The sequence below is a fragment of the Chaetodon trifascialis genome, chromosome 22 (genome assembly GCF_039877785.1).
Source record: "Chaetodon trifascialis isolate fChaTrf1 chromosome 22, fChaTrf1.hap1, whole genome shotgun sequence".
Taxonomy (NCBI): Eukaryota; Metazoa; Chordata; class Actinopteri; order Chaetodontiformes; family Chaetodontidae; genus Chaetodon; species Chaetodon trifascialis.
In genome coordinates, this window is record NC_092077.1 from 19,112,555 (window position 1) to 19,182,779 (window position 70,225).

General features: G+C 45.9%; 4 protein-coding genes across 9 annotated transcripts; all 4 read right to left on the reverse strand.

The window, feature by feature from the left end:
• Positions 1-7,155: 7,155 nt before the first annotated feature.
• echdc3 (enoyl CoA hydratase domain containing 3) lies at positions 7,156-12,204 on the reverse strand. Of its 2 annotated transcripts, none has more exons than XM_070991987.1 (6): positions 12,048-12,204; positions 10,574-10,695; positions 10,348-10,445; positions 9,788-9,988; positions 9,505-9,683; positions 7,156-9,117 (listed from the first exon to the last, which is right to left on the reverse strand). In XM_070991987.1, the coding sequence occupies exons 1-6, from the start codon at positions 12,182-12,184 to the stop codon at positions 8,964-8,966; spliced, it is 891 nt and encodes a 296-aa protein (XP_070848088.1). In that variant the 5' UTR covers positions 12,185-12,204; the 3' UTR covers positions 7,156-8,963. The 2 variants fall into 2 exon arrangements, with proteins under 2 accessions (XP_070848088.1, XP_070848089.1); XM_070991988.1 differs by lacking the exon at positions 12,048-12,204 and adding an exon at positions 11,742-11,864.
• A 638-nt stretch (positions 12,205-12,842) lies between these two features.
• On the reverse strand, positions 12,843-14,333 carry LOC139350528 (nuclear factor 7, ovary-like). Its single transcript, XM_070991985.1, has one exon. The coding sequence runs from the start codon at positions 14,269-14,271 to the stop codon at positions 12,901-12,903; it is 1,371 nt and encodes a 456-aa protein (XP_070848086.1). The 5' UTR covers positions 14,272-14,333; the 3' UTR covers positions 12,843-12,900.
• Positions 14,334-15,121: 788 nt separating this feature from the next.
• On the reverse strand, positions 15,122-20,076 carry kcnj8 (potassium inwardly rectifying channel subfamily J member 8). The gene is made up of 6 exons (XM_070991986.1): positions 19,505-20,076; positions 18,125-18,273; positions 17,866-18,026; positions 17,553-17,692; positions 16,534-16,750; positions 15,122-16,265 (listed from the first exon to the last, which is right to left on the reverse strand). Exons 1-6 carry the CDS (start codon positions 19,849-19,851, stop codon positions 16,014-16,016), a joined length of 1,266 nt encoding a protein of 421 aa, XP_070848087.1. The 5' UTR covers positions 19,852-20,076; the 3' UTR covers positions 15,122-16,013.
• A 1,053-nt stretch (positions 20,077-21,129) lies between these two features.
• abcc9 (ATP-binding cassette, sub-family C (CFTR/MRP), member 9) lies at positions 21,130-59,571 on the reverse strand. Of its 5 annotated transcripts, none has more exons than XR_011603519.1 (43): positions 57,905-58,039; positions 56,477-56,648; positions 54,654-54,795; positions 54,398-54,519; positions 54,020-54,186; positions 53,825-53,926; positions 53,573-53,713; positions 53,287-53,478; positions 51,199-51,363; positions 50,577-50,732; positions 50,359-50,493; positions 50,099-50,261; positions 49,945-49,985; positions 49,673-49,815; positions 49,337-49,445; positions 46,780-46,887; positions 43,464-43,536; positions 42,396-42,501; positions 41,159-41,197; positions 39,909-39,947; positions 37,938-38,039; positions 37,643-37,727; positions 37,430-37,510; positions 36,607-36,744; positions 36,365-36,490; positions 36,146-36,245; positions 35,807-35,880; positions 35,464-35,691; positions 35,212-35,366; positions 35,063-35,132; positions 34,834-34,991; positions 34,580-34,672; positions 33,924-34,026; positions 33,285-33,398; positions 32,794-32,914; positions 31,365-31,495; positions 29,791-29,869; positions 27,538-27,646; positions 25,679-25,782; positions 25,451-25,584; positions 25,286-25,348; positions 24,553-24,830; positions 21,130-24,077 (listed from the first exon to the last, which is right to left on the reverse strand). XR_011603519.1 is itself a non-coding variant. In XM_070991888.1 (43 exons), exons 3-43 carry the CDS (start codon positions 56,619-56,621, stop codon positions 23,940-23,942), a joined length of 4,794 nt encoding a protein of 1,597 aa, XP_070847989.1. In that variant the 5' UTR covers positions 56,622-56,648; positions 57,905-57,960; positions 59,457-59,571; the 3' UTR covers positions 23,880-23,939. The 5 variants fall into 5 exon arrangements, 3 of the variants coding, with proteins under 3 accessions (XP_070847989.1, XP_070847988.1, XP_070847990.1); XM_070991888.1 differs by lacking the exon at positions 24,553-24,830 and adding an exon at positions 59,457-59,571 and having other exon boundaries at positions 23,880-24,077; positions 57,905-57,960; XM_070991887.1 differs by lacking the exon at positions 24,553-24,830 and adding an exon at positions 59,457-59,509 and having other exon boundaries at positions 23,880-24,077; positions 57,905-57,984.
• Positions 59,572-70,225: the final 10,654 nt, after the last annotated feature.

The following is a 70,225-nucleotide window of genomic DNA, read 5'->3' on the forward strand; positions in this document are numbered from 1 at the left end:
CCCGAGAGCGAGGAGCAGAGGGTGGAGACCCCCCGAGAGCCTCCCCGAGAGCGAGGAGCAGAGGGTGGAGAGACTCCCCGAGAGCGAGGAGCAGAGGGTGGAGAGCCTCCCCGAGAGCGAGGAGCAGAGGGTGGAGACCCCCCCCGAGAGCGAGGAGCAGAGGGTGGAGAGCCTCCCCGAGAGCGAGGAGCAGAGGGCGGAGACTCCCCGAGAGCGAGGAGCAGAGGGTGGAGAGACTCCCCGAGAGCGAGGAGCAGAGGGTGGAGAGCCTCCCCGAGAGCGAGGAGCAGAGGGTGGAGAGCCTCCCCGAGAGCGAGGAGCAGTGGGTGGAGAGCCTCGCCCTCGGGGAGCGAGGAGCAGAGGGCGGAGACTCCCCGAGAGCGAGGAGCAGAGGGTGGAGAGACTCCCCGAGAGCGAGGAGCAGAGGGTGGAGAGCCTCCCCGAGAGCGAGGAGCAGAGGGTGGAGAGCCTCCCCGAGAGCGAGGAGCAGTGGGTGGAGAGCCTCGCCCTCGGGGAGCGAGGAGCAGAGGGTGGAGAGCCTCCCCGAGAGCGAGGAGCAGTGGGCGGAGCCTCCCCGAGAGCGAGGAGCAGAGGGTGGAGCCTCCCCGAGAGCGAGGAGCAGAGGGTGGAGACTCCCCGAGAGCGAGGAGCAGAGGGTGGAGAGCCCCCCCGAGAGCGAGGAGCAGAGGGTGGAGACCCCCCGAGAGCCTCCCCGAGAGCGAGGAGCAGAGGGTGGAGAGACTCCCCGAGAGCGAGGAGCAGAGGGTGGAGAGCCTCCCCGAGAGCGAGGAGCAGAGGGTGGAGACCCCCCCCGAGAGCGAGGAGCAGAGGGCGGAGACTCCCCGAGAGCGAGGAGCAGAGGGTGGAGAGCCTCCCCGAGAGCGAGGAGCAGAGGGCGGAGACTCCCCGAGAGCGAGGAGCAGAGGGTGGAGAGCCTCCCCGAGAGCGAGGAGCAGAGGGTGGAGAGCCTCCCCGAGAGCGAGGAGCAGAGGGTGGAGAGCCTCCCCGAGAGCGAGGAGCAGTGGGTGGAGAGCCTCGCTCTCGGGGAGCGAGGAGCAGAGGGTGGAGAGCCTCCCCGAGAGCGAGGAGCAGTGGGCGGAGCCTCCCCGAGAGCGAGGAGCAGAGGGCGGAGCCTCCCCGAGAGCGAGGAGCAGAGGGCGGAGCCTCCCCGAGAGCGAGGAGCAGAGGGTGGAGAGCCTCCCCGAGAGCGAGGAGCAGAGGGTGGAGACTCCCGCAGAGACCTCTGCTGCTTCCTTAATTCAGTCTCAAAAATAAAATGACTGATCTTAAATGTTTTTCTTGAACCTGGAAACAGCAGCTTGACAAAAAACAGACAAAGTTGCTGAGTTCTGAATAAAAAAATTAAAAAAAACAATTAGAATCACTGCAATTAATTAATTAGGTCACTGAAATCAAATCAATCTATAAATAAAAAACAATAACTTGGAAATGGAATTAATCTGTGTGATCACTGCTGCTCTGCTGCACTTCATGCCCCCCCCCCCCACACACACACACAGACACACACACATAAAAAAGACAACATTTCATTTTTCTTTTCATTTTGTCTCCAGATAGGAAACAGGAGCCATCCTGTGCGCAGAGCAGCAGCTAACTCATTATCAGCACGTGGAGGAAAAGACGAACAAGCGAACACGCTGCACGCTGAAAGACAGGTGCTGATTCTGAGGACAGACAGCAAGACAAAGAGACAAACTGCGACACAGCAACAAGCCCAGGTTCTTCTTCTGCTCCTCTGATGTGATCTCTCTCCAGGGGATTTTCTTCCTTCTCCACATTTTTGGCTGCATTTGTGCCTGTGTTTTCACATGGGTTTGAGCACTTCTACATCGCAAAAATTAGAGAAGATTTCAGCTGGAGAGGGATTGCCAGAATTGAGCGGGGGCTGAACTCCAGGGTGTCTTTTGGGGATGAACCTCGGAGGTTCAGGGATGATATCTGGGTCTGCCTCAGTTTTCCATGCTGTTGTGGATGGATGACATGGTGAGCGGCTTCTACAGACATCTCCTCCACCTCCATGGCTGCGAGCACGACTGCAGCCCTGACTGTGACCACTGCTGGGACTGCTGTCCGTTGCAGTGGATGGCTCTTCACCAAAGAGCATCCGAAAAGTAAAAGAAATATAAGACAACATAGGAGTGCATTCATCCCACAGAATCAGATGAAATGCACGTTGAATAAACCAGATAAAAATAAAACAGCATGAGAATAAAGTTTTGAGTAATAATACCAATATTGAGAATATGTGGGTGGTAGAAGCGTCTACTTTATGAATTTAGGCTGGTCTCAACATCTACAGTAGACTCCAGTCAGAGAGTGACATGGGAACAGGGTCTCAGCTTCAGTTTAACTTATGTTTGTACTTTCAAACAGTCATATGGTTTCTGCAATCACAAATAATATTCAACATTAGATAACCATAATTATCACAGACTAGAAGGTATCAACAAGCCTTTAGAATAAACTGAAAAGTACTAGCATATACATGATGGTATTAGCGACTTGTTAGCACGCTAGTGCTAACACAATAGCACAGACATGTTCCGCCTGAGCGTTGTGACCTTCTATGAACATTAAAAAAAAAAAAAACAATCCTGAATTATTTAGGATTGTTTTCTTTTGAATGTTCATGGCAGGTCACGATGCCATATGATATCATGTCATCATAGGTCATCAAAGGCACTCCTTTGATGCGCATCAAAGGAGTGCCTTTGATGCGCATCAAAGGCACAAATGTCATATATACAGCCTCATGAGGTGAATAATTTCAAACACTAAACACAAAGACCAACTACAATTTTCAGATCAGAGCTAGACAAACTGCGACATATCTACGAATCTGCCAATGACAGACGATAATCTAAACGATCCCCCGGGCAGCTCACACGAACACACGCCCAGCAACGCTGGAGAGCCATCCCTCTGGGAGGAGCTGGTCTGGCAGGCTGCCGCGCGGCAGCTCCACCTCCTCCTCCCCAACGAGGACGAGCAGGTCACTGTGCGGCACCTCGCCCACGAGGCCCTCACCACGCTCCAGGGGGCCCTCAACACCCTCGCCCAGCCAGAGAGCGACGAGGAGGAGGCGTGGCAAACCCCCCCAGAGAGCATGGAGCAGAGAGAGGAGAGTGTCCTGGAGACAACCAACAAAGTGCCAATGACAGCCGATAGCTTAAATGATCCCCCGGGTAGCTCACAGGAACACATGCCCAGCGATGAGGCTCAGCACCTCATCGGTGACGAGGCCTGGCAGGCCGCCATGCAGCACCTCCACCTCGCCTGCGACGAGGCCGTGCAGGCCGGCATGCAGCACCTCCACTTCGTCTGCGACGAGACCTGGCAGGCCGCTGTGCGGCACCTCCACCTCGTCTGCGACGAGGCCTGGCAGGCCGCCATGCGGCACCTCCACCGCCTCCTCCCCTTCCTCAACGAGGATCAGCAGGTCGTTGTGCAGCACCTCGACCACGAGGCCCTCACTATGTTCCAGGGGGCCCCCAACATCCTCGCCCAGCCAGAGAGCGACGAGGAGGAGGTGTGGCAAACCCCCCCAGAGAGTATGGAGCAGAGAGTGGAGAGTGTCCTGGAGACAACCAACAAAGTGCCAATGACAGATAATAGTTTAAATGATCCCCCAGGTAGCTCACAGGAACACATGCCCAGCGATGAGGCTCAGCACCTCATCTATGACGAGGCCTGGCAGGCCGCCATGCAGCACCTCCACCTCGCCTGCGAGGAGGCCGTGCAGGCCGCCATGCGGCACCTCCACTTCGTCTGCGACGAGACCTGGCAGGCCGCTGTGCGGCACTTCCACCTCGTCTGCGACGAGGCCTGGCAGGCCGCCATGCGGCACCTCCACCGCCTCCTCCTCTTCCTCAAAGAGCAGCACCTCGACCACGAGGCCCTCACTATGTTCCAGGGGGCCCCCAACATCCTCGCCCAGCCAGAGAGCGACGAGGAGGAGGTGTGGCAAACCCCCCCAGAGAGCATGGAGCAGAGAGTGGAGAGTGTCCTGGAGACAACCAACAAAGTGCCAATGACAGATAATAGTTTAAATGATCCCCCGGGTAGCTCACAGGAACACATGCCCAGCGATGAGGCTCAGCACCTCATCTATGACGAGGCCTGGCAGGCCGCCATGCAGCACCTCCACCTCGCCTGCGACGAGGCCGTGCAGGCCGCCATGCGGCACCTCCACTTCGTCTGCGACGAGACCTGGCAGGCCGCTGTGCGGCACTTCCACCTCGTCTGCGATGAGGCCTGGCAGGCCGCCGTGCGGCACCTCCACCGCCTCCTCCTCTTCCTCAAAGAGCAGCACCTCGACCACGAGGCCCTCACTATGTTCCAGGGGGCCCCCAACATCCTCGCCCAGCCAGAGAGCGACGAGGAGGAGGTGTGGAAAACCCCCCCAGAGAGCATGGAGCAGAGAATGGAGAATGTCCTGGAGACTTCTGCTGCAGAACCCCAGCAAGAACCTGCCTTCAAGCAGCGAGCACAGGACGAGCTTTCCACCAGCATAACCAACCTGTTAGAATTCGTCCGCAATCGGAGAATGCAGCTGGAACAGGACTTGGAGAAAACAGACACAGAGATAGAGAATTGTAGGACTTCAGCTGAAACCACAGGACAGCTGCACTCACCTGAGGAGCAGAGAGAGGAGAGCTTCATGGAGACTCCCACTGCAGAACCCCAGCTAGAACCTGCCTTCAAGCAGCGAGCAAAGGACGAGCTTTCCACCAGCATAACCAACCTGTTAGAATTCGTCCGAAATCGGAGAAGGCAGCTGGAACAGGACTTGGAGAAAACGGACACAGAGATAGAGAATTGTAGGACTTCAGCTGAAACCACAGGACAGCTGCACTCACCTGAGGAGCAGAGAGAGGAGAGCTTCATGGAGGCTCCCGCCTCAGAACTCCAGCCAGAGAGCGACGACTGCCCTCCAGAGGAGGCGTGGCAAATCCCTGTGGAGAGCGAGGAGCAGAGAGAGGAGAACGTCCTGGAGACTCCCGCTGCAGAACCCCAGCCAGAGAGCGACGAGGTGTGGCCCCCCCTGGAGAGCGTGGAGCAGAGTGAGGAGCAGAGGGTGGAGACTCCCGCTCCCAAAGCCAAGCCCAGATGTCGGTTGTGTCGCCGGGCTGGCCGTCTACTAAAATTTGGTAGGCGTGTTGTAGAGACAGCGAGGACCGGTCTCCGGCGCGTTGTAAGGACAGTAACATGCTGTTCCCATCCAGAACCTGACAGCCAACTGGAGTAAAACCCTGTCAGGCTGCACCGACCACCTGATGGAGCTCTGCCGCCACCTTGAACACACACAGTACCTCACGTCATCCAACCAGGGCGAGCTGAGCAATTTTCAACTCTAGTTTCAATCCTAAAGATGGATTCTCAAGTCGAAGCACAGACAATCTTTTTGAAAAACGACTAAAAATATGAATTCTAAATTTATTGATAATGATTATCATAACTTTAGAATTTGTATTTTTAAGCGATTGGGCAGCACGTGGTGCAGTGCTCAGCACTGTCACCTCACAGGAGGCGGGCCTTCCTGTGTGGAGTCTGTATGGTCTCCTCGTGTCTGCGTGGGTTTTCTCCGGGTGCTCCGGTTTCCTCCCACACGTACAAACATACAAAGGAATCAGAATCATCATCAATCTTCATCATCCATTTAAATCAGTCTCAAAAATATACTGACTGATCTTAAATGTTCTTGCTTGACCTTGGAAACAGCAGCTTGACAAAAAACAGACAAAGTTGCTGAGTTATGAATTAATTAAAAGAAAAAACAATTAGAATTACTATATATAACAATTAATTAAATAGGTCATTGAAATCAAATCAATCTACAAATAAAAAGTAATAATTTGGAAATGGAATTAATTTGTGTGATCACTGCTGATGAAGGCGCAACAGACTGATCTAGATAGATAGATAGATAGATAGATAGATAGATAGATAGATAGATAGATAGATAGATAGATAGATAGATAGATAGATAGATAGATAGATAGATAGATAGACTTTATTGTCTGTCCCAGACGGTGACAGAAATTCTCCTTTGACAAGGCTCAAACAAAAATACAGTACATATCACACACACAGATGACAAGTGAAATGTTAAAAGGAAACAGCAGCCAAACATGCCAGATATATATACTGTTCAATGTCTTATTTCATGTTGTTCAGGGTGGTTATTGCAAAGGGAATAAAGGATTTTTTATAGATGTTTTTGCGGACCAGTGGGACTTTGTAGCGTCTGCCTGATGGAAGTAGCTGGAAAGAGTGATGGAGGGGGTGAGAGGGGTCCTGTGTGATCAGGGTGGCTTTCCTGATCACAGAGCGGTTATACAGTTCGGAGATATGAGTTTGTGGTGAACCAATGATTTTGCTGGCCTGATTAACAATACGGGAGAGTTTTGTTTAGTTTAGTTGAGAGGGAGCTGTACCAGGATGTAAACCAGGGTTAAAATGCTTCTGCTGACATTAAAAGTCCTGTTTCCTCAGCAGGTGGAGGCGCTGCTGTGCTTTCTTGTACACAGAGTCTGCATGTTTTGCAAACGTCAAGTCGGTGTCGATCTCGGTTCCCAGGTATTCAAAAACGTCTACCTGCTCAACAGACTGACCCTGGATACTGAGGGGTGTAAAAAGGGGTGTCAGGGATTTACCTCTGCCCCCACAGCACAACTCCTTTGTTTTCAAGATGTTTAGCTTAAGAGAGTTTTCATCAAAAGCTTGGGCAAGGTTGTTGACCGTCAGCTGGTAACGGGTCAGTGCGTTGCTGTCTGGTAGGTGAGCCACCACAGCCATGTCATCTGCATATTTTAAAAGAGTCATTCCTTCACTGTTACAACACGATCTCATCTAGGAATACCAGTACTTTCTTAAGATTGATGCTACCCATGACCCTCTCCATCAATCGCTGGAAAGCATGGGGGCATTGGTAATGCCCCGGGGCATGCGATTGAACTCGTAAAACCCCAAAGGACATACAAAAGCGGTCTGAGGCTTATCACATTCCTCCATCTCAATCTGGTAATATCCAGATTTTAGATCCATTACGGAGAACCATTTGGATCCTGCAAGGGCTGAGAAGGCTTCTTCAAGGTTGGGCAATGCGTATGCATCTCAATTCAATTCGTGATAATCAATGCAACAGCAAAGGCAAAGCACATTTATTTGTATAGCACAATTCATACACCAGGCAATTCAAAGTGCTTTACAGAAGCTTGAAAATACATTAAAATCAGACATTTCAAAGAAAGAAAGAATAGAAAGATTAAAATAAAATAAAATAAAATACATTTAAAGGAAAATTAAAAAAGACAAAGCTGTCCATTTTTCTTGCGAACCACTACAGCTGGTGAAGCGTAGCGGGATTTGGATTCACGAATCACTCCCGAATCAGGGAGTATCTGCAGGTGTTTCCTCACAGCTGCGTAGTCTTTGGGGTGCATTGTTCGGGACCTCTGCTTAAATGGTGTTTCGTCTCTCAGATTTATGTGATGTTTCACTTTGGTTGCATGTCCAAAGTCAGACTCATTATGTGCGAAAACATCACCATATTCATTCAGGCTTTGTGTTATCCTGTCCCTCCACTCCTTTGGAAGCGGGGAGTCCCCAAAGTCAAATGTGAAATCTGACTTGGCTGGTCGTTGGGCTGGATTGGGAATAACAGCCCAACATTTCACAGTGTCAGGGTTCTCGTTTGGACTTGGTGAGCTGTCATAGATCTCTTTGAAGAAGAAGTATGAAGCTCTGCAATGACACAGTTTGAAGGAGTGACGTGCTCATTTTCATTTCTCACCCACTCAGCTCATTTGGGAGGGTGCTGTTTGGGCAGGGTGACGAGGCAGCACTCCACAAAAACCCCACCAGGTAAGGCAGATGATTCGGGCTGTTTGACTATGGCACAGTCACTGGTGGTATCTGCACTGACGTAGCCTTCGAGGCAGACTCTCTCTTTAGCAGGTAGTACTTGCTGCCTTTGACCCTTAAGGGTCGCTAACCCTGTCCTCCCTGTAGAGTTCACCTTGTTTCTGAGCTTGAGTGTGCGGATGATCTGTCTATAGTCACAGACAGAGGACACCTCGTTTTGGGTTTTGGTAACTTTAATTACCCTTTCAATTTTACCACACTGTCCTAAGTAACTGAGTACTTCATCATCTACTTCACTACCAGTTATACTGCTTACTAGGAGTGAATTAGGCACCTTAACATTCTCAGATATAACTGTATCCATGTCAGTGAGCAGAAAGGAGGAAATCCTCAGGGAAGATCAACACCAAACTCTTCATCACGATGACTCACCACGATGAGTCAATCTACAGGGACGAGGTGAGCCAACTGGCTGGTGGAGAAGATGAAGGAGATTGTCGTCGACTTCCAGAGAGCCTCCACCGAGCACCCCCCACTGACCATCAACGGTGCCGCTGTGGAGAGAGTGAGCAGCACCAAGTTCCTGGGCGTGCACCTCACTGAGGACCTCACCTGGAGCAGCAACACCTCTTCACTGGCCAGGAAAGCTCAGCAGTGCCTCTCCACCTCCTCCTCCTCAGAAGAGAATGAGGAGCCCATGGGCCAGAACCAGATTTCTTTTTGATTTTTTTATTCTATATTTTCTATTACATGTTATACTTCATGTTTATTGCTGTTTGCACCAGGGATTCGAGGGAAACGATATTTCAGTTCTGTTAATTTCCTGCACATATAGCAGCATCGACAATTAAGTTGACTTGACTTGATTTGACTTGAAGATGAAGTCAACAATTCAAACTTCAATCACTGTCATCTTGTAAATTACACATCTCCATTTTAATGTAGTGTAATTCATACATTGGCTCGGGACTGGTGCCAATTACTCCACACCAGTCACTGAAAACCATATGTACCAGTCTGATTATCACTAGATCACTGCAGTGATCTCCTGTGATAAAAGCCTCTTCAGCAGGCCATCAGTCATGGGCGTTTTCTGCTTTATGGCTCCACACTGGCTTGCGTTTCTGTATAAAAGCCTGGATCCCCTCCTGTCCGTCTCTCAGAGCCAGGTTGTCTACCATCACCTTGGAGGCGGTGGCATACGCTGCATCTCGACCTTGAGCCATTTGTCTTCAGAGGAAACAGAGAACACAACGTGTGAAACATTCATGTATTCATCACAATGTTTCAATGGTTTTCACATGAGGAATCCTGATTGTTCTGACATAGCTGCATCTCGGTCACAGAAAGACCCACAAACAGCGGATGTGTCGGTCCTGAACAGGTAGTTTTCTAATGTAACCTGTAACGCCACAAAATAATGCAGAAAGACGATAACATGCACATTGTCTTCAGATGTAACGCATACCACTGGAGGTAGTAAGCTAGCTAGCCAGACAGGCTAACATTTGCAGCTTACTCCTCAGCGCTTTAGGTTGCTTGAGCTTCCAAATAACCGCACTGATAACCACAAGGGAAAGGTGAGGAGGGGTCTGTCTGACCTCTGAGGACTCTCACCTTTGGAAAGCGGCCTTTCCGAGCGCTACGACAGGTCGGCTGGCCTGACACACCCGCTGGGCGATGGCTAATGTCTCCTCCTCCAGTCGCTCTTCTGGCACCACCTTACTGACCAGACCGTGCAGCAATGCATCATGGGAAGAGATGGGAGTTCCTGTGAACAGCATCTCCATGGCCACCTGTTAAAAACAAGGAGAGCACAGGTTTATGAAATATGGCTTGAACGTCAGTTAAAAACACACCTGAAGCAGACGAGTGCGTCTCTCTTGCCTTCAGCTCTTACCTTCCTCGGCACAGCTCTGCCGATGGCCACCGCCGGCGTCGAGCAGAACAGACCCACGTTGACGCCCGGAGTGGCGAAGGTGGACTTCTCCGACACCACGGCGACGTCACAGCTGGCGACCAGCTGACAACCAGCTGCCGTGGCAACACCATTCACCATGGCGATCACCGGAACAGGTATGTCCTGTATCAGAGTCATTATCTGAAACACGAGAGCGTGTGAGAGATTTAGCTCGACCAGATCACCACCAACATCTCTGATTTACTCCGTTCTGTCACACTATCAGACAGATGACTATTGATAACTGATTAGTTATTGACGCATTTCATGCATCCAGTGAAAAAACATTTCTTGGTTGTGGCCTCTCAGACTGAAAAACTGAATATATTCGTCTTTTTGTCTCCTGGTCGGACTGAATATCTCATTATCTCGGACTTTGCTGTTGTGATTTTTCTGATTTTTTTTACCTTTTAAAAACTAATTGATTAGTTAAAAAATGTTAATACATTAAACAATAATTAAATATGAAATCAGACATATTAGAGGTGAACAGCACTCACCTCTGCACAGGTGTGAAACACCTTTGTATGATAGTCTCTGCCCTGAGCTGACGTCAGCTCCTTCAGGTCGTGTCCAGAGGAAAACACTGGACCTTTGGCTGACACACACACACACACACACACACACACACACACACACACACACACACACACACACACACACACACACATTACAAGGATAAATTAGCATCTTTCTCTCTCCATCACACACACATCAAACACCTACCTGATATGATAATAACTCTGAGATCTTCACTGTCCACATCAGTCAGGATGTCTTCTCTGAGGGACTCCAGCATGGACAGAGACAGAGCGTTCCTCTTCTTGGGATTGTTCAATATTATTCTCCTGGAAGAAGAAACACGTCACATTAACGTGTGTGTATTTCAGCCTGTTTCATAACAGTTTGTGCATCTGCAGCCATATCAGTGGTTCATTTTGTCGTGCGGCCAAAAGGCACCAAACTTCACAGTGATTCTGTTATATCTTTACGACACTGCGCACAACAAATACAGGAGATGAAAACACAAAGAATGAACTGCAGCAGTCTCTTTAAACCCAGCGTTGAAAACTACAAATCTCTACCAGAGGAATACTTTCATCAAGTTCATCAAAAGTTTTAACACAGCTTCATAATCTATAATCTATTGTATAACCTGTTTGACCAGAGAGATTATGTTCCACTTCCTTAAATGTACCACAGATTTACACCAAACTCCATTTAAAAATATAGATATTTAATGCAGTAGCTTTGTTTAGTCATTTAGAAAGGTACACACCGTATAATGAGACTTAAGAGCTTTTATGAATGAACAGAACATGTTCTTTAAGAATACATAGATTCAGGTGCATTTATGATGATACTGCATGGACATTTTGACTTACTGCTGATTTACCTTTAGTGTTTTCCGTTTGGGAAACTTTACGCTTTGACTAAACCACATAGAGAAATGTATTTGTTACTCCCCAGCATCTATCTCATTACTTCATTTTAAGAGATAACATACTTTTAAGATGAAAATGTAAAAAAAAAATGTTAATTTATTCATAACCTTGCTTAAGTACAAGTGGAGTAGTATCAGGAAAGTGTACTTGAAGTAGTAGCAGTAAAGGTAAGCAATAGCTACTCATTGTGCAGGAAAAAAAAAATGCAGATTCATGTATTTAATGCTGTAACTAGGCATTTTGGGGCTAACTGGGACTATTTTAGATGACGTTTGGTATTTTAATCAAAAAAGTTGTAAACTACTTATATTGTAATCAATAATTTAATCTGTCACCACCAATTATAGCTGCCATATGCGTATGAGTGAATATAATTTATCTTTCCACTGCTGCATTAATTATGAGCATTTATTAAATCGTTTCTCTCTCTCTCCCTCTTTTTCTCTCACTCTTATTGACACATCCCGGGATCCGTGGGTTCTTTCCAAGAAAAACAGGTTGACCTAACGGTGAACTTACGGAGGGAACAGTGAGGTCCAAACGCTGATCTTTTATCTCCAAAACACTTTTTTACAGAAATAACAGCAATAACGTGTATGCCGAATTAACCTGAAGACCTGTGCACGCGCAGTGAAGCACTGAGTGTCGCGCTGAAACACGCTGCTGTTGTTAAAATGTGTATTCTTGCATGAATATACTGTTTCTACCACAGAGATCCGTCAGTAACAGACGGCGGACACATTTCGTCACCGCACCTGATTCCGTTGCCTTGCTGTCTCACTGTCAGCGGCTCCGGTTCAGTCTGAGAGTAAAAACGAGTCCCTGTCAGCAGCGTTGTTGTCCTGCTGACCTGAAACGCACCGACGGCTCTGCACAGCAAACCACACGCCATGTTTTCCTTCGTCTCTTCACCTTTCCCCTCCCACTTCCGGGTACGACAACGTCAAAGCACGTAGGCGACGTAAGAACAAATCGAGAGCCAAGATCACAAATCCAAAAATAAATAAATAAACGTATAAATTAAAAATACACTTTTATCATATTTTGTCAGACAGAATGAGGCACAAAATATTCCTTCTGACCCTCAGTCTTTATTGGCTTTAGAGGCAAAAGTTTCCACCCTGTACCACCTTAACATGATAATAATGATATGAAGCTTACATAAACTGAGAATAAAAACTGTTTCATCATCAACAAACTTGATAAATGACCTTACATTTATTTGAAGACTAAAGTGCTAAATATACGTATACAGGTGTCTTGTGCAGTTCTTGCAGTATCTAAAAAATATATGTGCATAAATACTTCTATCTTAACAAATACAGATGGATAAAATGTATAAATTGAATATATGACATCAGAATAATGAATAGAAGCTCCTACATGTTGACTTAAAATATATTATCTCTTAAAGCTGTACTTATAAATGTTTTTATATTAACAGTGAATCACATATAGTTGCATATAGGAGTTTTCACCAAACTCCACAAATCCCTTCAGAGCTTTTTCTCTGCTTCTGGCTCATTTTTTAGGGTTTCACAGCCTCTAACGTTAACTCTTTGTTTCGGCCTCACCGTTTCATCATCACATTCTTCATCATTAGATTCTCTAGCTGTGCCGCTCCAGGCTTACAGAGACCTTCATCGCTGGGAACTTTATCTGGACATCACTCCAGGTGCTCACGTATGGAAACATCCTGTCAGTGAAGGTGTGTGTGAAGGTGTGTATGTGTGTGTCAGTGTCTGCATCTGAGAACGACAGCCGTCCTCTGTCCCAGTCCAGGTGCACTCTGATCCTCTTGGGGTTCTTCATCACTGACACATCATTTCCTGCGTCCATTGGCGAGAGAACTTTGTATTCACCACCGCAGAACATCAGCCTCCACAGTCCGGACGATATGACTCCTTTCCTCTGGATCGACTCCGTTAGCACACCCAGAACGAAGGCGGTGTTGTCTCCGACCTCCACCTCCCAGCTGTGAGACCCGGAGTTAAAGCCCTCGGAGCCCACGGCGGAGAAGAAGTGGTCGATCCTCTCCGGGTTGTTGGGCAGCTGCTGCCCTCTCTGTCCCTGTGCCACACCGGTCAGATCTTCCGACAGGATGAGGTCTGGATGAGCAGAGTTTGGATCCAGAATCACAGAACTGTAGGAGACCATCTCCTTCATCTTGTTCCAGATGTTGAAGGTCAGGTTGCCCAGATGTTTGGCCACATCTATCAGGGCTCCTGGGACCAGCTGTGGATCTCGGGGCAGAGGTTGCTGCTGGACTCTCTCCTCTGCAGCCTTGTAGCTCTGCAGGAACGAGGCGTCTGCAGCTCTCAGCTTCTCCTCTGTGGCTCTGATGGTCTGTGAAAGAGCTGTTATCTCTCTGCTCAGAGCTCCAATCGTCTCCTTCATCTTCTGACTCTTCTCCTCCTCCTCCGCCCTCAGCGCATCCATCCGGGCCTCCTCTTCCTCTTCTAGGAACTGGTGAAGCTTCTTGAACTCCTCTTTGATCCTTGTCACTGTGCTTTCTGCCTGGACTTTAATGTGTTCTGCACTTTGGTCACAGTCTCCTTTAACTTGGTGAATACGCCTCAGCTTAGCTCGCAGGGGCTTTAAGGAATCCCGAAGCATTTTCTTGCGCTCAAGCGCAGCTTCGTCGACAGGTTGGAATCTGTGGCTGCCGTGCGCGTCTGAATCTCTGCAGACGCTGCACACGAGCTGCTGATCATCCACACAGAAGACGTCGAGCTTCTCAGAGTGCAGATGGCAGAGCTGCTCTGACTTCGCTGCTGAAGGGCTCCTCAGCGTAAAGAAAGGATGGATCTCCATGGAAGACCTCCTCTTGCAGACCGGACACTCAGAGGTGTTCTTGTCTGTCCAGAACTTCTGCAGACAGTCTCTACAGAAGCTGTGTTTACACGACAGCATGACGGGGTCTTTCAAAATGTCCCGACAGACAGGACAGGAGAGATCCAGCTCTGAAGCGGAAGCCATGCTGTGTCTGCGTACACTCTGCAGATACTTTCACTTTTGACAGCTGACTCTTAAAGCTCCTACTTGCTGTGTACCACCAGCAGGAAGCAGTTTATCACCTGCGGCAGTGTCCTCGGTGCTCCCAGCAGCCGCGCCTCTTCAGTGGAAGTTGTGGATTTGACAAAAAAGAATTGCAGCCGTCGTCTTTCTCTCAGTGTTTTTGTGCAGACAGATAACACGACTGCTTCCTGCTTCTTCTCACGAGTCGTGGGAGGGGCGGAGCTTGGTCAGGTTCATTTCAGCCCTCCTACTGCAAAGGGGTCCTTATACTCGAGATGTTTCAGTAGTAATAATCATAATCTACTCATTCAATACTGGTGATGGTTCATCTAAAATCCAGCTCTGATTCACAGCTGGTTTTCTGGTTATTAATATAGGCGTCAGTTGTTGTACTGTAAGCAAAGCTGACAGCTGCAGCAAACAGGTGCTGCTGGTTTATTATCACATCTATTATTACGATTAAGGAAGTGAGTGCCACGCCTTTGTACTGCTAGAACCCTAAATGTAGTGAAAAATACTACAGATAACATAAACACAAAGATGCTTCGTTAGTTTCTTTACTGAACCAAAGCTACTGTACAGACTTCAAGTTTCAGCAGAAACGAAAAATGAAATAAAAATGAATGATTTTGTGATTTATGCTCTATACACTGTCTGCAAAAAGCACTGATGAATTGAAGTTGGATTAATGTTTTTTTATGTTTATGTTCTGTTTTTACAGAATTTATTTCTATTTTCGTGAACACTGAATTTCTTTGCTTGTATTAATGAAGAGGTTTACTGTGAGCAGCTCACACATCGAAACCACGTTCAGGTAAAGTGAGTGTTTTTATTCTCAAACAACACAAATCAAGTGAAAATACTCACGTACAGTACAGTGATCGAGCGCCACTAGTTACCACTGTGACATTAATCAGTAAGAAAATAAATCTCCTTCAGAACAGTCAAACGGGCGTAAAGGCCCAGTGTTTGTAGTTATTGCTTTAATGATAATGAACAGAAAAAAACATTGAGGAATGTTTTGCTGCTGGTGTTTGGCGGCTCTGTCGTGTTTTCTAACAGTTTAACAGTGAGCTGAACTACTGGATGTTGAATATTTGAACAGCTAATTCTAAATTAGGAGCTAGATTACCCCATGAACATAAACACGGGGCAACGTTAGCGAGTTCGGTTTCATTTCCAGGTCACCAAATACCAACATCTTTAAAGATTCTTCTGAGGATTTGTGCATCCAATGGGCTTCTTCAGCTCTGACTGTCTGTGGGCGGCTCCTTTGAATGAACCTCTGAGGGCTCGTTATCACGGTCATTGGAGCCATTGTGTCGTTAGCGCTCCTGGCTGTGTAACGGCGGTCGTTAGAGTCGTCTGAGTCACCTGAGGCCAGGTGTGAACGACAGTTGTTGTCCCATGAGGCCAACTGTGAATAGCTGTTAAATCTCCTGGGGGGGAGTGAAAGGACAGAAAGGCACACAGATGCTAACGGGGACCTTGTGCATGTGGGACTCGAGGAGCGTGACAAAGCAGCGTTGGTATTTGGCGACCTGGGATGAGAACGTGTCGCATTAACAGTAAAAGTGCTGGGAGACAAGTCTAGATAAGGCAGGGAAGAGAAAAACAACGAGTCCCATCAGAACAGGAGAAACACCCACAGTCCTCCTTCCCACCAGGAGGAGCAGGGCGGCCAGCAGGAGGCAGGCCTCATGTCAGGTGACGGCGTTCATCGTCTGGCCCCCCTCAGTCGGGGTGAAGAACTGGACCTTCGGCACGGCGATGCTCGAGTTGTTCCTGCGCAGGTTTCCGCTGCTTCCTGCGCCTTTCCGCATGGAGTTGTTGCGTCGCATGGAGTTACGCTTCCTCAGCGAGTTCTGGTGCGACAGCTCGCTCTTCTGGAGAGTCTGGATTAAGATGGACGGCTTCTCGTCCAGTTCTCTGGCGCTGCAGCGCGGCGTCGCTACCTTAAGGAGCAACAACAGGAACGTGAGGTTTGGACTGCCGGGAGCAGAAATCCACACGACTTCTGGCTTTTAGAGCTTCTTTCATGTCACAGAGCTGTACTCCATGTTGTCACACTCAACATAGTCTCACACTGGCTAAAATACTTTTCCCATAGACCTCCAGTAACAAAGAAGCACCAATGTGACGATCCACAGACTCAAACACTGTCATATTGTTAGTATCCAAAGTCAGAACTAAGAAACACTGATCACTCTGTCGAACTCTTACCTTGACTGTGTTACCAAACTTGGAGTAGTCCACAGAGTACACGCCCTCCTCCTCCGTCACTATGGGAACGAAGCGGTGACCCCACTGGATCTCCTCGGAGACGTAGGAGGTCCGGGCCTGCGTGGTGATCCCCGTCGTCTCCACGACCCCCTCCAGGATGACGATGACCTCCAGGTCGCTGCACTGCAGCTCCATGGCCGACAGCTCGTAGAGCGGGCTGGGGGCAAAGCGACAGGCGGGGTGTTTAGAGTCATGGGGGGGCTTAGAGTGTGAAGCTGCGACACTTTCAGACACTGATGGTTCCTGCTGGAACTTCAGTGCAGGTTCAGAGGAAGAAAACACGATGATGACTACCATTGGAGTACTGTCACGTTCCTGATACCGACATGAAAATACCCTCCAAAATAATTCTATTTTGAGCGCAAACAAACTTTGAGCTGAGTTTAAACCTCCAGAAAAGGTCAGAAGAAAGGCCTGCGGGCCTTTAACGTCCTTCAAACTGATTATTTTTTGTTTTCTGAGATCTTCCTGCAGCAGTCAAGCAACCATGTGGGTACCACCTTCACTTCCTCTCTGCAAAGCACTGTGGGAGAGGAGTCAACAGCATACTCAGAATTAGTGTGCAGTGCATTCTCTTTAGTCCTGTAAGTTTGCGTTTGTCCAGCAGGTGGAGGTAGTGAGTTACACACATGAAATCCAGTGTTGACGCTTAAATCTGCAGCTCTGTCACCTGCAGGACTGATGTATATCCTGTCTCACCAGGTCTCACTGTGACGTCCTTAAAAAGAGCAAATTTCCTTTCTTGTATTGATTAATTTGATAATAAAGAGACAAAATGTTGCAATGTTTCAAGATCGTAGGAACAAATTAAATATAGTAAATATGGTTCTGTCTGTGTGATCAGCTGTGGAGCTGTGATGGAGGTGTGCTGGAGGTGTGATGGAGGTGTGATGGAGCTGTGATGGAGCTGTGATGGAGGGCTGATGGAGGTCTGCGCTCAGCGTTCGAAGGAGAATCACCTGTTTTTGTCGATGACGTGGCAGATGATGAGCGGGGCGAGGAGGAACAGGCTGTTGCTGGCCACGGCGCTCTCCGTCTGGACGTCGATCTGATGGATGGGGATCACCTCCCCCTCAGGTGTGGTCGTCTTCCTCACCACCTGCAGATGGTGCACAGTCCTAATCAAGTACCAGTTCGTTCAAATCAAAGAGGACATGAAGGACGGTGGGACACTGAAACGTCAAAGTACTTAAAAAGTATGCAAGTCAGCAAGTCAGTGAAGAGAAAGTGTCGTGGATTTACGGCTCAGAGGTCAAACACCTGGAAACACACCTGTAACCTGACGGTGGCTCCTATGATCATGCTCTTCCTCAGATCCCCGATCCGGATCATGAAACACAGGCGGTTGTTTCTGACGGCGATCACGGCGTGACGGCTGAAGATCAGCGTCTCTGCTCGCCGGTTTGACTGAGCCGTCTTCATGAAGATACAACCTGAGGACAGAAAGGGACAGAACGTCAGCGACCTGAGCGGATCACACCTGGTCTGATCCCTCGGTGGAAGCCGCCCAGCACACCAGCGTGAGTCTCACCCAGCATGACGGCATTGATGATCAGTCCAATGATGTTCTGCATGATGAGGACGGTGATGGCGGTCGGACACTGCTCCGTTATCATCCGTCCCCCGAAGCCGATGGTCACCTGAACCTCGATGGAGAAGAGGAAGGCCGAGGTGAACGACCTGAGGAGAGACATTCAGAGAGTTCTCCATCACGGCTTAAAATGAGGCTTTTTCAAAGCAACTTTGGGACAGTTTCATTCTGTCCGGCAGAGTCTATCCTCAGAGTTTTGGGCCCCACTTTGAGATTTTGGCAGATATGATGGGAATATTTTTAGAGAAGCCGTTTAAAATGTTTCTGACGTTCAGTGAATTCATCTTAAATCAGTCTGACCCTTTTTCTCAAAGACGTTTGCTCCCATTTAAGGCATCGTTTTGTTCAGACTCAGTCCACCGTCAGTCACAAAGCAGCAAAACGGAGACAAACGAACATTGTGGATGCTGCATCACTTCCACTCATCGTGTGTGATATTCAAGGTTTTGAATGGAAGAGAAGGAAAAGGTGGAGAAGCGGTGATGGAGCTGCACTCACTGACAAACTTCATGAGCTAAATGTGCTTCAAGTATCCAAAGTAAAAGTACTTATCCTGCAGAAAATAATTCAATATCAACACTGATGCAGCTGCTCCAGGTGGAGCTACTTTATCTAAAGTTCAGTCCAGTGGTTCCCAACCTCGGGGTCACGGCCCTCCAAAGGGTCGCCAGATAAATCTGAGGGGACTTTTCAGAGGAGTTCAGAGGAAACGTCTCTTTTGTTAACTTGCAGCAAATCATCTGAAACATGACGAGGAGACACAACTGCACACTGACTCTTTGATAACAGGACACAATCTTCAACAGTGTTGCTCGTTTTTAAAGCAAAATCTTCATCTGAAAAGTAACTTTAGCCTTTAAATAAAAATAGAGGAACTGAAGAGCAACATTTCCGTCTGAAGTGTAGAGAAGGAGACGAGTGAAGCAGCAGAAAATGGAAAGACTGAAACTACTGAGGTACAAATAAATGGAGGAGGGAGAGAGGAAGGAGTGACGGAAAGAATGAAGAAGGACGGAAGGAAGGAAGGACGGAAGGAAGGAAGGAAGGACAGTTGGTGAGCTACAGTAAGAGGGAGGTGCCAAACTCTCTGCAGTCTTTACTTCATTTCTCCTGAAACGATAAGAGCAGAAGTTTTTGACTTCCTGTCTTAATTAAAGCCTTTCTCCCCTCTCCTCCTCTTCCTCTGTTGGGTTTAAAAATGGAGGCAGAGAGGAGGAAGAGGAGGGTGGAAGGATGGAGAGAGAAAGAAGTTCAGAAACAGCAAAAAGTCTCATCAAACACACTTTGTTGGCTTCATTAATCTAAATCTGTCCTGCTCACTTGACTTCGGTGACGCAGTGGGTCCCGTTCTGCCGCTCCGGGTCCAGGTCTCCGTGCGCAAACGCCACCAGCCACCAGCTCATGGCGAACAGCAGCCAACTGCTGACGAACGTCGTGGTGAAGATGACCAGCGTGAAGCGCCATTTCAGGTCGACCAGCGTGGTGAACACGTCCTGCAGGAATCGGCCCTGCTCGCGGATGTTTTTGTGCGCCAAGTTGCACGAGCCGTTTTTGGCGATGAAGCGCGCTTTGTTCACGCGGTCCCTGAACACCGGCTTGCGGGGCATCCGGGAGACGAGCCCCGGCAGCCCGAACTCCTCCGGAATGATGCTTTTTCTGGCCAACATGTTCCGCTGCTGCTGCTGCTGCGGTGAGGAAAAACGCGTCAAAGCTGCGTCTCAGTCCGTCTTCAGTGCGTCTTTACGCGCGCGGAGAACATGGCCACCTGCGGGGAAACGCTCAGAGACGCACAGACTCTTTCCCGTCTGTCGACATTTGGGGATGTTTCGGAGCGACCGCAGCGCGCCGCCTCTGCTCAGCTCCTCTGAGGGCTGGGACGGTCTCCTCTCTCCTGTTGACGTAGTCCAGCTTCCAGAGTCCAGACCCGCTCAGACCAGGGTGCTCCTGCTGCCTTCAAGGACCGCTCAGGGAGCGTCGGAAAACACGCTTCAGAACAAAAGAACCGAACCAAAACTGACATAAAGTCTTTTAAATAACACAAATTCACGCCTTTAAGTTTAGTGTCAAAGGACACGTCCTGAGTGCAGACACTGGTTAATCATCAATCCACTTCTTTTATACTTTAAATGAATATGTCATAAACTTTATTCAGATGGGTTTAAAGTGTGAAATGATCTTTTTCTCAGAGGGCCCATCTGGAGCCTGTTCTGGACTATTATTTCACACATTATAGCTTAAAGGGCTGTTTATGTCTGTTTATGCATTTTTTGGTTGTTCATGTTGGAGAAATTTTTAATTAATGCTCCCACAGCAGAACAAATGGACTTAAATTAATGAATTCTAGTTTTGGATTTCTCCTTTTAGGAGAGACTATAAATATGATTTTCAGTCTGTTTCTCCTCGTTATTTAAGCATGTGTGATCATTCAGAACAAATTTCTTAAGAGAAACCGTTTAAAGCAGAACAAACTTGAATAATTTAGAAATTCGACAAGTTATATAGTCTGTGAGGAAGACCACGTCACTAATAACAGCTTAAAGAAATTACCGCTTTATACGCTGATGAATATAGAAGGAATTGTAAATAAATATGATCATATGTCAAATAAGTCCCAAGTTTTTCTTGTGTTTATGCTGCAATGTCAAATGTATCTGAATGTAAATGATAAATAAAAGCTTAAATGAAGATAATTTTCCGATTCAACTGTGTGAGAACAAGAAATAAACCACATCTTTAAAGAGTAAACAGTTTGTGTTTAGGATGCAATATTCATTCATTCGTATAAAAGCTTTTTTTTTTTTTTTTTTACACATTGGTTGATATAAATTGGAGTTTTTGACTGCAATAAACTGAACTAAGGGCTAGAAATGGGACACTTGGTCACCAGGGGGCGCCATTTAGCAACATATTGTGAGCGTTTGCTGCAAGATTACGAAGAGAAAAGGCTCAATTCACCCCAAACCATTTTATTATTATTTCAAGTGTAAAAAAAAGAAAGAAAGAGGCACACATAATAACACTTTGCTATATACGTTTAAAAATCCTTGGATATACAGAATGTACACGTACATACATGAAGAATAAAAAACATAAGAACCTGTATTTGTATAAATGACATCTGGGATTTAAGTTCTGTAACAGTCAAATGTGCATTCAGAAAACTGTAGATACTGTGTACTGTCCACTGTGTGGTACATGCAAAGGTACTGTGGGTACACGGACCGTCATGAAGCCACGATGGGCTGAAAAACGACATTCAGTCTCTTTACTTTGTTTGTTCCCCAAAACTAAAGCTGAGAGAAGAAAACCAGCACAAACACAGAAAGACTGAAACCAGAGTCCTGCTTTTAAATCTGTCCTCTCTTTGTCCTCAAGCACTCGCGTTTCCATCTTTTGTCTCACAGATAAACGAATTTAGAAGGCAGCAGTTTGCAGGTTCTGGCTGGTGAGCACGCACACACACACACACACACAGGAAACACAAAAGATTTATGGAACGTACTTGTGGCCCGGACAAAAAAAAAAGGAGCTGAATCAGGATCAAAGAAGAAGAAGGAGATGAAGGAGGAAGAGCAGAGACAAAGACGAGCGAGAGAAAAAGAAAAGGACACGTCAGAGTTAAAGATCCAAGTTTAAGAAGTAAGATAAAGAAAAAAACATTCCTGCAATAGAATCTGTTTGGCTTTTAGTCCTTAAAGAACGAGGTCATTTTAAAAGCTCATCAAAAAGCAAAGTAAATATAAAAGAGGACAACAACACAAAGGGACAAGAAGACCAGTCCCACAGAGACGGGACGGGGATTCTAGAAAAGACCAAAGTTTGTACCAACGTGTTGAAATTTAAAATGTAATGAAAACTTTGGCGAAGTGTTGGTTTGTTTTCCATTTACACCAATGTGATGGAAAAAAACAGATTCTGCAATTATGAGAAATCTTCTCGATAGGTCTCAAAATAATGACCTAAAACATCAAAATTATGTCTAAAAATGTCAATGGCATAAATAATAACCATTGTGAGAAAGTTTCTCGTTTTGTGATAATGAATCGTTACTTTGAGAAAGTTTTTGCATTATAATGACTTACAGGATCTTTTTTCCATCACATTGGCGGGAATGGGCTTCCATAGGTTTGCTGGCTGCTAAAGGGGAATACAAACCAGTCTGGTGCAAACTCCAGCAGAGACTCACTGACTCTTTATAAAACCTCTAACTGGGAATAAAACATTGTTACATAATAATCTTACCTGCAAAACTAGCAACATAGTTATTTTTACAATTCTGGATTAAACAAGCGATACAATGTGTTTATTGGTGAGCTTCACAGGTGCTGGTAGGTGAAGTCTGTTACCTTTGACAGAGCCAGGCTAGCTGTTTCCCTTTGTATCCAGCCTTTGTGCTAAGCTAAGCTAAGCTAATCAGGAAAAAAGTGGAAATAACCACTTTTATGTTCATACTGATGAGATTATAATCCAGAGTTATGGAAGTAAAAATGCTGTTTGCATAGACAACGTGGCGTCAATCCTCTCAGCATAAAAACTTTCCACTGGAACTCTTCAGAACCTTAAAAATCACCACCAGTCCTCAAAGACCGTTAAACATCTGTGGAATTAATGGAGCTCACGTTGGGTTTCTACCGTCCCCGAGGATAATACGTTCAGCAAAGCATGACTGCAGACAGACAGCGGGTTCGCCGGCTTCAGCCTGAGCCGCGACACCCTACAGTGTTTGTACTAGTGTAGAAATACAACCGATAGAAGAGAGCTGAGGTGGAAGCAGACCAGAAACAAACAAAATAATCCTGTTTAGTCTAAATACTAAATCACCAAAATATAATCTGAAGTGTGGTTGAATTCGTGAAACAGCTGAAACAAATGCAAGTGCTCCACCGGTGGCCAAAATAATGGAAACCATTAAAAACCATGGTTGTGGGCAGTAAAGCTGTGAAGCTTATTATATGTCTGAGTACAGGAGGTTGTATTAAACCACCACGTTTTAAAGGACCTTTCAAATCTCTGTGAAGGACAAACGAAGCCGGTACGAACGAGCTCTTTATGGATTTGTTTCTGGTGTATTTCCACCTTCTTTCCACCAAAGATGCCGCCTGCTCCACACACTGCTCATGCTCCCTTTGTTCTCTGAGGTTTGCTCACATCACACGGCACTGAAGTCTGGATCGACCTCCTGGTGGAAGCTCCCCGTCAGGTCTGGACACTGTGAGGTCTGAAGCCTCCTTTTTGGTGCCACAGTTGCAGAAATGTCTCAAAAAAAGGCAGCAAATCCTTTGATGTTGATTTCCTGTGTCACTCTTCTTCTTCAGTCCTCATCCTGGAAAAACGTCTTATTAACAGCAAAGGCAGCGTCAGTTCTATCAGTTCTACTTCTATCTCAGAACTTCACATAAACATGGAGCACAAACTACACCAGAGTCTAAAACCTTAAATCCTTTAGTGAGACAGTCTGCGCTGACACTGAAAAGGCCTTCAAACACAGGCTCCTCCCTCACCTGCTGCTGCATAATACAGGTGCTGCAGAGTAATAAAACTGATACATGCTGTGCAGAAAATAAATGTAAGAGATATTCTGATAATTAAAGACTTAAAACGAGGTTCAGCTCAAGAACAATTCTGCAGATTAAATGACCAAGTTCAGAGACGCAGCGAGTCGAAGCTCAGCGACTCAATCACTGTGTCGTGTCGTGTCGTCGGCCTGTTGACCGATCAGTCCGTCAGCTGTCGATCAGCTGCTGATTGGCTGTGTCTACATGTCGGCTTTGACGAACGAAGCAAACATCCCGTCCTCCTGCTCCAGAAGAGTCTCGGGTTTGTCGTACTCCAGAATGTTCCCTCGCTTCATCACAATGACCAGATCAGCTGTGAGGATGGTGTGGACACGGTGCTGCAAACACAAGGCCACAGTTACACTCTGGTCATGTTCAGTAGTAATTTATAAGATTCTTTACAATTAAAAACTAAAATGGAGCCATGTGAGATCCAGATGTATCCAGATCAAACACATTGACGGGATATCTGTTTCTTTGAAGATGATGTTGCTCTTTCTGCTACATGACTCCACCCATCCATCATTGGCCTGGATCTCTCCCTCATCCTCTCATCCCTCACCCTCCATCCCTCTCTCCCCTTCATCCTGCCTTTCCTTCGTCCCTCGACCCTCTCCTCCATCCATAATACCCATTAAACCATTATAAATCTGCATCTTATCGCCACAGACTTTGTTAGTGAATTTAAAGGTAGTTTTACAAACTCTAATTGAACTGAAGGATGTTTGAATTCTTGCAGAGTGTGGCACAACTGCACTTCATGTACACAAAATATCTAGAAAAGAGCATGCAGTCATTTGTTTTGATACCAACCAGGCTGTCAGTGGCAGTAAGGATTCAGCAGACCCAGACTCAGCCAGGAAAAGGAGGAAAAAACAGAAACAGGTGGAAGATTGGCAGGAAAAGACAGAAGAGAGTCGGTCAGAGCCGAGGCGGTCTGTGCTGATCCAGGTCTACTTGTGAGTCCTCACTAGCACACTGAAGAGGCTCTCCTCCTGTGCTAGCAGGTTGGGACCCGAGTCGCTTTCCACCAAGATCCCTGAGGAGAAGACCAACACCTGCTCGGCATCCAAGATGGAGGACACTCGGTGCTGGCGGCAGGACGAAGGGACAGAGAGGAGGACGGGATGGAAGAAGAGGAGGAGGAAGGGTGGGTGAAGGAGGAGAAGAAAGTAAGGAGGAAGAGAAAACAGAGGACGAGACGAATCACAGAGAGAATGAAGTCAGAAAAGGAAAGCAGATAAGAGGACTGACGCCACATTAAAGATGCTGAGTGCATCTGGAGTATTAAATATAATAAAGTGTGGAAAAACAGTTAGTGTGGAAAAAGGAAAAGGTGCACAAAAGGATGCATAAAGCATCCTGAAGGAAGATCGAATAGATGCACATGAAGCTCAAAGACAAAGAGCCACATGTCTGCATCTATGAGCACGGAGCAAACCCAGAACCTCGACTCGCTGCAGGGCAGGAATCTGCTGATTCTGGTTCAGCTTTGTGTCCCTTTGCTTCACTTTTAACAAGAAAACCAACAGACTGAAGGACTCACTGCGATCGTGACGACTGTTCTGTCTGCAAATGCAGTCATCACAACTTTCTGTAAGATGTTCTCCTGCAAGGAAGAAAAGAAGAGAAATGTGAGTATGAAGCGGTGCAGTCTATCGCCTGGCCTCGCTGAGAACTGATCCGGTATCACACACACAAGCACACACACCGTGGCCATGTCTATCGACGCCGTGGCTTCGTCCATGATGAGGATGCTGCTCTTTCTGACGAAGGCTCGGGCCAAACAGAAGAGCTGCCTCTGACCGACGCTGAAGTTCTCTCCACCTTCTGTCACCACCGCGTCTGCAACCACAAGCATCCGATCACTAATCAATGCATCCTGCAGGGCTTCAAAGCTGACTCCAGCTGCAGTGAAACCACATGTTTATTTCAGTACCCAGTCCTCCAGGCAGTGCCTTCACCATGTTCTTCAACTGAGCAATCTCTAGTGCCTCCCAGAGTCGATCATCGGTGCACGTCCTCTCTGGATCCAGATTAAACCTGCAGCAAGAGGACACGGTTCACACTGAGCTGATGCTGAACAGGTGCATCTACCTGTCGCTGCGCAGTCACAGAGGCGGAGTAACAGAGAGTGCAGTGTGAGCTGCAGAGGCTAAAATAGGAATAAAAAAGCACAGAGTTTGGTGCGATCCTGGACGGAGTCTACAGAGGGAGGTGGTCTATTTACTGGCACGTCTCCCGAGAAAAGACACTAAATGATGCAAATTTACCTACCTGACATTGAAAATTAGGAGGAAAATATTGCAAAAATATCTAAAATATTAGACTAAAAACAGGGATCCTGCACAGGAGTGCGTGTGAGTCTTTGTCATACAGTAAGGTGCTAATGCTAACGCTAAAATCACAAACTTCAGACGCGATCAGGATGTTGTGTGTGTGTGAGCAAGAACATAAGGACAAAATCTAAGACAGCGGTGTGAAGCAGTCACTGTCGAACGTTCACCCCAAGAGCCGGTGGAAAAAAGACACACACACTCTCACACACACGCACGCACAATTATGGAGAGTGCCTTATCTGTCCAAACAAACAGCACATGCTCTTTGTCTTTTATAACAAACACAGAGTCACACTGTCCTCCACTAACACAAACACACCGAGGCCGTGAGTGTGTGTGACAGAGGCCGAGGCGAGACAGAAGAGGACGCAGGGTCCTTCATCTCTCCGGCGACCTCCTCGGTCCGTGACGTCCGTGACAAAAGTCAGATTAGGTCCGAGCCAGAGTTCCCACTGTGTTTTCAACGGCTCACCCCGCAGCTGGGCCGCCGTGTGGTCATGTGACCAAACTCTCCCAGGACGCAAAAACACGCTAATATTACTGACTCATCCACTCATGATGTGGTGTCAGCGCTGTATTTTCAAAATATGAGCGTCGTTAATCCAACAGTGTGACACCCAGCTGTGGTTCTGATGTCACTTCCTGTCTTCCCATTGATGCACCAGCGTTTGTGACTCCACACGATCTTTTGTGATCTCTCTTCAAATGTCTTCTTTCCAACCTTTTAGCTTTGATTTCTGCTGGTCAAAACTAACTGTTCTTGTTGACTTTGTGACGTTTAAAGAAATCTGGAAACCTGGCAGCTGTCGGCAGCTGTGACCGCGAGATTCCACCGCGGCGTTGAGTCTACGATGCATTTTTTTCCATCCTGGCTTTTTGAGATTTTGCTGATTTGGTCATTTTTCCTCAATATCTGTGCTTCTGCCATAAATCAGCAGTTAAATGGTTTCTTTTCTGGATCTGTTTTAAATGTGTTTATCGTTGATGTACGATCCTGAGTCTGCACGGGGCGTTTTATTTTGAAAATACAGCAGATTCTCTGCAACTTGTGTGTGACTTCCTGTCTCGCTCACACTGTACATTGGAAAGGTGAAAGGTTTGCAGTTTTTTCAGGTAACTCAGCTTTTATCTGAAGCTGCTGCACAGGTGAGAAGTGGAAGACGTTTTTATCACTTCAACAAATAATTACCTGTATTATCGATGATCAGCTGATAGTTCAAATTACATTTTAGGAGGCTGAGCCAGCGAATGTTTGCCATTTTTAACTGAAAGATGACTGAAACGATGAAGCGTGAAGATCGGCAGCGGGGATCTTAATACTCTAACCACCTCATTCATGAAAGAAATAGAAAACAGACTGTGGTTCAGTAGAAAAGTAGAACATTTACTGACACACCAAAGGTTCGCGTTTAGTCCAGCGTGGTTGACGAGAACAATTCAAAATAAAGTGTTTGCTTACCGTATTGATCCACTAAATAACACAGGATCCTGGAGGATGATGGAGAGCCGTGACCTGAGCGTCTGCAGAGGAAGTTTACAGATGTCGATCCCGTCGATGACGATCTTTCCTGCAAATACGCAAACACACGCTCACATCTCGAACCGGAGGAGGAGCAAACTCAGCTTCATAAACATTATTTCAGATATGACAGCACTTAATAGAACAGTAATCAGAACGTTAGAAAATAATAGAGCTGACTGACACGACCTCGTTGCTTCTGATTGGATAAATCTATCGCCTATTGGTCGAATCTATCGCTGGTTCTTGGAACAGTTTCCCTCTTCTTATTCTTCTGATCGGACCTGATTGTCCAAAACCCAAAAATATTCAGTTTGTCAGCGAATAATATTAAAATTTTCAGTATAAATGATAAACAATAGAAATATATAATATAAAAACTGTTGATTTACTATTAAAGCACAAACTTAAGCTCGTTCAGGATAATTCTGTTTCCTCAGTCGAGTCGAGTGTTAAAGTGTGTTTCTTCTGTTCAGCTCGGTCAGGAGAGTCGTCACGAGGACGCCGCCGCTCTGCTTTTATTCCACTGCTTTATAAGGAAATGCTGCTGTCACACACGTCTCACTTCACTGTTAAATGAAAGCTCTGCCCAGCTGTGTGTGTGTGTGTGTGTGTGTGTGTGTGTGCGCGTGTGGAAAGAGTGACTGTGTAATCTCATCTTTGTCTGAATAATCTGTCCAGCAGCCGTCATCTCCATCCAGACTGAAAACAGAATTATGCGATAGCGCTTTGAAAACCCTTTAAATAAAAGAGACAGTTTAAAGAGTTTAAGGCCGCCGTCTCGAAGACAAATCACCGAGAGCCTGGAAACGGCGTCTTCAGTTCTGTCCTTATTTCAGTCCTCTGACTGAAGAGGCCACTTCACGTCCTTTTGTCCGGAATTTAGTAGAAAGACGTTCAGGTTCTCGCTCACAAAGACCTGCAGGAGTGTTTAGAAAGAGCTGAGACGACAGGAGGAGGTTTAAATAAACGCCTCGCCAACGTAAACACACGGCGACGCTACAGCGTTTACAGGCGACGTCTTTTCAATCCAGAGGACCAATTAGCCTCCAGTGGAGCTTTAGTTTAACCCGAACCCATGAGGATATCTGTGTTTACGTCGTCTCAGCTGTTAAATCACCTCAGCTGTTTGGGTTTAGTCTGCGTGTGTTCGAGTGAATTTAATGGTTTAATGATTTAAGACGACCTGCTCCGGCGCACTGACGCCTCTTTGGCTCCTTTAACGATGAAGCCATCGTTCTGTTAGACCGCCGCTAACAGCGCTAATTCGTCTCTCTTCCCGCCCCGTATGTGGCTCTCAGCTCCAAGCCCATTGGTTCCTACAGAAGCTGCAAATCTTTAAAAACAACTCAAAAATTTTATTTCTTAAACGGGCTTGTTAATTAATCTCCTACAACAGCTGCTCGCTGCAGGTTTTAGCATTTGTTGGGGACTATTTTCAGCGGCGGATTAACCCACATTCGCCTGTTTTTGATACGCCGCTCCATCTAGTATATTTGCTTCGAAGATGGTTTCACAAGTCAGAAAAAATAACCTGTCTGAGTGTCAGAAATTAGTTTTTTTTCTGGAGTTGCATTAATAATCTTGCTGTAGCAGCTAGTTTAACGCGTTTGGATCATTTAATCACAGCCGTGGACTAACAGGGAGCAGATGTACAGTTTGGTTTACAGACTGAGGCGGGTCATGATTACCACTTCAGGGAGGAACCGTAAACTCAAAGCGTGATAAGTTTGAAGGAGCTGCAGGCAGCAGGGATGAAAAACACGAGCATTGTTTGACCCTTCATGATGCCGGAGTATCTTCACTCTAAATATTTCTGTCTCATCCAGTCGGCACTCTTAGTACTGCTGTTTCTAAAAATAGGAGAGCTCCTCCTCCCTGCAGAGATTTAACATTTTTCTTTCACAAACCAGCCAATTTTCTGCCAGATTTTCCTTTTTTTAAATAATTTTTTTGGCCACCTTGCCTTCATCAGACAGCAGAGTCTAACAGAGCCAGGTACATGGCGTGCAGCTTTGACTACTTTACGACCAGGACACCTTAAAAAGCTCAACGACTGCCTCAGCTGAACTCACGTACATGAACTTTAAGAGGAAAAACTTTTATTCTAACTTTCATTCCCCAGTTTTTGCATTTTCTTACAGTAACACTCAGAGTTAGCTTCTCCTGATCATCACGTCTCTGCAGGCTCACCTTCAAAAATGTCCACCATGTTGAAAAAGGCCAACGACAGAGAGGACTTCCCGCTGCCCGTGCGACCGCAGATTCCCACCTAACAGGAAGAGGAGAGACGGCCAATGAGCTTCGCTGTGACACTGCGGCGAGACATCAGACACCTGTGTGGTAACAGAGCGGCGGCTGCGTGCTGAGCGTGGACAAGCTTTGGTCTCAAAGTGTCAGATGGCGGTTTATTGGAGGCACATGGCTGTGACTTCAAAGGAAACGTCCACCGTCTTCTCATTAGCCTCCGACGCTCCAGCCTGCACTTGTTAGACAATATTAACGACGTTATGACGCTCAAACCCCGGTGAGACACTTTTCTCAAAGTTCAGAAGACAAAGAAGTGAGTTGATTGAGATGCTTTCTATTAAAAAAAACACCTCACAATAATGTTAATTTATGATTGTGGGAACATTTTGTATTCAAATGTTCCTCATCTACAGCTGACGCAGTGGAGAAAGTCATATTTAACTTCACTGAAGCTCCTTCAGGCCTCCCGAGTCGCGCTTGGTGAATCCGTCTCACCTCCTCCTGTCCCTCGTCTCCTGGCTCTCTGTTGAACATTCCTCTCTGCTTGTGGACACGTCACCACTGTGTTATTTCAGTGTGATGTGAGGTCCTTCTTTCCCAGCAGCACCGTGTGAATTACCTGCCATCTATAACTGCTTCAGCACGTGGATTCACGCAGTTCTGCTCCGGCTGTTGTGAAACGGGCTGCGGTCTTATCTTTAGCCGAAGCCACCAGACTCCATTGACAGAAACTAAATAAAAATCACCAAAACCATCTCGATTCATCTTTTCATTGTTCCAACACAATGAATGCTTTCATTCAGAGAGTTAAATGTGAGAATATTCTGGCTTTACATGCTGGTTCTCACGCTGCCTCTCTGATGCTCGACCTCGCTGCTCTTCTGATATTTTCACATCTAACTCTGTGAATTAATGACTTTTTGGACCAAACCACAGCTGGTGGGGATTGTTGGGAGACTAACCAAGACGGTTTTGATGTGTTTTTTTCTGTTTCTGTTGAGTTTGAATGAAGTGTGTGTCGTGATGATCTGTGAGGTAAAATGACTGCTTTTGTCGATGGAGTCTGGTGGCTATGAGGAGGCGTGTAGGGATCCTTTCCAAAATGTTTTCAGACATTTAGAATAACAATCTGAGCCTGTCAGCTGAAAAAAACGAACATTTTCAGTGGATGTACACTGACGGTGAGCAATTCATAGCGCTCTCTCTCAATACTGGACCAGTTTTTGACACAAAAACACGTGAAGACAGAGTCCAGGTCTTCATCAGTTCTGTACTTTTCAGCAAATGACAGACCGATACTTTGGGACATTGTCCTGTTTTGGGGTTTTTAAATCTACTTATATTGCCAATACATGCTAATCAGAGGAGGTTAAACCTTATACTATCATTACCCTATGTTGAAGAAATTAATTACATAATAAACTCTGAATATCACAAACTGTCATTACCTGCCTCTCTGGGTCACTGTAGGTGTATCTGTCGCACACACACTCTCTTCACAGCTTCCTGTTAATTACCTTCTGGCCCGGCTCGATGTACGCGTTGACGTGTTTGAGCACTGGCTTCAGCATGGGGTCGTAGCGCACACACAGGTCCTGGATCTTGATCTCACCTTCCTGGGGCCAGTTCTCGGGCACCTGAGAGGTGTCTGGAGGGGGAGAATCACAGGGGGGTTCATTTCTCTCCGTCTGCTGATCCCGAACAACACTGGAAAATGTCGTCTTTGGTTTAAGACACAGCAGCATCGACGATGCAACGGTGAGTCCTGCTGCCCTGCAACTCAGCGTAAAAGATAGAAAAATGACTAAAACGTAGTGATTTAGATGAAGATGGAGGACTTGAAAGAGACAAAAAAGATCAAAGTCCATAAAACTAAGAGGCGACAGTCATGCTAGCAGCTCAGCACAGCTTGGCTAAATGCTAAAGTAAGCATGCTAACATGCTAATTAGGAAGTTTACCATCCTGAGGGGGTCATGAGCGTCCGAACCAAGTTTCATGAAAGTCGATCTACAGTTTTTGACATATTTCGCTCTGGATCCTCCACTTCCCATCATGCAGCTGGGCAGCTGCTCCATGCCGGGAAAAATGCCTCAAAGCTTCCAGTCTGTGATGCAGGCTTCCTATTAAAACTGTGCAATCTCCAAACTCAAGTGGAACTCCCTGCAGAGCCGCAGCAGAGGGTTTCCAGCTGTTCTCGAGGCAGATTAGAGCGAAAGCTGCGCAGAAACATTAATGCTTGTGTACCACATCATTCACATTGTCGCACTGACAAGATAAGACGTTCAGCGCTCTGCTGCAGGCCTGTTCGGCTCCTTCCTCCTTCACTTTGGTGCTTTTATCAATTCGCTGGAAGCTTCCATGACGTCAGAGAAGAAGAATCTTTTTGTTTTCTGTCACTCGGGTTTCGGGATAATTTTATGGTTTCGTGGGTCATTTAGTGAAAAGTTATTGAGACAAATGATCCTTATGTGAGACGCAGGGATGGAAAACCTGATCCCTCCTTTTCTCATATTTCAACAGAGTCTAGAAGAAATCTTTTATTTATCTTTTCTTTCTTGGTTTCTTTTCAGCTTCTTTGTTATTTCCAGCCATCCTTCAAGTTCAGGAATTGTTTTTGCTGTGTTTCCAGAAATAGCTGTTCTGTCCTTTGGCAGATTCTGAGAATTTTCCTTTTTTGTTCAAGGTTTGGTTGGACTTGATTTGGCTTTGTTCGATGTTCGTAATCTCGCTGGCACCGCCATTAAATAATGAAAAGTCTTGATGATGTGTTACTGGGAAAAAGCTCCAGCAGCATTTGTATTTCACCACAGCACATCCCATAAACCCCAAAGAGCTGGTTCACGTTAAATCATGTCAAAGACGTCACAAAGGGAGTTTCCTGAAGCTGGATCGGGTTCGTCTGAGATCAGGTCAGGTGTGTGTGATCTGTGTCAGGACTCTGTTACCTATAGATCCCTCGTAGTTCTCCGACTCTGTGCCGAGGAAGCTGTTGACCTTCTTCACAGCTGCCATCTGGACCTCCAGGTCTGCCAGGTTCCTCACAACCCAGTTCAGGTAGTTGGTGACCTGCACAAAGAGACGGGATCGTGTTTCCACTGTGAAGATAATGATCGTGTCTACAGAGTGAAGGACTGTTATTTAAGATCTTAAAAGCACATTTTGACAAAGGTCTCCTTCCAGGACAGGACCTGTCGAGCTTTGATGGTGTTTATTCACACAAACCTGCAGCAGGAACAGTGAGGATATTCTGTCTGTTTGTTTAGGAGCCTCTTCTACCACTAGGCTGCACTGGCACGTTACACAACAGCTAACGCAATGCAAGCGTAAGCTCCAAAGCTGCACAGCTGAAGTGACAGTCGGTACTTCTGATGACAGAGCGTTTGTCTGGTTCAGAAGAAAGGCGCTTCAGTGAGTGGGCAGACTGAGGAGAACTCACAGTGAGGGCGTACGTGAGGCCGAGGCCCACCAGGCCTCCTGAAGGCAGACCGTAGTGTAAGCTCCATATGGAGGCTCCCGCTGCTGTCAGCACGATCACGGCGCCGAGGTAGTCCTGCACAGAGAGGAAGAAGAGAAGAAGAAAGGCTTCATCACAGATCGCTCGAAATCAAAGTCTGCACCGTAAACCTGCTGTCGTCAATGCTAATGTCTGCTCACATTTTCCATTTCGTGTGGTGCAGTTTTTAAGCTTTATCATCCATACTGGCAACAAAGTACAAAGTCTTTTTATAATCTGTACATAAAGTACATATACATAGCTGACTCTTTTCTGTATCCTGTGTACTTTTCATCTGGACCCCTCTGTGCTGGCTGTAATGACTTAATCTCCCCAGTGTGGGACCAATAAAGTCTTATCTTATCTTAAAGTGCAGGAAGGGCAAAAAGAGCTGCAGCAACATAACAGTTAAGCATGAATTTTCCTTCTTTTATCCATTAATTTCTACATTTTTGGGGCATATTTTTGCCCATCCAAACACATCATAACTTCCTATCTCTCTCTTGTATAGAACATTTTATATGGCAAGCATAAACTCAATGTGCTCATCAGGACAACGGGACTACGTGAGACAAGACCCACCGTTCGGACCTCCAGCCAGCGGTTGGCCGCAGACAGGAACAGGTAGGCCGTGTTATTGGTGTCCGTCAGCTCCAGCATGCGCTGTTTGAAACGAGCCTCGTGCCTGAAACAAACATTTACACACATGTGAGACACACACACCCCCGCTGTCCCCTGTGAATGTCGTCACGGTGTTTGTTCTCCAGAAGGAGGAAATGTCAGTAAACAAATGTTCAAATAAAGGAATACATTAGTTTACTGCTGAGTTTATATCAGATCTCAAGGTTTTATCATCATCTGCGTTCAGCAGTAAATCCCTGCCATCGAAACCAGACTTGGTTTGGAGGCAGACCAGCAGATAATGATAATGGGAACTGTCCAATGATTGCCAAGAATCTGTCGCAGCACCAGATTCACTGTTTCTGTGTGTGCGTGCATCTCAGTGTTTGTATATTTGTGTGTGCGCGAGGAAGAGGGAGTCCTCAGGGAGGACAGGAGAAAAAAAGCGTGAGAGCTGTTTAATGTTGGATTATACCGACGATGGGAAAGAGGGTGAGGACAGAAATACAAGAAGAAACTGCTGAGCTTCCACCGACGGAGCTGCAACTGCAACGCGAGCCGCAACCAGAGAAAAACCGCAACAGACGAGCTGTTAATGACGCAGCGGTGCTTCGTACCTGAATGCTCTTATAGTGGTGAGGCCTTCAGCGGTCTCTGAGAAGTGACAGAGCAGAGGAAGCTGTGTGGAGTCGTCGAGGTCCTGGAGGTCCCTGAGACAGACGCAATGTGCAGTTTATACGCAGTTTCTTATCAATAAATGTCTGTTTTACACACCCAGTGATAACTGCCTACTATACTCCCCGTCTACAAACAAGTCTTTATTTTTGGTGCATTCTGGAGAATACAAGGACTTTCTACACTGCGGACTCACTTGGAGGCCACCCGGAAGTACTTCTGGATGAAGTAGAAGGCCACCGCCAGGGGGATCAAGGCGATGAGGAAAGCTGGAGTGATGGAAGAAATGACCCCGATGGCGGACAAACAGAGCAATGTGGATCTGGTCAAAGACTCCAGCGTGGGAGGGATGTGCTGCGAGAAGAAGAGATGATGAAGTGAGGGTGGATTCGGATTTGGATCAGCTTGCAGAGACGCTTGCTCACCTGGTCTATGATGTTGGTGTCAGCTGAGAACCTGTTGAGGATCTGCCCCAGCGGAGTGATGTCAAAGAACCTGAGGAGAAAGAAACGCATGAAATAACACCCAGAGCACACATTATGGATGGACCACGCAGGTGTGTGCGTCTGTGCACCTGATGGGGGCGTGGATGATCTTGTTGAGCAGGTTGTGGTGCAGGTTGGTGGCTGCAGAAAGACCCAGAAACTCCACCGTTAGAGAGGTGATGAGGCAGAGCGTGATGCCGGCCGCACACAGGATGATGAACACTGGCAGATAGTACGAGTCCTGCTGTGGGTCAAACAATGGAGATAATCCAACATGGTAACATTTCCTATTCATTTCCAACAACTTTCAATCCAAAAAACCCTGGTGGGAACTCGTATACCTCCGCCTCCACAGCACCAGGTGGGGGCAGGGTGGCGTTAGCGCCGTGAGCCAGGCCGGTTCCATTGGACGCGTTTGTTCCTGCTCCGGTGCTCTGATTGGTCTTGGAGGAAGTCCAGATGGCCAACCAGTAGTCAATGGCAACAATGACGGAGTGCTTGAGAAGCTTGGAGGACACCATCAGGAAGACCATGAAGAAGCCACCAGAGGACAGGTAACACCAGCACACCTGAGGAGATGAAGCAGCAGCAGGAGGATGACTGGATGGAAGCCGATGATGACGTTTTAACTGTCGTCTCTGCAGAGCAGCTCTGTGTTAAAAGGTCGTGTCATGGACGGATTACCCTCCACGGGATCTTTGATCCTCTGTTAGTGGTTGTGGACATGTTGTCGTCATCTTCCTCCTCCTCTTCTTCCTCTGAAAGGATGAAAATCAGGTATTTGATATGATATGAGTCAAATATGGCGGCAAAGAAGCTACAAACGGTAAAAATGCTTCACATGCATGTTCAACCTGAGACCTGAACAATCAGGACAGATTATTGTCTCTACTTCAGTATCTGACCAAATGTGAAATATGGACACAATCTGCCTTCTGGACTCTTATATGAGGTGGAAAAAAATCAGATTCTGTCAAGAAATTAGCCTCAAGGGACGACTTTGAGAAAGCGGTGAATCATCACCTTCGTCCTCATCGTCGATTTGGTTCTTGGCCTCTCTGGAGTAGAAAGCTCTCCTCAGAGTTTTCCTCTCTAGAGTTGTTTGACTGTCCTGCTGTATGTCCTACGTGGAGAGACACAATGGATTACAGCAGAAACATGAGAAACAGCTAACGCCGCGTGGCTAAAACACGCTGGTTATCTGCGGTTGCCAGATTCGGAGGAGACGCATCTTCATCCCACCTTCTCCAGCTCCTGGTCTTGTCTGTTCATCAGGGTCTTCCAGTGATCGTAAAGCTCAACGTCATGAGTCTGAATGTCCTTCAGGGTCCCCTCTCTCAGCACAGAGCCGTCCTTCATCGCTATGATCTGAATGAGACACACAGAGAAACACTGAAACACTGCGACAGACGTTCAGGTGAGGTGAGGCTTGATCGCTCGCCGAGTTCACTCGTGGTGATCCGTTATGAGCTCAGGCTTGTTACCCAGTCTGCGTGGATGAGGTACTGCAGCTTGTGGGTGACCAGGACCACAGTCCGCTTATCGTCCTGCAGAAACTTGAGGATTCCCTCCTGCATCAGGTGGTCACTGAGGTGGATGTCCAGCGCTGAGAAGGGATCGTCCTACGAGACAAATGAGACCATTTTTTCCCCTATTTTCCCACGCATGGCCAATAAAGCTGATTCTGATTCCGATCATTTGATTTCTTCTACTTATATTCACTCGATCTCACTTAAATCTTGTTGTTCTGTTACTGTTTGTCTTGCTGGGCGGGTCTCTGCCGTGGAGCGTGTGCTATATTGTGCTAATGCGTGTGATGACGCATATTTCAACCCTCAGATCAGATATGAGAAGTCCAAGCAGCTGCGCCTTCATCGTGAAACGGCGTTAATTTACGAAAACATTCCCTCCTCGTCGTACATTACGCAGCGTGATGGAGGTGTGATGGAATGCCACTGATGGCTGATACCATACGCTGATACGACCGAGCGAAGCTTGCGGTGGCAACAGGAAATCACGCAACTTCTCAGAAAGATAAACACACGAGTGAGGAAGAAGGGGACACCTCCTCATCCCAAAGGCCGGCGTGTAGCATGTGTTGAATGTATGCAGGCTGACGCTAACGCGGCGCAGAGAGGGTGTTGCTTCCTGCGGACGGTAATCGAATTCAGCTCTACACAATGAAAATGGAGTAATACAGAAAGCATTTTACATTCCAGTGTGTTCAGAAATAAGTAATTATAGAAAACTGATCTGAGTCCTTCCTGCATTAGAGAGGAAGCCTCTCGTGCGGACTGAAGAGCTCACCAGGAAGACGATGTTGGTGTTCTGGTAGAGAGCTCTGGCCACGCAGATTCTCTGTCTCTGACCTCCACTCAGGTTGATGCCCTGAATCACAGCAAGGCATGATGGGAAATGACAGCAGCACAGCACCAAACATTCATCAAACTGCCACTGGAAGATCACAAACGTCGCATCTTTGCAGAGTTATATTAAACAATAGATGAAACGCGTGCGTACCCTCTCTCCAATCTCAGTTTGGTCTCCGAACGGCAGCAGGTCGATGTCCGGCTGCAGAGAGCAGGCGTCAATCACCGCCTTGTACCTGAGAAACACAACATAAACGCCATCAGCAGGCGGATGTCAGACGAGAGGAGAGCTCAGCGTCCTCCTACCGCCACTGAAGGTGAAGCTTCTACGCCGTTTCGTGGTGTAAGACACGACATTTGCGCTCATGCCCACATTAAAAAGTGACAAAAAGGAGCCAAAAAGTGAAGAAATAAACACGAAACACTCGTGAAATTTGAGTTTTTACCTCTGCTTATTGAAAGAGCTGCCAAACGTGATGTTTTCCTCCACGGTGGCGTTGAGCAGCCAGGACTTCTGGGTCGCGTAGGCCACAGAGTATCTGTTCTTGCTGAGGTGCATCATGGGAAACAGAAGCAAACGGACAATTAAGAACTGTAACTCCCGCATTCATAAAGCTTTAAAGAGCAGGAGAACTGATCTGCTGTCAGTTTGACCATTACAGCGATATTTACTTTGTTTTCAAGTGACTAAAACCAAACAACAAATTAGCGATTAAACTCAGAATCATCCTTTAATCTTGAAATACAGGTTTAATTTCAGGTGAAACAAGCATTAATTCATGCCTGAGCTGCAGTTTATTGATCTGTTTTTGTGCACAGTTCATCCTTTGTGCAAATGTATAAGTGTTAAACTGGATAACGAGGGGATATCTAATGAATGATTGTTTCTAGGGAAGAACTGACGTGACCATGAGGAGAAAATGTCACTTCAATGGAGCATCAAATCTGACTGAAAGTGAAGGTTTTACAGTCCATAAGCTGCACATATACCGTGTGTCAGGCTGTCTACTACAGCATTTCTAACAAGCCTAAAAACCAGAAGTGACACTCAGCATCTCACAGAATCTCTTGCTTTCTTTCCACTGAGCGTAAAACAGCTACGATCAGATCAGCGCTCCTGCCCTGAACAGCTTCATGAATGCGACATCCAAACATAAAGATGGAGGACGAGAGGGAGGATTAAGTTTTGGAAGCTGTCAAACTTCACCGCAACGTGAAATGTATTCTGCCAGATATGAGAGAGAGGTATGGATCATGGATCGGGTTAATGATGAGCTGCAAATCACCAACAACGGCAACGCAAACGTCAACAAAAACATCAACAAGGATGAGAAGGACTGCAGCGCTCTGCTGGGAGTCTGACCTGAGGAGATTTGTCTGTAAGAATGCAAACTTACCTCATTTGGACAGAATTATTATGTCTGATGCTTAAAAAAGAAAGTTGTGTGTTTGAGCGTGTGGACAAACAACACAACACATAAACTCTTTTTTTACAGAGTGAGTGCGTCCTCAGCGAGTGCGACGTGTATTATTACATAAACAAACTTCAGTGCATCCTGTGTGTATATTTGGCTTCTTACAGATGAAAACACTACATTAGAGTTGTGCTAATGACTCCCAGCATTAAAAGCACAAACCACACCGGGATCACATGACACAAAACCAATCACCAACTCAATGGGAGAAGAGCAGATCGATGAGCAGAAGATAGTACACTCCACAGGCCGACGCCGTTCCCGAACACACACATATTCACACAACGTTGCTGTGGCAGGAAGATTAAAGCCAAACTTTATGAGCAAAAGACTAAAAGATGATGCTTCAGAGTCTGAATGTGAAGCAGAAAAACTGGAAAATAAAGACCAAAATCCACAGATAAACATTCTGAATTAAGACTTCAAAAATGAAACTTTTCTGAGCTGTTCATTATTTTACATCCTTCCTCTTTTTCAAATGCATTTCTATATTTAGACTCATGTTTAAATCGTCTGCTTTCAGCTGCAATCCGTGCTGTACAATGCTTCATTATAAGTCTTTTAAAAAATAGATAAACCGTAAACTGAAGGAACCTTCATTTTGTGTTGATTCTGGCGCCCCCTGTGGACAAACGCGGTAGTGTTTCCACCTAAAGATCTCGTTTCTTTTGGATGTATGACTTGTTTTTAACACTAACTGTAATTTACTACAATTAACTGTGGTATAATAAAGAAGTATACTGAGTCAAAGCTAATAAAAGCAGCTCATATGTGTGTGTCCGTGAACAGCGCGGGCTGAAACGCTGCATCGTGAGCGCAGTGGGAAACGGTACTTTCTCCTGAGAGCGGAGATGACAAATGGAGTTAAATCAGATGAGGGCGAAGGGGTGAACGAGGGGTCACTTCACATCTGAAACAGGAGACAGGAAGAAGAGCGTATACCTCCTGACGTCTTCATCAGACTCCTCTGTCTCTGACCAACTGTCAAAGTCACGTCACTGCGTTAGAACGAGCCTACTGCAATCAGCGCTGTGTGTGTTTGTGTGTGCGAGTGGAAATGAGCGACAGGAGACACAGAGGGCAAACGAAGACAGCTAACGTCTGTCACATGGAGAGAGAAGACAGGGAGGAAGACAGACAGAGAGGAACAAAAAAAGTGGAAGAGAGGGACGTGTTTTCATGCCAAACCTCAGATAATGGAGACATGATAGCCTGCCAGCTGTTAATCGAATTAACCTTCCCACCCAGAAGAGAAGAGCCGTGGAAGCGATGCAGTCATTGTCTGCCTCTGATTATTAGGTTTGGTGGCTTCTTTGACAATGTCTCATGTTTAATGAGCAGGAGGGTGTGTGTGTGTGTGCGCGTGCGTGTGTGTGTGTGTGTGTGTGCGTGTGTGTGTGTGTTCAGTCGTCACAGACTCTCAAACGAGGTCAAACGGTGTCACATTAAAACTGGAAAAAAAGGCGTCAGCGTCACATTTACTTTTTGCTTCAAGAGTATTTAAATAACTACATTTAGTGTAAAGCAGGTAACAGTCACTGAAATGCTGCTGAGACCTCAGCATCCACTGGAGGCCTTGCTGGATGATCACTGGGGCAGCACTGGGACCAGTTTCAGAGGAGGTAAATGAAATGTGTTTTTCTGACCTGTTTGACTTCAGCATCATTTAATGTCGCACTGTTTCTGCACTGCTGTTGTTCACACTAATACATGCTCACATCCACTTCATCTTGTGCAAGTTTATACTTTGTTGTATATATTTTTACAACTGTGCAAAAGTACAAACACTTTATCTATTATCTGTATTTTTATAATATTTTTAACCTTTTTTTATCCCTTCTATGCTGCTGTGTTTGTCTGTCTTTCAACACTTTGCTTGAAATCAGCAGAGTTTTATCTGATCTTATCTATTTTATCCGACTTTTCATGCTTTCGATGCTTTCAGCTCAGCAGTAGTTGCGGAGAAGCTCGGGGGAATCTGTTGAAGTCAGTTTCTGACCTTTTCCATCTGTTCTGGGTTATTATGGTGCACTTCACTGCTGGCGATACAAGCCTCGTACAAATCACGGCAAAGCAGACAGAAGAGACACGGATGTGAAAGTAAATGTGGATGTTTATGGTGTGTGTGTGTGTGTGTGTGTGTGTGTGTGTGTGTGTGTGTGTGTGTGTGTGAACGACCAGAGAGGAAGTACCTGATGTCCCATTCGTAGACCACCTCACACTCAGGCTGCCTGATGTGGCGAGAAGGCAGGAGGTAAAGAGACAGAAACCACACACACATTCACGCGTGTCCACACACACACATGCAATCATAAGAACACAGACGCAGATGTGCAAACACACACACACACACACACACACACACACACACACACACTGCAAAGGTTAGCGTGCAGCCCCGGAGGCTACAGATTATTTTATGATACAGATCTATAATCTACAACTTAATCTACGACAGAAGAAGACGCGACAGAAGCTGGAATTTCAGGAAGAAGAAGAAGAAGAAGAAGAAGATGGTAAGTAAGAGGAAGAGGAGGATCAGCTCGTCCCGGTAAAAAAAAGGCCTTCTGATGAGTCCAGCTCAACCTCGTTAATATCCATCAAAACAAGAGGACTGTCGTCACATCTTCTCATTATTTCGTCAATAACCTCCTGAGTATTGATTTAATGTGTGAGACTGTAGATACTGTGACAGTTAATTTGTTTTTTGCAATGCAAACAAACAAATAATGATGCTGATAGCGACACCGATATGGTCATTCCACAATAAAAGCCTCTTTAGTATAATTCAATACTTTAAAGTGCCATGAAATACAACCACAGACAAGCTCTCCATCATTCATTTTATAAATGAAAAGCTTTTCAGTGCGTTCAATAACCCAAACAGTCATTTCATTTCATCGTAACCATCAGAGCAGAAAATCAAATCATACTGAAAACTGATCGCGGACGCTTGATGCTAACGGACGAATAATCTGTTCCTGTCAGGATGTCTCAACCCGAGACTTTCGTCACCAGCAGAGACGAGAAATGTTAATTTACATCATGACAGACACAGTTATTACTGAGCTTCATCTACTTCAAAACATAAAGCATGTTCTGTGTGTCAGATGTGTGATGCATAAACACAAAGGTCATATGAGAATTAAATGATCTGCATGTACATGTGTTGTGTCATTCACCTTATTCGAGCTAAAAAATGAGCGAATACGCAAGAGAAAATGTCTTATTTTGTAAGAACTTTGGTGGTTACACAAACAGAACTGAGAAAGTGGAAGGATGAAAACAGAAAGTTACTGGAAACAAACAGATTGATGGAACACTGAGCAGGAGGAAACGCACTGATTAGCTTAGAACGGCTACATGCTAATCAGCTGCTGAGCACCGCTGAGAGACACTGTGTCCTGAGGTGTCGTTGTAATGTCTTACTTGCTCCAGTAGACTCGTCCTTCGATGGTCTGCATCTCGCCCAGCATGGCCAGCAGCAGCGAGGACTTCCCACAACCCACCTGGCCCACAACCATCGTCAGCTGACCTGAACGGACAGTTTGATTTTATTCTATTTCACTGAAAACACTGACGTTTACAGACAGCGCACACCATGTATCAGAGTGTCTCAACGGGCGGGTTGGGGTCTCACACACGTTACAAAGCACCGAAAATCCTCCAATGACTTCACTCATGCACGCACACACACACACAGGCACGCACGCACACACACACATCCCCTGGGAAGTGACTCGCCTGCTATCCCAGTCATGCTACTACTAAGTAACTTCCCAGGGGATGATGTGTGTGCGTGTGTGTGTGTGTGTGTGTGTGTGTGTGTGTGAGTGTGTGTGTGTGTGTGTGATATACTACGCGGCCCATCTGTTGGCAGCCTCCTCAACATGACCCGGTGTCCTGACACTTGGTATTTGAGGGACGTGGCTGCAGCATCGCTCTGACAGCAGGTCTGCATGTTTCGCTCGCTGTGACCGTTCTCTGACAGCACGAGCACGAACTTCACCTTTTAACACTGAACAGAGATAATTACCTCCAAGTCTTGAGTGGTTTATAACTCATAAAATAAATAAAATCCAAAGGCAGCAGGAGCCAACCTCAAACCTGATCTTTCTGTTCAGATGCTGCTGTCGTGTTGCTGCCTGGGAACTGTGCAGGGTGGTAATATTAGCATTAACGCTAATTGCTTTGCCAAACTTAGTCTATGAACTGTTCCCATACTTGTGCCTAATTAGACTAAACATGAGCGGCTGGTTAAGAGCAACCAGACGGACTCTGCTGGACTCCAGACGGGCTCAAAGACATTCACAGTGTCACAGCTATCAACATTCAGAAACAACAAACATGGACTTTAACAAGATATTCACATCTGTGTATGACCTTAGCGATATCTGTTTCTAGACTGCATTTTTTAGCACATAAAACCTTTTTAAAGCTTAATCAAATTCTGGTGAAACACTGAAATAAGCCTGGCTAAGCGATGGTTAGTCCCACCTGTGGGGATGCGGATGTTGATGTCTGACAGGGTGGACAGGTTGCTTCCCCAGGTGAAGAATCCATTGGTCACCTTAAACGAAACAAAGCAAAGTTCAGGACAAAAATGTCTTAATTTTCAGTTTGTCATAATATTAAACTTAAACGCAGTGAAAGTCTCACATTGTGCAACACATGACTACGTGCTGTTTTCCTGTTATGTGTGACCCACCAGAGAAAACCACATTGATGTCCTGACCCAGAGTTGATGAAACTGTAACACTGAGTTCATTGGTGGAAAAGCTGCTGAGATAACTCGATTACATAACACAGGACACAAACTGTGCTCAAGCTATGTGGGACTGGTGTCAAAGGTCATCCTGGAGAGTTCATCTGAGTGAACACTGACAAATAAAACACATTTACAGGTGCTGTGGTCCACTTATGTTTGTCACGAAAGCCAGTCTGAAGACCCCAAACCAAAGCCCAGATTCAGGCTAAATTTCTTCATAGATTAATTCAACATCCCCAAAAACTCCTTTCCAGCTCGTCTTTGTTGTTTTAAAACTCACTGTGTTAAATTTGAACTGTGTTAAGTTTCTAAACCACGACACCGTGGAACATTCGGATGTAAAACTTGTACACCGACGACACCCTGACTTATATTTACATCTGGTGTACTGAGACATCATGTGATGCAGACACAGGTGTCACAGTTAAAGTTATATTTAAGGATTTAAAACATATGAAGTTGAAATTTTCCACAGAATGTAAAGAAGTACCATTTTTTTTGTTTTTTGTTTTTTTTGCTCTTCAAAGACATCTTTGTATTGTGTTCTGGTGCCCATTGCTCCCGTGGCCTCAGAAGCCTCTTCCTCCTGGTGGTCCAATGCTCCTGTGCAAGCAGTGTAAACACCAACATCCCACAGTCCAGGCAACTAGCTAACTAGCTCATGGCAGCTGCAGTTAGCAGCAGAAGTAAAGCCATCTGTCCATCAGGAAACCATAAAATATGATCCAGTTTGACCAAAATCAATGAGTGAAGTTACAAACTTGTGTTTTTGTACTGTAACTAAGTTAAGAAAGGAATTAATCCACTTCTCATGCAAGACAACGTGATCACAATTCTAAGTAAATATGTTGTCTCAAATGTGGACAATAGCTTCAGGTTTTCCTGTGGTATTAATTTTAAACAAAATGAAGCACCTGAGCTGCGTGTGGTCGACAGAATTCAGCGTGAAACATCTTCACGAGTCTTTCAACCGTCTCAGGGAAAGAGATCACCGGCCAACAGCAGAGAAACATGTAACAGGCCTTCATATCTAATCCCCGTCCAGTGATCTATCACCCTGCTTCCTGCGAGGACTCTGTTTACTTTTCTCCCATCTGTTGCATTTATTTGTTTATTTTATGTTTATTTTATCTGACAATCCCTCAGCCTTTCCCCCCACTGTTCCCTTCTCCCCATGACACAGATCCCAAAAGGCATCTTCGAGATAAAAACATCTCTGTTCCTTTGTAAGCAAATATTCGACAGGCACAAAACTCATATTTCAATTTGTTTTAAGTGGATTAGTGGATGAGAGGAGATGACCTAACACTAACATGAGTCAAGCATCGCATCAGATGGGTAAAGTACTTCTTGAGATTTAGTTTTCTTAATCTGAGTGATCAACAACTAAGCCTCCCCATTAAACACAATAGCCAGACACCAGCTTCATACTGGGATGACTGGGATAAATAAACATGCCGGAAATCACCAAGAAAAATCACCTGAGTTTGTCAAAAGCAGGATGAGGCACAAAAAGGGAACATTTTATCAAAAGCAGCCGGGGGGGTGGAGGAGAACGGAAGTGGAGACGAGATTTTGGGGAGTGAAATGTGAAAATCTGGAAATATGGGGTCACATGAGGGGTCAGTGCTGTATAATCAAAGACCGATAAATATGTAAGAAGATGCAGGAAACGCTCCCAAACGGCTCACAAGCTTCTTTAAACAGGATGAAAAACTGAGAGCAGCTTCACATTCGAAACAACCACAAAACCAAAAGTGTGACTCTATTTATCTGAAGACTCACAGGAGCTATCGGCGGTTAAGGCTATGAAGCCACTCAGCGCTGAGTTCTCGTGAACTCGATCCAGCTACCACATCCTCACGTGGAGGTAACGCTCCTCTAAGCTGACCTGCCGACCGCCGCAGAAGAAGAAGGAGACGAGAAAACATGGCGGACCAGAGGGAAATCCTAAATGCAGAGCAGAGAGGTGCTGAAAGGTGTGTCACCTTGATAAACCTCAACTTTTGTTCAGCTATCACACGTGGTGTAACGCTTGGGTGTCCACATACTTCTGGTGCTTTTTTGCTTTAAATCCTCAAATTGATGAGCTGATAAATCTTAAACTGACATGTTCTGCATGGAAAAGCCTCAGCGTACTCGCTCTCGTCAATTAGCGGACCGCCGTCCGGTCGGTGGCGTCGCTCCGCAGGGATGAGGCAGGAAGAGCAGCCTTCACAGAGGGGCTGAGAAAATGCTGCACACATCCACAAGGCCCTTTAAGGGGCAACAAATTCTCGTGTGAATCCTACACTTCCTGAGAAGACAGGGAGTCCACGCACACACACACACACAGACACACACACAGATTCGCATCACATGTATGACTCCAGCCACAAATGACCCATGGATGTACAAACAGGGAGGATGTGAAACAGCTGTTGACAGAGATGAACGAATGATGGTATGAAGGAGCAGCTCCTAAGCGTCCATTGATGCAAAGGCTGGTTTGTAATAAATACAGAAATATCAGCAGAATTGATGATTTGTACAATCATATCAGCACCAGTTCACTTTGTTTAATGAGACTGGCTGTATGTCTGCATAAAAGCAGCCTGCAGCTTTGAAAAAATCTGGTACTTTGTGTATAAAATCAGTCATAAATGAAAGATGAGCCCACCTAAATCCTACTTTTTCTTCTTTTACTTTTTCAACTGGCGACCTGCTCCTCTGTACCTAAACTCGTCTATGCCCAAAGGCCTCCTTCCACTTTACGACCACGAGGGGAACGTGAAAGGCAGCAGTGTGGAAAGCTGAGCTCAGAGCTCCTGAACGCGGCGTCTATAACCATCAAGTCATCATCATCATAAGACGTGTCCACTTCTGCTGACAACACATCCTGCTAATGGGACAGTCCCGTTGGCGCTTCACAGAATACTCAAAAAGTGTCAAACCTTCTATGTTTGGACCCGCTAACCTCGGACACTAGTCATGTCCTCGCTGTCTCTTTTTCTGTCCTCATCCCCGTCATCAACCGTTCCCCAGCATGCGAACTTTGACCCTGACCTTTACAGCCACGTCCTCGGTCTCCGTGGGTCTCATCTGTCGTCTGGTCGGCTGCTCATAGTTGTCCATCTGGTAGCGCATTGGCTGCTTCCTGTTGATGGCTTTGGGCTTGAGGGGATGTTAACAGAGAGAGATCTGAAGTTAGCATTGACTAATAAACTTGAGATTTTCCTGCATCCGCTTCGGTTCCTTGGGGAGAAGAAGAAGTGCGGGGGTTCCTTCTGTCAGAAGCCAAGAGGGATGCGGCCCCAAAGGCTTCAGGCCCCGCTAGCACTGAACTTCTCATCCAGACACGCTGAATATATGTAAACACACAGTACATCAGCGTCTTTGTACTTCATGTGATCTCTGACCAGCTGACCTCAGTGTGCCACGCAATGCATATTTTCACCGACATCACGAAAAAGCAGCAAAACTAAAGGTCACACTGGCCACAGCAGGAACAAGTGTGATAACATTTGTGCAGCATGCTGAGGATTTTACAGCGGGTTAGAGGGCTAAAATAAAAATATGAAGAATTCATACGCTCTTGAGCATTGTTCTTCAGTAAATCTGGCATCTGCCTATTGGATTTTAATATTTCATGTGTGCGAGTGGGACGTCGTGACCTGATTGAGGAGCTGCTGTCCAGGAAAGATCAACAAATCTCTACATTACTTTTCAAGTTAACTCATCAGTGTCCAAAATGCTGGTGATGGGACACTTTCATCCGACATGGGAGCTCGATATGTCAGCAAAATCAACAGGAGCCGTCCTCTGGAGATCATGAATATTCAGGATAAGTTTCATGGCCGCTAATCGTCCAGATTTAACTCGATCTGCTCTCACGTGTCGGATGGAACAAACTGACTGACTGTCACCGGCATCGTTAGCTCTCGCTACAAGAGAGACAAAAATCTGATTTGTTAATCACAACAGTGATTCAACCTGCAGCACATCCACCACATGACGTCTTCTGCATTAGCTGTTCAACACCCCGTCCCTCGTGGCTCTGTCCTCTTCTAACACGCAGGAAGTGCTGCTTTCAGCGGCCCCTCAGCTCCCAGATATCCTGGTAAAACTTCTAAAAACACGTCTCAAAGTTAAGATGCAACCACTCTGAGTCTGTAACAGCTTCACTCTTGAATTCACTGAGTAATACAATAAAATTCCATTACAAAAACGGATATGATGTGTTTATAATCCTATTTGAAAGCCATTAAAGAGTCCATGAGTCAGCTCGGTGGTCTGGCTGTCCATTTTGGACACAGCGTTAATTCTGCTGCAACATAAGAGTCAGCATGTGACCTGGTTGTTCGAAACCTCAGACGGCCGCAAGATTAAAGCCTGAGCTGCAGTTCACAGGGCGATGACGGCCTGCAGGACCCCACGCAGCCTCAAAAACATAACAACCAGCCCTGAGGAAGCCACACCACTGTAAAGTTTCACTGGATGTCGCCACAAGTCTGCTTTGACTCGTCGTTTGTGCTGCATGTTGTGCAGAGCCGGAGTCACATACAGGAGGCTTTCAGGCTGGGATCAGTAAAAATAAGCCACTCCTTTGGTTTTCTTATTCCTCTAAATTCATTTGCATGAACTCAGCGACCTGCTGCGAGTCACAGTAATCGTCCATCGCATTGCACATCATTGTCTAAATATGTGAAAACTCCTTGGAGGATCTGCTCATTGCTCATTAGGCAGGAATCAGGGCTGGTGTTATACAAGCAACCTGTTACCAAAACGGACACGAGTTACCTGCAGTAACACGGAAGGAATGCACGCCGTGCCATCGGGCTCGCCTCATCGATCCAAACGCTGTCCGTGACGAGGCTCGGGCTGTTTAACTCAGCACATTAAAGCAATTTATTGGCACCTTCTGTGTGCTTTGTTAAGACCTTCTGTTTTAAATACAGCATGAATGTTTGGTTCTCTCACTGTCTGAAGGTCTTCATTACCCAGAAGTCATTTAATGTGACATCTGTGAACTGCATGTGCACGCGGTTGTCATTTTAACGCTGACGCTGTGGAAGCAGCAAATGTACGAGTGCCCACCTGTGCAGCCGTGGGCGTGTTGAGCTTCAATCAGGTGTGGTCAGGTGTTATGCTGAGGCAGCAGACACCGCTGATCAACAGAAACCTGGTGTGAAGTCAGGAGCGGCGTTGGACATACCTTAAATGCACCTGCACCACTGCGCTGTAGTTCATTTAAACAGGGCACAAAGTGTACGATGTCAGCATCTTTGGAGGAACCTCCCTAACTTCTCATAGATGCAATACAAAGCAATAAAGTATTACAACAGAAATTTACAGTGGCTCCACCTTATTTTGACCTGCTGCACAGCCTGCAATCGATCTAAAACTGTGTTTTAAATAATTCGGCTGAAAAGAAGCAGCCTGACTGCTCGCTGACTGCTGTGTTCCAGCTGCGTCTGCAGACATCAGCACTGAAACTGTGGCTAAAACACGGTCAAGGCGGTCAGATAGAGACTGTAAACTCCGCCTGCTGTAAAATAAAAACTGCTGTGACGTGTTCCCCGTCGACGCTCAGGTTTGTGGCTCTGGTTTCGGCGACACTCACCACCCCCGCGTGTTTCTTCCCAGCTTCGAAGGCAGCAGACATGTCTCCGTTTCTCCAGCTGTCATCTCCAATTTCGTCACTCTGGAGAAACTCACCGAGCTTCTGGACACTGCGACCACACACACACACACACACACACACACACACACACACACACACACACACACACACATTCAGTCCATGTGTGATCGTGATGAAACATCTCAGAGGTTTACAGTTTCTCCTCACTGGTGTCAGCTTTCCTCCATGTTCCTGTGATGAGATTTATCACTTGAACCACATCCAGGCGGGGAGTTGTCTTCCTTGTTTAGTCATGTCTACGTTTCACACACTCACCTGACCAGAGCCTTGACGGCAAATCTGACGACAGTGGAGAGCAGGAAGAGCGGGGTGACCAGGATGTGGAACAGCGCCAGAGCTGCGAAGGCCTCGGAAGGACTGGGACCGGTTTTATTGAGGAAGTGATGCATCACAAACGTCTACAAGACAAGATTTAAATTTGACCATCCTCTTGCTCGTGCTCAGGAGTTGAAGAAAGCAGAAAAAACAGCAAGGGGTTACAAATTCATGAAGGATCGTCTCACGATAACAGTGGTAAAACGTCTCACCGCAAGAACGGCAGCAATGGGAATAGCAGCGTTCATGAAAACTGCACAGGGAGGAAAAAGCAGGTTTTAATGCATGCGTTCATCATAAGAGTGACTGCAGAGCAAGTCACCCCGATCATTCAGACTGAGCTCAAAGGTTCATTGAGCGTCTTACTGGACATGGACGTGTAGAAAGCGAAGGTCTTGAGGCTGGTGAGCTCTTTGCCTCTGGTCTCCTCCACGCTGTCGCAGAAGATGTTCTCCCAGGCGTACAGCTTCAGCAGCTTTATGCCCTTTAGGATCTCTGTGGTCTTCTTCAGACGATCTGTGGAGTGTTCCTGAAGGAGGCGACACAGAGAGACTCACCTGACGAAACAGTTTCCAACCGCTGGAAAACAATGGATTCACATCCATCTGCTGGATTCTGCTGCTTACCAGTGAGCTTTTCTGCGTGTCTGCCAGCTTTGTAGCTATGAGGTACTGGACCGGAGCCAGCAGAACTATGACAGACGCTCCCACCAAGGCGCTCGGACCCAACAGATAGTAGAGCAGGATCACTCCCATCACGATCTGCAAAGAACAAGACGAGGCAGGAAGACGATCACTGAGACGTTGCTGCTCGATGACGGGGGTATGGACGGCCTTCAGCCTACCTGCACCGGCATGGCCCACAGGTTGGGGCAGAGGAAGAGGAACCACATCAGCTGATTGGTCTCTATGGCCACCAGGTTGTTGATCTGTCCCAGCGTCATCTCCCCCATCGACATGTTGGACGTGGACAGTCGCAGGATTTTGTTGTAAATCATCGCCTGGTTAGCAGGAACACAAACACGCCATCAGTGCATGTGACACTGAGACAACGCAGCAGTCCTGCACGTTGATGAAAGGCCTGCTGTTTTCATGCTGTCCCGTCGGTTTGAATGCAGCTTAATTCAGCAGATTATGCTCCAGTTTCTATTAATATCTGCAGTAGTAGCAGCAGCAGCATCCGGGGGTTAGTGGACAGTTTAAGTCCTGTGGTTGAACTGCCAGAGGCTTTTCCACCCGACTCATTCATTTCAATAGATTTATGACTGACTGACTGCATGTTTTCATAACATTTCACCAGTTATTTACTTCCCCGTTCGTACTGCACAGCGTGAGGGGCTGTAAAACCTCCATTCAGCTGTGAGCTGGCTCAGATCATCAGAGGATCTGCTGTGGCATCAGGTGGACGTTTGTATGAGGAGGAGCAACACCTCAAAGCGTCTCAAATTCCCAGGATGCTTCACTCACCAGCAGGGCTCCCCGCAGGTTGATGCCCGTTTCGATGGTGACGTAGTACGAGGCCTGCAGGAAGGTCCTCTGCAGGACTAAAGCCAGGAAGAGAAGCACAGCCAGGACCGAGGTGTTCTGCAGCAGCTCAGAGGAGGACATGAAGTACACACCGAAATACGTCTCCTGCAGCGCAAAGCACAGAAAGCTTCACAAGAAAAGCTCAAAATCTGATATTTATTCTGCTGGATTAGCCATAAATAATTCATGTGACACATGAGCACTGTGCATGAATATGTAGAATTTTTTTTCATGAATAAAGTCATGAAATCTCTGGAGCTGCAGCTAAAGGTTATTTCTGCAGATTATTTTCATGATTAGTCATTAAATCCAAGAATTTGCATTCAAATTTCCCAAACTGACGTCTTTAAATTGCCTCTTTTGTGCAACCAAGAGTCCCAAACCCAAAGAAAAGCAGCAAATCCTAAGATTAGAGAAGCTGGCAGCAGCAAACAGCTGATCATTTTCTTTCAGTCGACTCATCGATTAACGCTGCAGCTTTAGAAATCACACACACAAAAAGCTCGGCCTGACGCTCGGCCTGACGCTCGGCAGACCTTTACACTGAGTGTGAGGCGAGTGGGAAGTTTTCCGTGTCACTCAGAAATGCTGGCCTGCTCTGCTCTCTATCTCTGCTGCCCATTACACCCACTTTAACTGGCAGGCGCGAACCCGCCAGCAGCTCTAACAAGGTCCAGCCAAATGGACTGAATGAAAAAGTACTGTCATTACCAGAGCATCTGTTCAGCCTCTCCTCACAGCTCTGCTGGTATTATGACCTTTGGAAGAAGCTGGCATGGATTTAAGAGCCGTCGATGTCTGTGATCAGCTCTGCCAGCCTTTCTTCCCTCGCCAAACGGAGTGTCTGTAACGCTGCCTGTTTTCTCTCCGTCCGCTAAATATTATCGTTGGTCTTACTGTGGTGTGACACGGTGATTTATGAACGCTGCTGCAGACATACTGCGATCAAAGAAGGTCCAGGTTTTACTGCATGATCATTAGTCAGAGTCCATCAACAACAATTCTGATCATCGATGAATCAAGTTGTTTAAAGATGCTTTTTCCAGGTTCAAAGACGTGAGGATTTGCCTCTTTTCTCTTGTGCTAGATGCTTGGAAACTGAATATCTTTGGGCGGTCAATGTGAACACTGAGAGACTAAATGACTAATCACGTCATCAAAAAGGTGGAGCCACAGTTCAGTGTTTTACACTTTGATTTCCAGGCGCAAAGTGGAATTGTGCGGCTAGCTGGTTAGCATGCTAACTTCTGCAGCCATCTCTGCAACGAAACACGAGTGAAAACTGTGATTTCTTCACGTTCTCGTGCTAATTTCAGATAATTATTGAGTATTTTAACCGTCTTAAATATAGCACCTTCATTGTAAAGCTTAGGGGTGAGCGTGTAGCTCCTTAAAGCTAACTTTAGCTAGCGTCAGCAAGGATCCTCACATGTGTGAAACTACAAATGCCTGTGTGTGTAATGTCATTTCAGCACCAGCACATTATGACATTATACACACAGGATCCGATCAACAGCTAAACATTCGGTCACACACAGACGTCCTGCTGGTGACACGATGACTGCGGCCGCCGCCTTGGTGACATCAGTCTGGGATTGAGTCATTTATTGGTCGGCCGGACCACCCGACACCACCGACAGGCGGTGACACAACATGTATGAACGAGCCACGGCGCTGCACTAATTTGCACTTAACCTTTAATAAAATGACGCTATGTAAACACGTCAGCCGGACTTCGGTCCCGCTGACAGCTTTCGTAAATCAGCCGAGAGCAAACACGGGTTTGAGTTTCCAAAGTGATTTCTCTAAAGGGAAATTCACTCAACTTCTCACACCGTCGCCTCAGTTACGGCCACAAACTGCTCAGCTGTGACTCTCTAATGGCGCTCGGAGCAAAAGCAGTAATCTAAGATCTCCAGTGGCGAGCAGACGCACAGTCATTGACTATTTATTACTATGTAAAAAGAAGCTTCAGGACTGATGGAGCTACTGTCTTCACCCGGTGGCTCCCACAGTGCATACACCCGCCTTGGTCTTGTCTTGCGTTGCACCATCTTCGTCAGTCTTCAGGTACTTTACGATGCCAGAGATGCAGAGCGGCCCGGCGAAGCCCAGCAGGTCAGCCAGGTAGCGGAAGGTGCTGCTGAGCAGGATGGGACGACCAAAGGCTCGATACATGGAGCGCCAGATTGATGGGGCGCGATCGGGGTCCTCGGCTGTCTGTGTGGAGTCGACGGGGGGAGACAAAGGTTAGAAACATACAGTGGGATCATTGAATGAGTGTTAAATCAGGTGCGGGCCTCCATCTGCTCACCCTCTGATCCTCATAGGCGTCTTTGAGCCGGAGGTAGTTGGTGAGCGCCCTCATGGCGATGGGCAGCTTGCCGATCTTCTTCAGCTCGATGGGCCTCTTATGGGCTCCCATGATGAGAGGATTCATCCACCAATATGTCGCCTGAAAAACATTGCAAGAAACTGTACCTTTCACTGTGCTCCACCGCTGAAAATGAGACACTTCTTAACGTGTTACGTGTGGCGGAAACAGTCGCACTGTGTTGGTGTTTACCTTGGACAGCAGGTTGACAAACGGCTGCAGAAAGCGAACGCCCAAATCCTGCAAGTCCTCTGGAGGTTTCACCTTTTGGGGGTTGGCGAAGAACACGTATTTCTACAGGGGGGAGGAGGTAAAAGAAGTCTCACTTCCTGGGTTCACATTACAGGTCATTTAGCTCCTGAAGCTGGGTGAAACGCGGCTTCTCACCCTGACTCTTATGACGTTGATCTCCACGGCCATCAGCAGCCCGTACAGCATCACTAACAGGGCTGTGATGCAGAACCTGAGGTGCCGCGGTCCAATGTGGTACTCCGCAAACTTCCACAGCTTAATGGACTTTGTAATGAAAGCCAGCACCCAGTAGATGAACAGCACTGTGTGGGGAGAGGGAAGTGATATGGTGTAATATTAATGGCCTGAACAGAAAGCATCTGCACAGCGACCAGCATGTTAAAACACACACTGCACGAGTCCCTCAGTATCTTCTCTGGTGATGCTCCACAGCCTCATCTCTGCTCGTGGCTAATGGCACAAGGCTAAGCTAGCTGCTAGCAAACTGTCGCTGCTCACTGTGGGTCACCTTACCCAGCAGCAGTTTGGGGAAGTTGGACGTCTCTATGTTGTGGTAGTAAACCACTGATGTTGTGGCTGCTATGAAGCCCATGAAGGCCGGCATGAAGAGATGGAGGTGGTTGGTCTGCATCATCCTGCAGCGAGAGGTGAACACCAAACAGAATTAACACAAAAAACGACTGATTTGAGACCGACTTCGATGAAGCCAGCAGAAACAAAAGCAGAATTTTGTGTGATAACAGGATAAAACGTGTCTCTGAGGTCTCACTTGTTGGACACGATGCCCTCGGCGAACTCACAGACGTGGACAAACAGCAGCGAGAAGGTGAGGATCCACCTCAGGTTGTGGCCGGGGAAATGAAGCCATGTGTTGTGATGGATCTGGACCTTTGAGCTCTGGCTGCCCCAACCTGACGGACGGACGGACAGATGGACAGACACCGAGAGAAACATCATCACAACGAGCGTCAAGTCTGCTTTAAACACCTGAGTGATTACCTGGAACCAAAGTGATGTCTTCAACAGTCCAAAACCCAAATATATCCAATCCACATGTACAAATAATGCTGGAGATTCTCACATTGGGCACGTCTGAACTATCAAATATTTAGCATTTCTGCTCGAAAATGGTAAATTAATTGCTTTCTTGATCTACTAATCAGTGCAGCTCTAAATCTCTTATGAGGTAAAAGTCTGGAGTCAATTTAATCTAACTTTATCTTGTTGGTATAAACGGCTGATACAACAGGTTTCATTTGTGCTGACAGAGTTTCTTGTTGGGTTTGTTTCTCCTCTTAACTAAACGGTCTGCAGCCATTTCTGAGGCTCAGGGGAGGAAGACCATAAAAAACCAAAACCAGGAAGCATCAATTAGTGAGTCCTCAGGGAACCAGCAGAGGGCTTCTGGTCAGAACTATTCCCATAAACTACTGCATGCACGCACGCACACACACACACACACACACACACACACGCACACACACACACACACAGAAAACATATAAGCTTACTACAACTCTACATTAAACCAATAACAGCACATTTTTCCTTCTTTTTCCCTCATCTTCCTCCCTGCCTTTCCTCTTCCTCCCGTTCCCTCCTCTATACTTCTTCCTCTGTACACGACGCTCATTGTCAGAGCAGAACAAACACATGTACTCCTGATCTCACCGCTCAGTACTCAGTATTTTACTTCTTAGTCAGTTTGCCCGTTCTGCCGTTTCCTGTCCTCACTGGATCACTGAACTGTTGTTCTAATCCCGTCTTAACGACCCTTCAAAGCTGCTTAAAGTTCACACTGGTGACAGGAAAGTGCCTGAAAGTGTGTGCGTGTGCGTGTGTGTGTGTGTGTGTGTGTGTGTGTGCGTGTGTGTGTGTGTGAAAGTTGATATAACAAACACATCTGCTCGACCCGCCGGATGACATGGAGCAACAGATCACTGTAACGCAGTTCAGTGGGAACAACAAACTGTTTTTCTGCTTCCACAATGGATGCAGGAGGAGGATTTATGGCAAACAAAAAGCGTCTGTACTGAAATAAGGCAGACGAGTCCAGATGTTTCATCAACCCGGAGCTGGATCCAAAATGGATCCCAGGCCTGATTGGTGCCAAACATGCCTTAAAAATAACTCATCCTAACTCATTATAGCTGATAGAGAACAACAGTGGATCATTTTAATTATTAAAGCTCTCCTGCAAAAGCTGCTTCAGTATCTCAGATGTAAAAGCACTGCTCAGCAAAGCAGATCTCAGGACAGTTTAACGCTGGTTTCTGGTGAATGCGCCTCTGGTGCCTCTGTTATATATCATGAGAAGACGTCCTGTGTATTTGTCTCCTGTTAGAGATTCTGGCATATTGTTGATAACACTTGAGTTATGCCATTAATAACTCTGGGTGCATTAGTCCATTGTGGGCAATTCTGCAAATCAATACGCAGAGTGATGGTGATGCTGGATCTTAGCAGGATTTTATGTGTCGATGTGGTGAAGCTTCTTGATGTGTCATACTTCATTTGCGTTAGCCAAAAGTATTATTTTACTAGTATTAATATCAGCGTCATATATGTAGTGATATTGTCACTGTCACCTACCAATGAAGAGGATGGGGAAGGTGATGAAGAGCAGGAAGACATGGGGCACCAGGTTGAGAGCGTCCACGAAGCAGCCATTGTTCAGCACACCGTCCGTCACGCTGTAGGCATTGATACCGTCGTTGCCGCAAAACGACAGGGCCATGCCACCGCCGCACCGCTCCACGCAAGCCTCGAGTCAGAAGACAAAAACTCTGGCTTCACATCCGGAGACTCGGGCAAACATTTTCGTGGCATGTCACACATTCAAGTGCTCACACTCGAGCACACAGAAACACAAATGCAGGCCAGCGACTGTCAGGAATGAAGAGCTATTTCAGGGCCGCCGGCCGGCTACACGGCGCGTGGCTTACGGCGCTTTAATGTTAAATAAGTGCTGGAAAGGCAGCGTGCAAGAACCATGTTTAGCCAAGAATGCAGAGATCACATTAACCAGACAGCAGCTGAAGGCGTCACTCTGTAGATTAACTGACTCACAGAATTAATGCTAATCAGCTAAAGCTAACTACTGATGGTAGCTCACATTATTTAATAAGTTAAGAAAATCATACACTAACTTTAACTTTCTTAGAAGAAATTCAAATAAAATTGGATTTTTGTACCCCTGTATATATCAGCGCACAGTGAATAATTTAATCTCTTTCACATGCTAATGTGAAACAAGCGAAAAACAAAGATGGCCGCCAAAAGCTGAATATGGCATCCATCTTTGCTTGGAAGAAGACTTTGGTGCCTCATTGTGGAGAAATTAGGACATTCTAGGCAAATGGACCCAGAAGAGAAATATACGATGTGTCAAGGGTGGTTTCATATAATTTTAATGATGTTTTTAGTCAAATGTTTAAATGTGGCCCCATTGTAATCCACTATGAGCACCAGTTTTCTCCACAATGACAAGATTACATGTTTCCCGCCATTTTTTCACTTAAATGATCATTAGCTTAACCTCACTTTAACATTTTATGTAAGTTTATTATGTTTTGCCATATGAAATGTCTCTGACTTTGATTCATTGGGCTCACTAACAGCAAACAGCACAGTGAAAGTCCACTTTAACTACATTGTGAAAACTACATTGGTTGTACAAGGCTGCTAGCATGAAATTAAAGAGTAAAACGTCTAAATTTAGCCGACACACAAGTAAATTAACATCCAGCTTTTACCAAAAACAACACCTGTGTTACATTCAGCCACATTTCTCAAACCAAATAATGTTAAAATACGAGCTATAAGCTGCTCCTGTGCACATCAGGAAGCTAATTTACACACCAAAGTTAAACTGAGTTATCAAGTTAAGCTAACGTTAGCTTAAAGACAGAGACCACACACACACACACACACACACACACACACACACACACACACACACACACACACACACACACACACACACACACACACACACACACACACACCAAAGTCTCTTACCTCAGAGAGAAGTTATAATCCTCACTGACACAGTTTCATCCCTGATGCCTGGATTTCTTGGAAAAAATAAAGAAGACAGACTGAGGAGACGACGGAGAGGAAAACAAACGAAATACAGTGAGAGTAGGAGAGAAAAAAGTTGATTATTTTTAGCCCCGCTTGACCATCAGCTGCTCCGCATACTGCTGCCTGGCTCTGCCGTCTGTGTCAAGTTACACCGAACCGCGCAAAACATGTCCGGTATGATCCTTCAGAATAAAAGACCAAACTTTAACATACACATGAATGCAACTAAATTCTTCTACGCTACTCTACTGAGTGTCAAATATGCAAACATTGGACATTTTCAAACATCAGGGAGTGGTTTTCATTCACACTGCCAACTTAACACACTAGTGAGCTAAGTGAGCCGCAGGCCAGTATAAACCCTCCTGTGTTCCCCAGTTTAGTCTGGTTAGAAATTGGTTAAAAGCAAACTAATTGAGTATAATGTATGAACACTTCACATTAATTGACTAATCAAAGTTAATTGCCCCATAGAGAACCTGAGGATCAGGGCAGTTGCCCACTTTGGTCATTTGTTATTTCCTTTGCTGTTTTCGACCTGTTTAGTGAAGCACATTTTGCAAATCCTGGGTGAAATCATGTAAAATTTCATGTCCTTGTTTTCACCTTGTTTGTTATATCGCATCATATTGTTAGGAAATTATAGTATTATAGGAATATTCTACAAATTGTTCATTTCTATTCTTCAGGGGTATGTTATGAATGTAAGTAAGCCTTTTTTTTTTTTTTTGAGAACTTCATCGTCATTTTAAAAAATCATTTAATCCACGTTACTTTTTTCCTTGTTGGATTTTGCGTTTTTGCTTCAATGGACACGTTTCCTTCTTCTGTATTGATTAAAAAAAAGTATCTTTATTTTGAAGGTACACACTTCGTAAGTTCCGGTTCAAGTTAATTAAAGTTCAGCGAACTTGATTCAGCGTTCCCTGCTATCAGATTTCCAAACTTGAACCAGTTTGGTGGTTTATTATGGGCTTCTTCAGCAGCCAACGGACCCGTCAGTGAACACAGACCTCATCTACTGTCAGTTTTAGCACATGATTCTTCTTAGTGACAAAAAAAAAAATATTATTTACAGATTGAGAGCTTGATTTAAACCTCTGCAGTACAACACAACCATGTGGTCAGTGAGATATACATATATATATTTTTAAATGTGTTTCCCATTAGCTTTTCATGAACAGAAACGAACCCTTTTAACTTTTTACTATTTAAACCCACAAGAATTAACAAATTAAAGGACAAAATCCAATCCACTAGTTGTCAGATTATCAATATTTTATAAAAACATTACTTAGAAAAAGCTCTTAAATATTAGATTTCCAAGTGGCCATGAAACCATAGAAATATTATAGTTTATGTAATCATTCTCCTTAACGGGATAAAACGTGCTACAAACGATTATACAGTTTAATGTTTTACATAAACATTGCGGTTTCAAATCTGTGATCTGGTTTCCGCTTTGAGATCATCCACAGTCTCAAACCTGTCAAAGTGAATCTGAGGACGCAGGATTCAGAGGTGAAAGCGCTTTGTCTGCGCTGAGATGCGTCGGAATGAGATACGGTCAGCGGGGCGCAGTGAAGCGGACGCGATCCTCTGCTGTCGGCTGTTATTCATATAAACTGGTGGATCCAGAACAGCAAGACGTAAATTGTGCACGTTATTATTACAAACTATCAATAAACGTATCGTGCAGCATAACCTACAATGTGATTCAGTCGTCCCTCATATGCGATTACCCAAACTCAATTTAGAAATCCAGCAATTAAAGGTTTTTACGTGTATACATAAATATCAGTGGAATAGAATGTAAAATTAGTGCATTTTTCCAAATCAACCAGATTTAATCTTATGTTCGGCATGAATAAAAGGAGTGCAGGAATATTTATCTTTGTAAAAGCTTTAACTTTTTGAACTGTCCCGCTTGTGATTCCCTCAGCCCCCTTCCGCTACGAGTGTCCTAATGCATGGTGTGCAGCAAGAGAGGCCAGCGTGATTCAAGATCATATCAATCAGAAATATGTGTGGTTTGTGGATAATATGGATACCGAAATTAAGATGTGCCTTCTAGTGAGTCAGATATTAGATTTACTCATATTTCTCAAATACACGTATTTGCTGAGAGGCAGGGCGGCTTAAATTGTGGGATTTTCCAATGAAGGCTGGTACACGCTGCGTGTTTCCACATTAAGAGAGCGCCAAGTATCTCCTAACTGAAGATGTCGCGTTACACCAGGCTGAGGATGCTGACGCCTGGCTGTGAATGACTCAAGGATGGAACAGGAAAGCCCTCTTACCCGGCCTCTGACGCAGGTTTGCGGGTCTACTTGGGTCAATGCGTCCTTTCCCGGATCTTCATTCCCGTGCGCGGAGTCTTATGAAATTGCGGTTTACACTGAAGGAACGGGGACAGGAAATGGCTGTGCGTTACATTTACTGCTGTGTCCTCTCAGATTCCGTATTATGGCGCTGAAGCGGCACGACAGGGACACGCGCAGTCCAGATATGATGCCTGTCTTTTTTCGCTGAAATGTCTCATTATGCATGAAAACAAATGTAGGTCAAATTAAAGCCGAATGAGGCCTGCAGAGCTGAGGAGCAGCTGTGTGAGTCAAAATGTACTGTTTTTGTTTTTTTGTTTTTTGTTTTTGTTATTATAAAAGGAGCGTGTTGTCAGATAATAAAAGAACCAATGCACCTTATAGTAAAGGACAACTGAGGATCTGAACTCACTTAAATGGAGAAAAGAAAATCTTTTCACGGGGTGGCTTCGTCAGAATAAAACATAAACCTGAAGACAGACGCACCTGCACAGGTCACAAAGTGTGTCTGTAGTCATTATATATCTACACAGGCCAGGTGATGCAAACTCTCAGGTCATGATTCTGAACATCTCCTAAATTTAAACATCATCAGTGCTGAAACATGACCGTCACGACCTGAACAGGTGACATCTATGAAGGCTGTCAGCCTGTTTCCACCTGCGCTGCATTTTATTTTGAAATGCGATGACTGCAGTGCGGCACGTGACAGGAAGAGGGCGCTGTTGTATTGTACTTTTACACCATTACATGTATTTCAGAGCAACTAGTTACAAGTTAGTTTGTAGATAAATGTTCTATGCATATTAAAAACATACTGTATGATTAATATTTGAATGAATAATATAAAATGTGATTGGAAAATATGATACACTCTTCTGTATGTATAATGTAAAAGCTGTTTCCTGCACATCAGTAGAAATATTACAGAATAATGTTTGTGTGTGTGTGAGTGTGTGTGTGAAGAGTGGAAGAGAGGGTGTGTGTGATCAGTGAGATCAAGAAACATCAGCCCTTGTGACTGTGTGTGTGTTCATCACAGCTTGGGACAGTGTGAGGAGATTCCCATCCACCAGAAGAAGAGGAGGACTTGACCTCCATGCACGCACGCACGCACGCACACGCACGCACGCACGCACGCACGCACGCACGCACGCACGCACGCACACACACACACACACACACACACACACACACACACACACACAGCCCTTCATCCCCCCCCGGTCTGACAAAAACTCCCACCCCTGCCTCTTCCTATGCTTTTGCACACACACTCACATACAGTAGGAAAAAAAACACAAGCAGACAGCTGTTCAGCTTTGACCTTTGACCTTTATGTCACCGGAGGAGGAAGTAGCACTCATGACCCACCGTCACAGGAAGCCCCTCAGTGACACCCAGGGAGACGGACGATGGAGATTATTGGATCGTTGAGCTTGATTGATGAAACACCTGAGACACAGTTTGAACCCTGTCCACCTGTGGCTGTGTGGAAGCTTCTGATTGGTCCGAGCATATGTTACATCAGCGCTCACTTTATGAGTGTGTTTCAGCTTTTGTGTGTGTGTGCGCGTGTGTGATGTCATACTGTACAGCGTGAGAAAGCTTTCTCCTGAGGGACGTGTTTGACCGACATGCTGCCCCAGAACAGGAAGTGGGACCATTCCCCTCTCCAGCACACACACACACACATATTTGTGCCCTTGTGAGGACCCTTATCGTCACACTGCTTTCTCTGGCACGTGACATGAAAGCTAACCGTCATAACTCTGTGCCTGCAGCCCACCCTGAGAGACAACATGTCCTCACTTTCCAACAAGACTGAGACTCTGCAGCCATGCTGCTTTTTCTCTGAGGCTGCGTTTGTAGCAATGACAACACTAACACGCCTTAGCAGATATGATGTTTCCCCTGTTCACTATCTCAGTTTGATTGCTAACATTTGCTAACATTAGCTAGCACTCCATACAAAGTACAGCTGAGGCTGATGCCTTTAGCTTTGCAGGTTTGTGGTCATAAACCAAAGTATTGGAGGATCAACAAAGAGATGATAACTCACACAAAAACTGAATGTTTTGCATCATGTTTGCAACAGTATTTTTTACATATTGTACATATACATGGACTCAGTGTTCTTTCTATGAAACAGTATTTCTCAAGTGTAATTCTACATATTGGTAGTTTTCTCGTAAGAAAAGTAGTATTTTTTATAATCTGTACATACATCTATAAATAGTTGATTTTTTATTCTGTATACTTTTTATCAGGGATCACTAAAGTCTTATCTTGTCTTATTTTATGGGGACTTGAGGTTCATCTGGAGTCCCCTCATTGTGATATAAACAGAAAGGTGTCCCTGCAGCATGAGTGTTACTCTTCACACACACACACAGATCAGCTGTGGGTCTGTGCTGCCACCTTTTGGGGACTTTCCGACACTGATTTCAACCTGTTGCTCACCTGCTCAACCTGTGGCAGCAAGGCCATAAATCCAGCTTGAAATTTGAATCGAGCAGAGAGATGAATAAACTGAGAGGACGCAGAGTGAATCAGTCATCATCCTCTGAATCTTTCATCTCGTCCTCCAGCTGCCTGCAGACGACTGTGCATCATCTTCTTTGACACTTGAAGGTTATGGGAGAGGCGCAGAGATAGCAGGCGGCAGCTGAGCTTTACTGGAAAATTCAAAACTTTTTTATTGGGATTGTTCTGCTCCGTGAAGCCTGTTATTCGCCGGCAGCCAGCCGTTAAAGTCCGTAATGAAAGGATGTCAGCCTGAGCATGATGTGATTCCTGCGGATTAAAGGAAATTAGTTCCACTTTTAATCATTTACACAAACAGATGTGACAGAGGCAGCTTGATGAGAGAGGAGGAGGCAGGGAAACAAAGCCACCACGCTGCTGAGGTTACAGCGACCCTGTCAATGCAAACTGTCCTAAATATCAGCAATGTGGAGACGACAAACCCACAAATTACCTTCCTCCTCCTCATCTGTGGGGCTGAACACAGCACATCATGGTGAGACGTAGAAAGTGGCATAGAGATGATTAAATCATGATAAATTTCTGCTTTTCTTAGTTATTTGTCATCATCTCATCACTTCATAACAGCATTACACAGAAAGCATGAAGAGTCAGACACCTGATGCTTCAACCAAAACTGATTTGAGTTGTCAGAACTTATCAAAAACACGTTTCCCCTGTCAGACACTTATATCTGTCCCGTCTAATGCTATATGGACAAAAGTATGTGGACACCTGAACGTTACCTACATTGATTTTTCACCATCTGATTCCAAAATCAGGGACCTTAAAGTGACTCTTATTTGGATCCCAGGTGACCTCAAGTCCGAGGATTTGATTGATTCAGATTCAGCCTGAAAAGTATACAAAAGTATATGTCCACATACTTTTGGCCACACAGCCCCAGGGTTATTCATATTACAAAAGATGCCTGTATGTGTGCATATGAGGGGTGTACACTTGCATGCAAGCACTTTGGCCACTGGAGGGCGCCCTCGCTTCAATGTATTTGAGTGGAGGCACAGCAGACCAGTGCTCTGTCTCAGGTTTCTGTGCAGATGATCTCAATCTGGAGGATTTTACATTGATGTCATCCGTCGGCCACACTGGCCGTCAGCGCTCAGAACACCTGCAGGTTTCATTTATTGATCTGAGACGTGAAATGCGTCACTCTGGGTGCAGCACAGGTTTCTGTCCAGGTCTGAACGACAGGATGCTGCAGGTTTAGGGCAGGAAATGTGAAAGCAAACATATAAAATAACCTCACAGTGTCAAGAAGAAACATTACATCCAAATAATATTCATAACCAAAACCAGCCCATGGATGAATAATGATGGTGACGGGGTTGTAGGTTTGATCTTCCTCGTGCTGAAGAAGACTGAACCTCAAATTACTCCTGCAGGCAAAGCTGTGAAGCTCTTTGGATGACAGAGTTACATAAACGCAGTAATTTCCCATTTCACCGTCTGCGCCTGTAAACTGTGAACCAAGAGCATTTCAGTCTCATCTCACGAGTCTGTCTCGACTTCATCTTCCTCGCTCAGCAGGCAGCTCGTGTGATGACAGAAGTGAAACCTGTAAAGTCTTAAATCATCTGCAGCGTGGGCTCATTATTCACATACAGTTAATGTGTGATTTTGGAGTCCAGACGCAGCAGCTGTCCTGCTGCACTCCAACTCTGAAGGTCACTAATTAACCTGTTAGTTATGCCTTAATTCTGGCTCTTGTTCCATGTAATTAAATCTAATTTTATGCTGAATTAGAGCGAGAAACCCATAATTCATCAGAGGAGGGTTGATTTTTATAAAATCAGGACAGGTCCATTTTTTCCAGACAGTAGAAGTGTCTTCTGATGTCCTATTCTGACAAACCTTCTGGTCTCTGACACCTTAAAACACACCTGTTTGTGACCCCACATCACCTTTGCCTTTGCATGCCCTTGCAGGGGTCCAGCCCCCCAGGTTGGGAACCACCATAGCACATAATTCCCTGGTGTACATTTTGGTCATATTAGCTCAAACGCATCACCACGTCACAGTGACTCAGCAGACTCTTACAGTGCAGTTTTCTGTACTTTTAACTTGATTTTTGCTCTTTGTAAACTCTTTCTGTGCTGCTTCAGGCCTGAAGTCTTTTTAACTAACCAGGAAACCTGAACCGTTTGCTTCTTCGCTGCTTGAAGAGCGCATTGGAACACCTTCCTCTTGATTTATGGCTTCAGTGTGTTTATCCTGCACAGCTCAAAGGGTAGGTCACAGATGAAAGCAGCATCCACACGTGCTGCACAATCATGCGAGCAGGTTTTGTTTCCGTGGGGGAACGCTGCTGAGCGTGCTTCTCGTTTTTCAGCAGATCTGGCGGCGGCCTTGGGCGAAGAGCCAGAGAGGACGCTCTGCGCTCGCACCGGCACACGGTGTCCAGGTCAGCCTTCGCGGAGGACGGAGGGGGCGCCGGGAGCAGCGATTAGAGAGCTTTGTACTCATATCCAAACTGTATTCACAGCCAGAGCCAAATAACCACAGAGGCCAAAATAAAAACGGAGAATCGCATCTGACAAAGAACATTTGGTCACTGAGCGGCGGCACCTCTGGCCCGGTGTCACCCAGCTGTGACACGGTGGACATGAAGCAGTGACCTCAGCCTGACTTAACGCTAATGCAACAACTGCAGCACAATAAAACTTACCATCCACCGCAGACCTCTGCAGAGCATTACAACACGTAAAACAACATATGAGCATCACTGATGTGTAAACTGCTCTCTGACAGGAAGACAGAACTACAACCTGCTGCGTTGGAAATGAAAATGTTTTGTTAATACTCTTTCTTGCCAGAGGCCTCTTACAGGCCCTCAAGAGGGCAGCACACCGACTAAACATTCAGGGGGTGGATGGTGTCTTTGTGTTCAGTTCTGATGGAGCACAAATCTCCCAGCAAGTCCTCCAGAATAAACAACAACAAAATACAGTTTGTGCATCCAGAGCGGCACAAAGATTTCAGCTGAAAGCAGCACAAAGACAAGATATTCAATGTCTGAGCTCGTCAGCTTATTCTGCATCTGATGCAGCAACATGTTTCAAACCAGTTTGGACTGGTTTTATAGTAAGATCACAGTAACAGTTTGATGAGTTTAGGGATCTTTGTCGACCTGTGGTTCATTTTCAGGAGTGATGGAGACTGTAAAACTTGTATGTGTGCAGTCTGCAGGATGCTATTTTAATCTAACCATTCCAGTGAAAACCACGTATCTCCACATGTTGAATATTTGTGCTGAACTGAAGGATGAAGTTTTCCTTCATGACTTGAGAACAAACTCCTTAAAAAGCCTCTCGGATCAGCTGAAAATGCATCGTCACAAAGCTGAAAACAGGCTTCTTTTCTGAGCTCGTCAAACTTTTTTGAATGCGAGGTTCTCGCAGGACGGCCACGCTGCAGACCTATGATGATCTTATAAAATATGATGCATTGCTGCAGATTAAAGCAGCCAACAGGATATAAAGCAGTTCCAATGAGCTCAAGCTGAAACATCTGCAGCAGTAAAAGGCAGCAAACACATGAAGCAGCAGAACATCAGATATCAAAAGAAAAAACACTGACAGGGAACATTTTACTGCAGCATGAGTACTGCAAACGTCTTCTGGAGGTCCACGAACATCTAAAATCTCTTTGTGCAACAAGATAATGAATTATGAATCCCCGAACGGCAGCGAGTGAAGGTGAAATGAACGCACCTTGAGAGGCAGAGCGGCGAGTCCAATCAGAGTCGCAGCAGTTCAAGGATTAACCGCCAGTTAATGTGAGGAGATAATAAAGCATCAGAGCAGCAGGGGGGCATTCAAGTACCTGAATATCACAGGTATCCAGACATAAAACAAATAGAAGACAGAATGTGAGATCAAACTAATGATAAAGAAGAAGAGCTCAAAGCGTCTGCATCACATTTCCTTTCCTCATGAAGCCAGTTCAGTCTTCATCTCATAACCCTCCTTTCACGTCATCTCATGTTACTCTGCAAAGCAGCGCTTGATGTTTGGAGATAATGGGGTGAAACGTTCAGGTGGAAGGATTAAAAATATGGGCGACACCAGCCACAGTCACCTTCTGCACTCAGTGTCATTTTCTCGCATGAAAAATGTGCACATTTAAAAAGACTTTGGGCTCCAAACATCAGCAGTCAGCAGCTTCAAACCGCCCACGTTAACGTCAGCCTTCAAACACTGACGGAGGTCCAACCCTGCGTCGGCTCCTGAAATGTTTTATTAAATGAACTGCCCATAATTCTAATGCCTCAGTCAAATCTTTGCTAGATCAAAAGACACAGCTCGGCCTTTATCAGCATAAATTATTCAGCGCATCCCGTGACAGGTGGAGCTGAGGGACGATGAAGACCAACATACCTGTCATCCAGCTTGTTAAATATGAGCAAATCGCCTTCTGTATACGAGTGGCGTAGGACCTTGGGCCAGACTTGTGGGGATGTGCTGCTTCCTCCGGCAGAATACTAAACAACGATTTCGGGTGTGTGAACATGGACACACAGGAGGCGGATTAGCATGTAAACAACACTGGCAGCATCCACTAAAAACAATCCCTGCAGAGCGATTCACAGTCATGAAGGGAGCAGCAGCAGCTCCATGCACACAGACACATGCACTGTACATACATGCCCTAACGAAGGCTATATACAGGCCATCAACCCCAGCACACACACACACTCACACACACGCAGGCTCGCTGGCAGTAATCAGAGTGCAGTGTGTTTTTCTCAGCGGTGTAATTCATCAAAGTGACGGCTGCCAATGAGTCTCAGTCAGCCAGACAGCCACAGCTAATCAATCATCAATCTACCTGCTCGTTGTTTCTCAGCCTTCTGCAGTCAGCACCGCCATATTTCCAAGACACACACTCAGACGCTCTCTTTGCATGGCCACGCTTTGTGGTCCCTCTTTCCTGTCTGGGTCAGCGTGTAGAGCAATGCACCAGCATGGCGTGGGTTACGGGTCACTTCCTCCACCAGGCCGTCCAGAGTGAGCAATCAAGGAGCAGCCATCATGTTTGTTGAAGACGCTGCGATCACATTCCATTTCAAACTGAAGTATTTCAGTTGTAGGAATCTTTGCACCGGCCTGCAACACATCCACCATCGTTAGCTACAGGAAATATGCAACATCCTTTCAAAATAAAGCTTGGTTAGACACATTTCAGGTCATGGTTGCACCTTGGTTGGTTTTAGGCACCAAAACTACTTAGTTTGCTTCAGAAAAAGATTCTGGTTTGGCTTAAAATTTGACTTAACTATTGGTTTTAACGCAGGTATCAAACCACAGTCTGACCCAGTTTGACCCATCCATCCACCCACACCCCCCCAGGACTTAAACAGTCCTGACAACAGGATGCAAATGCTGAGGAATTTCCAGGCAGCATCTTGAAGGAGAACAAATGGCACAGAAATTTTGTAAGGTTTTTGCATTTGTAAGGTCCAACAAACAGTGGGCTGAACATGAAACAGGAGGTGCTCTACTCCACCTAAAGGATATTTACACCAGGTGCTGCAAGGACAAGCTTAAGAAATCCTTAATGATCCTGAACAACTGAATAATGGAATTTTCTTCCTGCTGCAGTTGGCAAGAAGGTACCGGATGCACCAGCTTCTACCCTCAGGGCACAAGGATCTGAAATAAGGTCCCTGCCTAAGACCATAAACTTGATTGATGTACCTGAAAGCTGCGCTAATGCTAGCATTGTAGGTTCAGAGTCAGCTGAGGAAATGTTGGAGGACACCTTCCTCAAGGCTTTTGTTGATAAATCCTCTCAGATGCTCTCGATAAGATGGCGATGTATTCTACAAATATCAGGAAACTTCCCTCCACTGAAGCCCAGGATACTCACACATACTACTCACACTCCCTCTGTTAGTACTGCAATGCATTCAGCCACCAGTTCATTCCCATCAATACCACACTGCATCATATTATACGGTGAATTAAAAAGTGTCATTAGCAGCACTACTCCCTCTCAACAGTCGGCAGCGCTCTAACCATAAATAGTGCTGCGGAAGGCATTTGAAGTGCGCGGCAATTAATCTTGCAGCACATTGGCCACGTTGGTAACAAGTCCCGTATTGATGGAAGTGAGATATTCTATTTGTTCCTTAATGGACTTGAAGAATCGCTCAATTTGTTTCTTCTATAATTGCAGAGAAGATGAACCCGGTTCTGTATGATTCCCTCCGATCAATACTCACTTTGCGATCCTGTACCCCGTTCGTGGACAGGAACATGAATTGGTGCGTCAGCGAATGTAGTTTGTTGAGGCTTTAACTAACTTCTTTCCCCACTGTACGAACCACTTATTTCAGTTTTAAATGTATATCCGACTTATTTTCCATATTTGACGAGTTTCTGAAGTTTTTCTTCTGTCAGTAGCTGGTTTGCTGGATCACTGCCTCAAAGCACAAAACGCTGTTATTCTGTCTCTTCAAAGGCTTCATTATAGAGACGTGAGAAAAAAACGTTTTTGTACGGAGAGAAATGAAGTGTGAGGAGTGGGAGCGCTGCAGAAAAAACAGCATCATTACAGCAGGAAGGGGTGAATGAGGTTTTTAAATAACATCTAAATGTACTGCGGTTCATCGTGTTGTCCTGCTCTCCCATGTTTTTCATTTCACATCCCCCCGCCTGATGTTACACCTGCTTTTCTTTCATTTTCTCCCTCCATATAACAGAGCAGGGTTGGACTGATGGACTGTGTATTGGTGTGATGATGTATGAGGGCAATATTTGGCCTTAAAAACCAGGCTGGCGGCGTCAGGATGGAGGTTTTTTTTTGTTTTTCCCTCCTCATTTGCAGTCAAACCAGACTCTGCTGCCTTAACGAGATGTTAAAACACCACAAATGCATTTGTTAGTCTGGCGTTCAGCACAGAGCGTTACACCGTGTTCACACTGATGCAGCTTAGATTTCAAAATGCATCCTTTTCTCTGCAGCTTGCTCTTCAATCCACGCTTCCAACCTCAAACTGATTGCATTTTAAAGGCAACACATGTCACATTTCACACGGAGAAAACCTTCAAAACACAGATGATTGTCAGTTGTTTGCAGACGTGGTCGTGCCCTTCATGCGACTGTCACCTTCGAGCCCCTTTGCGAGGCTCCTCTTATGACATATTGAATCTCGGCGTATGAAATAGTGATTTAATCGAGCGTCCGTGCAGCAACATGGGAATTACACGAGCCGTGGCTGGCAGGTAGCACTTATGACCCTCAATCAAATCAATGTTTTCAACTCAGGTAGTCGTGCCGCAGCACAAATAGAAAAATATGTCAATAACAACGCCTACGACGTCGAGGCAACAGAAAGCAGCTTGCTGTGAGAGGAGTCCGGCCATGTTTGTCAAAGATCTGA

Bases quoted from the DNA above. Each gene is read 5' to 3' on its own strand.
- echdc3 (XM_070991987.1), bottom strand. From the start codon at position 12,184: ATGGCGTGTGGTTTGCTGTGCAGAGCCGTCGGTGCGTTTCAGGTCAGC. The intron at 10,696-12,047 runs GTGCGGTGACGA...TTCTTCTTCCAG, and splicing joins CAGCAAGGCAACGGAATCAG to GAGAATAATATTGAACAATC. The intron at 10,446-10,573 runs GTAGGTGTTTGA...TGTGTGTGTCAG, and splicing joins CAGAGTTATTATCATATCAG to CCAAAGGTCCAGTGTTTTCC.
- LOC139350528 (XM_070991985.1), bottom strand. From the start codon at position 14,271: ATGGCTTCCGCTTCAGAGCTGGATCTCTCCTGTCCTGTCTGTCGGGAC.
- kcnj8 (XM_070991986.1), bottom strand. From the start codon at position 19,851: ATGTTGGCCAGAAAAAGCATCATTCCGGAGGAGTTCGGGCTGCCGGGG. The intron at 16,751-17,552 runs GTGATTCTCCTT...CTTTGCCCCCAG, and splicing joins CACGTCATCGACAAAAACAG to CCCGCTCTACGAGCTGTCGG. The intron at 16,266-16,533 runs GTAAGAGTTCGA...TTGCTCCTTAAG, and splicing joins AGTTTGGTAACACAGTCAAG to GTAGCGACGCCGCGCTGCAG.
- abcc9 (XM_070991888.1), bottom strand. From the start codon at position 56,621: ATGGCCCTGTCGTTTTGCGGCAACGACGGTATCAATGCCTACAGCGTG. The intron at 49,446-49,672 runs GTGAGTGTGTGA...GTGTGGTCGCAG, and splicing joins GCCGTCAAGGCTCTGGTCAG to TGTCCAGAAGCTCGGTGAGT. The intron at 25,783-27,537 runs GTAAGCAAACAC...CTCTTGCTGCAG, and splicing joins TTATTTAGTGGATCAATACG to GTTTAATCTGGATCCAGAGA.